Source organism: Sciurus vulgaris (assembly GCF_902686455.1).
Source record: "Sciurus vulgaris genome assembly, chromosome: 15".
Taxonomy (NCBI): Eukaryota; Metazoa; Chordata; class Mammalia; order Rodentia; family Sciuridae; genus Sciurus; species Sciurus vulgaris.
In genome coordinates this window covers 30,741,113-30,813,201 of record NC_136476.1, presented here as the reverse complement: position 1 = coordinate 30,813,201, position 72,089 = coordinate 30,741,113, and the positions used below count along the sequence as shown (strand labels likewise).

General features: G+C 33.3%; 1 long non-coding RNA gene across 1 annotated transcript; it reads right to left on the bottom strand.

Moving 5' to 3' along the window:
• Positions 1-26,188: 26,188 nt before the first annotated feature.
• LOC306644745 lies at positions 26,189-49,929 on the bottom strand. The gene is made up of 2 exons (XR_013759458.1): positions 49,724-49,929; positions 26,189-27,288 (listed from the first exon to the last, which is right to left on the bottom strand). It is a non-coding gene; the product is annotated as an uncharacterized lncRNA (long non-coding RNA).
• Between the last annotated feature and the right edge of the window lie 22,160 nt (positions 49,930-72,089).

Below are 72,089 nucleotides of genomic sequence, written 5' to 3'. Positions count from 1 at the left end.
AGGCAGGTAATGTGCACTGCTTTTCTGCTTTTGCTGGAAATGTGTAGACCTAAAATATTTTCCTTGTAACCCTCTGACTTGAGCAAAAGCAGCATAAACTTGGTGATAAATAGCCATGGACATTGAGCTTCCAGCTGGAAGACAATAGGGGCTGGTGAGGACTGTGGTGAACTGGGGAGTGGGTGTCTTATTTATTGGCAGGGGTGGGGGCAGGATGTGCTGCAGCCCCACTCCAGCAAACCTTCTCAGGCAGAAACGTTAGCCCACAGCTTCCAGTTCTTTTCATTTTTTTAAAAGTAATCATAAACTCCAATTTTATTCCTAACTGTGGCAATTTGTGAAAATAAATGTCTGTGGGTAACTATGGTAAGTAATAAAAAAAAAAAAAAAAAGCACCCAATGTAAACAACACACAGCGGTTAGGTATTATCAAGACTTCCACAGTTTTCTCACAACAAACAGAAACAATGATTCAATTACTATCCACACTATACACAGTAAATTTGCTAAAAAGTTTCACAATTTCAAATGTTGGACAGAGAAAAGAGAAGTGGTATAGGACATGATGTTCTTGTGAGAAGAGGAGAGAAGCCAGAAGCAAAAATCTACAGTAAGAGTGTAAGAGGAATTGACAGAGATTGACCATTAGTGGGATAAAAGACAGGGAATCCAGGAAAAGAGACAATTGAGAGGAAAACAATAAAAAATTAAAAGTATAAGAATACACACCAAAACTGTAAAATACCATCCATATACCACAGTCCTCAACAAATGTGGAAAACCGCTGTTGTTTGCCGAAGGGTTGCTTCAAGCGGCTCCTGCCGCTCTTACGAAGGACCCCGGCTTCTTTGTCTTTTTCCTTACCCAAAACTGCTTCTCCTGCTTTTGGCCCTACCAGCGGGACAGAAGACATGTACTCTTCAGAAGTTCATGAAGCAGCTTCCCCTTTATTCAAATAACACCCTCAATATATAAGCAGTCTCATGCATAAGCAATTGTAACCAGATATGTCCATCCAATCCTGTTAAAGGTCAATTAGTCACTCGCTGGAGCATACATACAAAGTATATCTGTCCACGTGCTAGGCAGCTGAACTGATTATCATACAGCCAATTGTAAACGTGTTCTGCCTTTCTCCATGCATATTCAGAACTCCATTTGCTCTCTGCCAGTCGCCATCTTTGGATGCACCGGCATAACCCTGGGCCCCATGTTCCCCCTGCCACACACAAACTGATGCATGAAAAATACCTAGTCCTGAAAATAGTAGAGATGCTAGAGAAAAGAAAAAAAAAAAAAAAAAAAATTTAAAAACTAAAATAAAAACCCACAATGGAAAACTGAACAACTGTTTGCTTCAGAGTTTAAAGTTTTTTCAGTCCTATCTCTGATTCTTCATGGGATTGCCAGGCCAAAACAGGCCCTTATAGACCCAGTCACTATCCCACTGATCTGGGTTTCGAATATCCCAGGCTTGGCCCCAGTGCAGTCCCAAGCTCTCAGTGCTATTACAGTTTGTAGACAGATCATCAGGGATGTGTTCTCATAGAAGCCTCAAGATGGCAATCACCATCACTACCCTCAGGAATACTCCAGGTGCATTCACCCAGCAGCCATTTCTACACTGGACCTCCAGGTTTCAGCCAGTGTTCCCAAACAGAGGCAGCAAACCGGTTGGCTCCCTGACTCTCCAGGTGCTGGCTGGTGTCCCAAGATAGAGTCTGCCACACATAACCAAACCTGCAGGCACTCTGGCAAGTGGACGTCTGGGCGGCTGCAGCAGAGTGTCAATAGCAGCACTCGGAAAACTGGTTGGCGGCGGCAGCATCTGTGGTAGCGGCGCAGGGAGAGAAGATCTCTGGGTGATGGTAGAAGCAGGTTCTGTGGCCATGGCGTAGGCAGCAGCCGGCCTGGGAAGAACTGCTTCAGACAATCAGGAGCAGGGGCATAGGCCTATTTTGCATATTTTAATGGCATAACCACAAAGTTTAGAAAAGAATTAAAGAAAGTAAATATTCTTTTTCTTATCCAACATAATTATATTTCATCGTATAGCTGTTTGACAGCTTTTTATATATAATTCACAGTTAACATCTCTTTATTGCAATATAATTAAACAGTCAAGTGAAAGACTAATATATCACAAACAAGTGTAACTTATGAAAAGAATTTGAAGATGGTTCCATATGAATTATTCTACTAATATTATTCTTTGTATACATTTATATTGTGAGATTTTTTGCAAAGAACTCTTTCTCAACTCTCAAGAAGCATTCTTCTCACATAGGTTCTGCAACCCTATTTTCTTCTGGTTTATTTTCTGCATCAGGGAAGTCCTTTTTGTTCTTCTTGAAGATTATTCTCTCTTTGGCTTTGGGAAGCTAGAATTTTTCACTGCTACATTGTAGGCTTTTTTTTTTTTCCTCTATTTACTATATCTAAATCGCCCAGTTTTTGCTATTTGCTTCTTGAAACGTTGAACTTAATCATCTACCTCATCCTCTACCTCATGTTGTTCTCCTATATACTATTCTTAGTTGTTTCACAAAGTTGTTTATTGACATCTGGCTAACATTTCAATCACCTCCTTTCCTCCCGGGTCCTCTCTGTTTCTTGACGCAGGTAATGATACCATCAACTTTCTCATTCATTAGTTTAGAACATAGAAATCCTCCTTGTCTTTTTCTTCTGTATATCCATCAATGAGTCTTATGTATTTTATCCCTTAAATCTGTTGAGGTTTGTTTCTCTACTGATCTCTTTCTAATTCATATAATCCTTTTCCTCCAAATGTAAGGCAAAACTGATGCCCTCAACAGCATCCTCATTTTGCCCTCAGTCCACACACCTCCCTTTTTATGATCTCATCCTACCAATCTTTGTAGCCTCATCTTGCATCATGTTTAGAGCCCTCCAGTCACATGGGCTTTCTCTCTCATTATACCTGTGTTAATCTTTTCCAGTCAGAAGGCTATATACCTATTGGACAGTCAGCTTGGACTCTTGGAATTAATTCTCAAGATTAAGTGTTACCTTTTTAGAAATCATTTATTTGGATAACAATGGCCACATCTTCATCAATTGGAAAGACTTTCCTGAATAAGTATCTCTATTCTAACTCAAACCATAATTTCAGGTTCTCCTGCACATTCATTGTCATCTTTATATTCAGTTATAATTATACATTTGATCTGAGTTTAAATTTTTAAAAGTTCCTTTGATTTGAGTCTAAGCTGTATAAAGCCAGAAACCTTATCTGTTACAAGCCCTCATTATATTATTACTGCCAACATAGTGTTTTGCATGTACTAAAATATTTAATAAATTAATAGATGTTGAACAGCATATTTTATTAATATATTACACATTCTAAAATAGGACTTGAGAAATATATTCATATTCTATAAAAATTTTATCATGTTGCTAAAGGGTTTGTATGAAGATTATTTACATTAAAATCAGGAATATGATAGAAAAGTTAACATCATCACAATTATTTATCATATTCCACTAGTGCTGGACTATCAACTTAGAAAAAAAAGAAAATAATGATCCTGAGTACTAAAACACTACATGAAAAATGTTAAAAATCAATGTTCCACTAGTATTAGGCTATGTATTTGAGAAGAAATTAAGTAATTGTGATAAATAATAAAAATATGGGAAATATATCAATTATATTACTGCATAATATGACTTGCTATACTAATACATAATATAATAAATTGAAAATTGGAATAAAATATTGTTATGCTGCAAGGATAAATATTTACAAAGATCAACACCTATTATGCAATTGGGGAAATTTATTATAATAGAAAAATAAATATATTTTTAAACTAACTCTAATCATAAAAGGAAAGGAATTTTAATAAGGGAACTCTAAAAGTTCATTGAACTACAGAATAAAAACTTTAACTTAATAAAAAAGAAATTCTTTCTTGAACATGAAATCCTATTGTAAATAGAGTGTTCCTTAAAAAGTATAAACCAAAGACATTTGAGTGTGGAGAAATCAGTCTAAGGAGATGTAGAAATATTATGCAAAATTTTGGTAAGTAAAAATTAATTGATAAAATAATGGCCAAATAAAACCTGGGAACAACCAGCGAATGAATGAAAAAAAATCTGAAGTCTATTTGATTCTGAATAAGAGAGAAAGGTTTACAGAACAAAATTAATTAAACAAAGTACAAAGAACTCGGAACGAAAAAGGAAGAAATACTTAGGAGAGATCCATAAGAGAAGTGAGGTAATGTGAAAAGTGAAAAACCTACAAAGAGACATTAGACCCCATTAATATTCATGCAAATGCAAATAAAAATTAGTTGAGTATAGTTACTTTAAATATAACAGTTGGAGAGTCGTAAAGAAGGAATGATTTCTTTGTGGACTAATATGCAGAAAAATGGCATCCTTATGATGTATAAGTAGAAACTACCTTTTGGGCACGTAGCTTCAAAGTGTGTGTCAAAATGTAAACTGTGCCGGGTGCATTGGCACACACCTGTAATCCCAGTGGCTCAGGAGACTGAGGCAGGAGGATGGAAAACTAAAAGCCAGCCTCAGCAAAAGCAAAGTGCTAAGCAACTCAGTGAGACCCTGTCTCTAATAACGCAGGGGATGTGGCTCAACGGTTGAGTGTCCTGAGTTCAATCCCCAGTACTCTCCCCCCCTCCAAAATGTAAACTGCACATTCTTTGACAGATCTTCCATTTCTAGAAATAATATTGAGATAATTGGACAAGTGCATGAAAATATATCTATGAGGATAAAACACTGCTTTATTATTTAAAATAGAAGAAAAGCATTAACATCAGGGAGGGTAATTCCTAATAAGAAAATCAGGAATAAAAGGAAATACTTGAATCCACTACTAAGGTACATACATATTTGGATGGTCATACATTCCTTAAAGATGAGTTCTAATAGGACATCACATTAATTGTCATGAGGTGATATCTCTGAATTTTTAAAAAGTAGTCTATTTAATAGCATTTCTAATTAATATATGGGATCAGCATGAATAAGATAACATCAGACATTTTTTTCATTTAGTATATTATGTGACATTTAACCAACGTTACAACTTATAAGTGCATGCTTTGGTGCTTCAACTTTCTTAAGCCATTTTGCCTATGAATAAAGTTCTGATCCAAAGGATCCTGGCCTATGTTGGCAGTGTTGCCATAAGGAAGTAGGCAGTCCTTCTCCAAACAAAGGAAAGCAAGCATAAGTCTCTACAGCTGCTCATGTGGAAATAATGACATATAAAATGAGATCATGTCTATTAAAAAGTACCATACATCTCAAAAACCTAGAATAAAGGATTTTGAATGTTTTCACCATGATTTAATGAAAAATATTGAGTATACAGATATGTTTTCTTTCCTTTTTTAAAAACTGTGTTCTTTTTAGTTATACATGACAATTGAATGTATTTTGACATATTATACATGCATGGAGTAACTTCCCATTCTTATGGTTGTACATGATGTGGAATTACACTGGTCATGAATTCATATATGAACATAGGAAAGATATGTCTGATTCATTCTACTGTCTTTCCCATTCTCATCCTCCCGCCTTATCTCCATTCCCCCCTGTCCAATCCAGTGAACCTCCAGTCCTCCCTCCTCCCTACATATTTTAAGTCAGCATGGGCATATCAGGTAGAACACTCAGCTTTTGGTTTTTGTAGGGTTGGTTTATTTCATTTAGCTTGATAGCTTCCAGTTCCATCCATTTACGGTAAATGTCATAATTTCTTCTTTATGGCTGAGTAAGAGTCCACAGTGTATATGTATCACATTTTCTTTATCCATTCTTCTCTTGAGGGGCACCTAGGTTGGTTCCATAGCTCAGTTACTGTGAATTGAACTGTTATGAATATTGATATGACTGTGTCACTATAGTATTTTGATTTTATATCCTTTGTGCATATGCCAAGAAGTGTGATAATTGACTCAAATGGTGGTTCCTTTCCAAGTTTTCTGAGGAATGTCCATACTGCTTTCCAGAGGGATTGCACCAATTTGCAGTCCCACCCTTGATGTATGAGTGGACCTTTTTCCCCACAAAGGATATGGGTACATTTGACCTGATTTAAACTTTGCACAATGTTTACACGTATCAAGATATTACATAACACCATATTAATATGTATATTTTTTATGCTTTATGTGTCAGAAATAAATTTTACTTCAAATAAACATTTAAATATTTCTAAAAATCAAGTCAGTATTTCCACATCTCAGTCTCAAAGTCACTAGGGTAGTCTCAAATGCAAGTTCTGATCCAAAGGATCCTGGCCTATGTTGGCAGTGTTGCCATAAGGAAGTAGGCAGTCCTTCTCCAAACAAAGGAAAGCAAGCACAAGTCTCTACAGCTGCTCATGTGGAAATAATGACATATAAAATGAGATCATGTCTATTAAAAAGTACCATACATCTCAAAAAGCTAGAATAAAGGATTTTGAATGTTTTCACCATGAACAAATGAAAAATGATTCACTTGCAAGTCCACCATGGTGCAGAGAGTCATTTTGTGAAAAAGAGCTCCATGGATGATGGCAGCAAGTTTCTGTATCTAAAGACGATAATGGTTTTTCAGGAGCAAATTCAATGATCTAGAGAATTTGTTCGTGATGTTATATTTACATTGTGTTATTTTTGATGTTATCAATTTTCTTGGTATTTCAGTTTATACTTTTGAATCTCATAAAAAACATCATTTTTATAGTAACACATTAAAACATTTTCCTTTTAATATCTTTAATGAGGTGGATATTCAATATAAAGCATAAAAATACAGGGAAAAAAGTTATATTTAACGGGGTTCACAGGCCATAATATTCTTAAGTTTGATAATTTTCTATAGATGAATATATAGGTAAGATATGACACAAATTTTTGACTAATAAAAGATACTATTCACTGTCTTAAAATAACCTGTGAGACATTATAAAAGAAATATGCAGTAGAGCATATTAACTGTAGAGTGTGTTCCTAAGGAGATCAAAGAGCTATGAAAGTGAACTGACAGATATATGCCTTTTATCTAAAAATGTTGTGTTTAACTCAATTGCTAACCCATATTCCAGGGCTTCAGAATTCTTTATAATTATCAATGTGAGTGAGAAACTTATCAATGGATATTAGAAATTGGAAACATTGAAATTTTAAATAAATGCTTGTTAGTGGATTTAGTATAGATAGTTTTATTTCTGTTAATGCTTAGAAACACTTGTGAAAGGCCATATAAATTTATTATATTGTTGCTCATACTCTTCCATGAATTTTATTAAACCATTGTTTATAAGTGGAGATGGGAAAAAAAAATCTTGTTATGACTATGATATTGGAATTGAAATATTTGGATTTAAAGTGCCACTATCCCAAATTACTGTTTCAAACTGTGTTCTTTACAAAGTTGTAGGTCTTTATTCTTTATGGTTTATGATAGGTTCTAGAATTGGATTTCATAAAACTTCCCATGGGAATATGATATTATCTATGCTCTTGTCTTCTTTAATTTCTCCCTCTGTATTTATTCTACGTTTTAAATAATGAAAAACAAACAAAACCCCTACACTGTTGTCAACTATGTTCTAATTCAAACTTCACCAAGAGATCTTCACTGAACAACTACCTTTTTCTATTACCCAATGTACATTTAATCCTAATAATTATACTTTTTTGCCTACCAAAAATTCTGGTTGAAAAAGTGGCCAAGAAAATGTCATCATTTTTTCTTGAATAGTCTACATTATGTGAAATGCTTTCTTCTATTAATACCTCTTCCTTCATAATCTCAGGTAGTACTATCAAAGTGCAGCTAAACCTCATACAAACTATTTTAGTTTAAATACATTTAATTCTCATTTTTTTTCCAAATTACTAAGGAAATATAAATAATTTTTTCTCACATAGAGTTTCTGCCATGATTACATAATAAAATGAATGAGAATCCTTGGACTGGCATTAATACTGAGTGAATGTTTCCTACAGTTTTATTTTTGCTTCTTTTTTTTCACATTTCTGTAATTGTCCTTTGTTTCTTTTGTTTCTTTTCTCCTTCTTCCTATCCCTACTCTAAAAACATGTTATAATATTTATTCCAGCTCTTGCTTCATTTTTGTAGGTACTTTCTCATTCTACTAGTTCAAGCACTAACAGATTTAATAGTAGTCTAGGCCTAATTTTGTTGTTGTTGTTTCTTGGTATCCAAGGGTGATTTACAACTAGCTACATCCCCAGCCCTGTTTGTTTGTTTGTGTGTTTATATTTTGAGACCGGGTCTTGCTAAGTTATTGAAGCTGGCCTTGATCTTATCATTCTCCTGCCTCTGTCTTTGAAATTATTGGGATTTCAGTTGTGCAACACCATACCTGACTAGGCCTAAATTTTTATTGTATTCAAAACAATTTCACTTTTGAAGGACTACATTTTCTTCATAGATATTGTCTGGCTTGGATCAACACACCTATCCAAAGCTATTTGGAAATACAGTTTAATTTAGTTGAATTTGTGCATCACTTACCTAATTTTGAAGTCAACTAGTCCTATGCATATAAATACATGATGCCCCGTGACCCTGATGAGAAAGTAGAAATAATTGGATGCAAGTGAGGCTATGATCATCTGCTAAAGTGTGGAAAGCATGAGGTTTTTATATGATCTTAGTGATATGACAAGAGTAAATTAATACCTAAAATATAATCATGTGACTAAAAGGTGGTTTTACATTTCAAATTTAGATTAGATTAAGCTAAACCTACTTTAAGGAAATATTGAGCACATCTAATTCCTGCTAATGTTCCTAATTACCACATTGGACTGAAAATTAGACCTTCACACTTTTTCAATAAAAGTGAATTATGAAGGATGAAAACAGTGGGGATGAATAGAAACAAGGCACATATTTTAATTAGTTAATATTAATTTGATAGGTGGGTGACACTCTTGACAAGATAGAAATTAAAGAGAACACTATATGAAAAGTGTGTTTCTTATTCACCAAAATATTCTTTAGGCAAAACTGGACTTTAGCTTGCAAACTTATGACAATCAAGTATTTGGAAGAAAAAACAAACAAACAAAGAAGACAGGTACAGTACTTGTATTCCATTTTCAAACAAAAAAAGTCAAATGTTTTAGTGACTACTTTTCCAAATCTTCCCAGCTTTGGTATACAGAACAAAGGCTTAAAGTTCTTGAGTGTATAAAATAGAATATTATATGCAAAGCATATTTCAAAATCACATTCACTAAATTCCTATACCTAACATGACACAAAATGCTTTTTCCACGTAGCAATGGTACATTAAGACTACCAATATACGACAAATGGAAATTCTTTGTTTTTTCTACTATGGCACAATAAACTCTAAATATATGATAAACAGCATATGAAGAAATAGATTTTTTTAAAAAAGAAAATCACATATTTTAAAGAAAAAGCACTCCAAATTTTAGAGACATCACAGGGGAGATACACGTTGATTTAAAAATGTCAAAATGAATAGAGGCTTAATATGAATGTGGGAAAAGTGAACTTGTTACACAGCCACTTTTACGGAAGGCAGGTCGGGATTCAGATATTAAAATCTTTAAGTCATATATACACATACATAAATACACATAGGTATACAATTAGAGAGAGAGAGAGAGAAGCAAATACACACACACACACACACACACACACACATATATATATCATAAAGTACCAAATAAATATAAGGAGTTATTTACCTTTTATATATATATATGGAGGGAAGGGAGATGGAGGGAGACTGTTGGGTTATTGGATTTTCTACAGGTAAATATAAAAAACACTATTTTCTACAAAAAAAATTTCTAGAGTGAGAACACAGTTTATATAACTTCCCTTCTAGGGGATAAGGTGTAGTGGCAAATTGATATCTATAGACCATGACATTGATAGAGGACTAATTTTAAAAAGTGCTGGGTAGTGGTAGAATAAGATACTCAATTCATCATTTGTGAGAAATAAAAATGTATCAATTGTAGCTATTGAGCTTCCTCTCATGATTGAAGCAAGTACCACTAAACCTTTATCAATTGCATATTTCCAGGTTAATGTACTGTAGAGAAGCAGATTTAACTCAGTTTGGAAATTTTTATACTTGTCGTCAAAAAAACTGTATTGGCAAATACATTTATAGTATGGCTTTTATAAAAATGTAAGATTGAAATTTACATTTGTAATAATAATTTTCTTATTTCAAATGGCAAAATAAGTGTGGTACATAGGCTAAAAATAAATCCAAGAATCTTTATATAAATCTGGCCCCCTAGTTATGTTTTTGTCAAAATCATTGAAGATAATCATGGTCTAGAAATCCAAAACATTATATGGAATCAATTCTATAGAAAGTACCTAAGGCTGGGGCTGGGGATATAGGTCAGTTGGTAGAGTAGAGTGCTGGGTTCAATCCCCAGCACCACAAAAAAAAAAAAAAAAAAAAAAAAAAAGTACCTAAGCCTGATGTAGTGGAGTTACAAAACAGGAGCTATTGATTCAGATTTAAAACATTGTAAGTATTATCAAAGAAGTAGCAACCATGTAAAAAACAGCTAAATAACTCCTGTATATTTACTTCGTACTTTATGATCTCTTAGTATTAAATGCACTACAAGCCTTTAACCTAAAATAGATGAAATATTAACAAACATAAGGATCAAAATTTTGAGGTCTGATTTCTAGTTGTGACACTTGATCTCCTCTTCTAACCTGCCTGAGTTTTTATTATTTACTTACAAGTTAGACACATTAACAGAATCATTCATGTGATTTATTGAAATATAAATTTAAAAAGAATGTATGAGCTAAGTATATAAGATAAGAAATGTATGAATACTCACATCTTCAATAACAAAGTTAACAAAGTATTGCTTGAATTTTGAAAACCCATTTAGTGCTTACCCATGACATCTCTCTCCTTTGACACAATTAGTATTTCTGTTAATCATTCCTCTTTTTTTGTGTTTTATTGTCCTTATAATAATAGTATCTTATGTAATTTTGTATATCTATATATGAAAACACATTTTATAATTATTGTTTTACTGTATGACATATTTGTGAATATGCTATTTTGCACTTTTTCAAATGACAAGGCACATAATTTTTTTTTTTGATTTATCTTAGATTGAAGGATACGGATTTTGACATCTGAGATATTGTTCACAAAGATGCTTAAAAGTTAAAGGTATTTTGCTAACTTGTATTATCATGTGTGCTTGCTCAAGTTGTTCAACTTTTCTTCTAATTTGGCTTTCGTTCCTTGATATGTGTTTCTTCGTTATTGCACACTGGTGTGTCGAGGGGTAGGTTTTGTGTTTTCATATGGAATGCTCGCAGAAAGTGGTAGTATAGTTTTGTCCTATCATCGGATGCTAAACAAGCTATACTTTGAGATTGTAGTTAGCTAGAACAGAAGAATCCATAGGTTATGATAAACACAATGTAAAGCTTCTTTTTTAGATTAGGAATGTTTCAAGATGGTTTTCTTTGGTATCACTTGTCTCGCTACTGCTATCACCATAGAGTATCAAAATGTTTAGAAGTTATGTGAAAACAAAACAACAAAAAAAAAGATATTTTTTTAAGGAACTGCTTTTAAAATCTTCTAGGCATATCATTTTTCATCCCTGAAAGTGTCCCCAGAACCAGAAAGCCCACTAGGACCAGCCAGACATCTATCAGGGCACAGGGAGAGGGTCACTGCAGGTAGCACAGGACCATATATAGGCCCTACTGAGGGACTGACAGTCTGGAGATTCCAGAAGCTTTGCCCTGCTGAAAGATATGCAGGAGATCTTGACATCTGCCAAGAAACTTTCTATGCCTGCCCAGCTTCTAGGAACCCTTCAACCAGAGCTGCAATTCCAGATATTAACCAATATGTACCTTGTTATTTTTAACTTTGTATAGTTTTCATCATAAAATATACTAAATTTTGATCAGTCTTTTCCTGTTCATGGATATTTGTTTCTCATCTCAGATCATCACAAATAATACTTCTCTAAATTTTCAATTGTATACTCATGTATAATCTTTTTCTGTTTTCATATCTGATTTAGTCTTAGCTAAATGTATACCTTTATCAAAAGCTTTGATTCTTTATTTAACTTTTCCCCAAAATACTTACTTTTTTTATTGATTGCAATACTTAATGATTATATATTGGAATTTGTGTTTCTGATTTTGTTATTATGTATGCTCTCATTTATAACGTATTTATATGTTGAGACACTGAGTCTCTTAAATTGCTTTGAAATGCTTTTCAAGTATACCCCTGTAAAGATGCTTTGAGAAATTTTAAAATTATCTGTTGAGATAATAGCAGTCAGAATCATTTTATATTAAATTCTAAAATTTTTGAAGAGGAAGTGAAAATTTTACACAAAAAGCTTCAGAAATATAAAAAAGCAAAACGTTCTAAACCTATTTTCTGATATTAGAAAAAAATTTATACAAGACCAGAAGAAAGGAAAAAGGTATAACAAGAATATGGAAGTAAAAGCTAATATCACTCATAAACATAGACATAAGCATTAGTAACAAAATGTTAGTAAATCTAATCCACAATTTATAATAAAGAAAAAAGTTATGATGAGTTAGGGCAAGATAAGTTTAAATTTAGAAAATCAATACATTTACTGTGTCAGAAATAAAAAAAATATTTAAAAACATCACCTCATAACACATAAAATAACATTTGACAAAAATTAAACAAATTCATGATAAAAAAAAGTTTTAAAATTACTTTGCAAACACAAATAGAAGAGAGTATACCAAACCTGATAAAAAGAATCTTAGCAAACCCTACAGCTCCATCATAGCTAATGGAGAGGAAATTGGTGCTTTATCTAGTTTGGAAAGTCTGGGAAAAACTGTCATTATGCAGAAATGGTAGGATTCTAGATGCGGACAACTCTTAGAATGAACAAAATCTAAAAGAAAAATAAAAAGGATCAAGATATACAAGAAAACACATACACAAGATTAAGACACGAACTAAATATAATATCTATGTATTATTCATAAACAATGTAGATACAACAATAAAAGTTTAGTAGTAGCTTCAAAAGTATAAAATAATTATCATTAAATTATTCATATTTTAGTCAAATTCTATCTTGAAGTTTATAAAATATTGACAAAACCTTAGAAAATCTAAAAATTTTGAATATTTATATACCATATTCATGAATTACAGGAATCAATATGTTGAGATATTATTCTTCCAATATTATTCTATAGATTCAATATATTTATGGTCAAAATCCTACTCAATCTTTGAAGAAATTGAGAATCTCATTATAAATTTGATGAGAAAATACAAAAGACTTCAGTATCCCATACAATTTATGTAGTCAAAAAGCAAAATATAGGGCTTAAACTATTTAATTTCAGGACTTATTGTTTAGTTTCATTAAGACAGTGCAGTATTACATAAAATAGTAAAAGCAAACTAAAATGACTTAAATGGCTCAAAGTAGGTAAATACTGATTTAATGTTCAACCAAGTAATTAAGAAAAGTTTCTCATAAACATTTTATTAAATGAAAAAAATCAATACAAAAGGACTGCATAGTCTACTTACATGAACACCAAGGGCAATTAAAATAAATTGTTAATAATAGTTAGAAAGTTGTTAGAGTTAAAGAAAAATTAACTGAAAATGGACCTGAAGAAACATTTCTAATTATATGTCATGGAACAAAGAATGATAAAATTCATGAAATTGAACAATACTTATCTTTGAATTTTACTCTATATTAAATATACTTCAATTAGACATTATTACCATATATATGTACATATATAACTATATGACTGGTGGATAATATAAAGCTGCTTCCCCACCCTTTCAACTGCAGTCATTTCCCCGCCTCCCAACTTCTTGTCAGTCTGTGAACATCCTAGCTAGCTATTGGTTCTCAGTCAGCTTGCAAGTATCCTTCTCCATTATTGGTCCAATTAACCCGCGGAATTTGACTGCTTAGGGATAACTCCCCACCATTTTTCTCTCTTCTTCTTCTCACATTCATGCTTTCTCTCTCCTATTCACTTTCTTTCTCTCTCCTCCTCACTTTTCACACTCTCTCTTGCATGTGCATGCTCTCTCTTTTCCTCTCATTTTCTCTCTTAACGTGCAGGGAGACACTCTGTTTGCTTAATAAATTCCCTTATGTGATTTTCTTTGTCCTGCATGGTTTTCGTGGGTTTTCTTACATTGGTGCCATGACTCAGATGGGCTCTTTCACTGTCTCTTAAGCAAGTGGAACCCCATCTGATCCCACCAGTGCCCCCTGGACATGGCCTCAATTTCCATTCACCTGAACCCTCTGCATTCATCACCAGACTTCAGATTGGTGAGTCCCATAAGGCGGGTTCCCCTAGGCCGACTGAAACACTCCTCTGCTGACCTGAGAAGTGACCATTGAGTGTCCAGGGCCCTCGAGGCAGATGAGAGGTGGGGGAACCCCCAGCCACGACTTTTATGGTTATGACTGGCCCCCTTAGTTGGTCTTATCTGCTGGGTGGTTTCCTGATTTTATGGTGGAGATTCTCTCTCAGGGTTGAGGCCCCTCTTCACCCTCATACTCGCTCTCAAAAACCCTGACATCAGGTCCTCAACCCTAGGCTTTTGCCTGGCCCACATTGATGCTTGTGTGACGACACCATCAAAGTGCTGCCTCCTCATCTCCAGCCAACTACTCTGGCATTGGAATGCCCTAGCCACAGACTCAACTGTATCAGTCTCCACCATGGAATCTGGGTCCTCCATTCTGGCAGATTCACCCCTGGGATGTCTATTAGACAACTTTAGAACCCTTTGACTGACCCCTGGCTTACCCTTTAGATTATCAATCCAAAATGGCCACGTAATGGCACACAGCTTCTGTGAGCACGCGGGCAGATGGAAAGGGTTTCCTTATCTTCAAGTCTTTTCTTTCTTGTGCTTCTGTACTCTTCCTGAAAACTCAAACACTTTCTTTTTTCTTCTTCTCCCCCTCTTAATCACTCCTCCTCCGACTTTGACTCAGCTAACAAACCACTCTGATAATGGTCCGCTGTGACAGAGGCCCCTCCAGCCCCTGCTTCTCCATCTCCTTTAGCCCATTCTGTTTCTGCTTCCATTCCCCTGCCCAGTCCACCTAGTCCTTCTGCCATGAGGTCCCACATACATATTCTAGTCTCCCCTATGGGAGGTGGCCGGTGTGGAGGGAATAACCAGCCCAACAGTCAGTGAGTGGCATGTCCCAGTAAGGAGTATGATATAGCAGCCCCATTCCTCAAAAGTAGTGGGAGATAATGTTTCACAATTTCTACATCCAAACCTGAATTGATTACTAACCAAGAAAAAGGGTTAAAATGCCCTAGGCATCAAGTTTCTGCTAGAACCTGTTAACCCTTTTCAGAACTCAGTCAAGGCTTACATTGAAATTTAAATGGAGGAAGCCAGAAGGCACAGCAGTGGGAGACCAGTCTCAAACCCAAGGAAAAAAGTGTCCATTTTAAATTTCTCCTGGGTTGCAACACAGAACACTTTATCTCTCCCTCTCACCTCTTCTCTCTGCCCTTCTCCTTCTCACTCCCTCATGCTATAATTAATGGTCATTTTCATTTTTCTTCTAGGACTCTTGCTTTTTTTAAATGCTATATTTTTGAGCTCACAATTTTGATCCTACATATCTAGATTAATGATTTTGATCAGTTCTTTTTATCTAACTCTAGAATTATTTTTGAACTTCTGTTACATTGCAATGGAGATAAACATTACAAGGCCTTTGCTTTTGTTTTAAATATAAGTGTGCCTAAAATTAAAATTTAAAAAAAATGGATCCAAATACTTTGAATTCACTTGATTTAAAAGGTTCAATTTAAATTGGGTAAACTAATAGAAGTAAAATGTCTTTCAAATTAACTCACAAGTATCTAGGTGGTCAAACTAATAAAATGTTGATGTTTATAAAATGTCTAACATCAATTTTTCTAGGACTTTTCTTCAACAGGAAAGAGATGGCTGTTTAGTACACTTGTCTAATATCTTGGTTTTTTTTTATAATAAGATGAATGAATTAGAGTTGATGTATGGGATTACTCAACTGTGTTTGTTAGAGACATCTGATTAATTTACAAAGTTAAAGTGCTAATTATCAAATAACATCAAGTACTCTCAACTCCTTAAATTCCATGGAGTAACATACTTAAACATTATTGGTGTTTTCATAGGTTGGTAAAATTTACTCTCAATATGTCTGTTAAGTTCTATTCTTTAGAACAACTAGTCTTAAAAATTGGGGTTTATACAATTATGGTTAAACAACAACTGTTAAAGTACTGTACTATGTTACTATGTACTAAATTTTTCTTTAAAAACTAAATTTGGTAATAATTGTGGAATGTTCATTCTTTGTATTTAAAATATGTTCATATTTTCCAGGTATACAAGCCTTTAAAAAATTTATCAAACTGCTATTCTCCAAATTAAACTTGTCTGTAATAATAATTTTAAACTTATAAGAAGAGTAAATGTTATTAGGGATTTATTTCTATCATTTAATGTTCTATTATAGGACCTGTCATCAATAGGGCATATGTAAAATTTGTTACTTTTTATACTGAGACAAAAAAAATTTAAATGTGAATGTATTTCTAAAAGTTAGTGAGAGCCTGATTTATTTAAAGGTTAATACCATGAAACATGAAAGCATTTTGCCACTTTGCCACACAAAAGGAAAGTTAAAAGCTCTCTCAGACTTTCTTTAATTCATATTTTAGATATAATGTTAAGTTGTGTTAACTAGTGTTCATATAGACTCAGGAGTCAATATATGTAAACTTCTTAAAATGACATTTAAGAAAGGAGTAAAGATCAACATCAGAATTAAAAAACTTCACTTAAGATTTGTAAAGAGTCATGCCTTACCTGAGATAAGGCTCTGCCTCCCCTCCCACCCTGCTGCATGTTAGAATGGCTCCAAAGTAAGCCAGACTTTAACTCATTTAAAATTGTGTTCAAAAGTTTGATGTTTGTTGCAAAGATTACTGTGATCTCAAAAGGGGGATATAATGAATAACTCAGCCAAAATTCAAGATAGCTATTGCACAAACTGAATGTTTTACTGTTGGTGATTCCATTTTGTATTTTCCTTATAAACTCTGTTGTCTGATTAATATTTTGCAGAAGTACTGCTTCAAGAGCAAACACAGTAAATTAACTTGAAATAGTAAACCATCACCTACAGGATAGATAATGTAGGTCCCAATAAGATAAAAGGGGGTAAATAACAGTAAAGTCATAGACATTGAAGTTAAAGCCCAGCACTCTTACTTTATGACTGGTGAGACTGGCTTGGTGGATGGTTAAGATCAAACTTAGAAATTGAAATTAAATACAGAGAGCAAGAAAAAGCAGTGTCTTGCCCTCAAAGTCAGTCTGAACCCAGGGAACAAGAGGACTTCCCTAAGGAGCTTTGAAACTCTGGGTCACAGGACTTCCTGATCAGGGAGGTTAGTAACACCACTAGAGGATGAAAAGCCAATCAGTGCATCTGCTGCAGAGGAGGGTCATGGTAAAAGGGAGGCATCCCAGGTGCTCCAAGGGAAGCCACCTCATAGAGGAGACCCTGCCTAACTGAAAAGCACTAAAGGAGCTAAGAAGCTACCCTTAAGTTCTCTACAAGTGACCCCTGTGGGAACTCAGCTGACTCTTTAACAGATAGGAACAGGTCGCTTTGACCAGCTTGGTCTTAGACACATAGCAAAACAGTGAAAATGAAAATATAGCCATTATTGGGCATTTAAAAGAAATAATAGTTAAATGTAACTTAAGATGTACACTTGTGTTAGCCCACTAGAATAAAGACTAAAAGCTACAAAAGAGAGATTCTTAGGCAAATCTTCCTGATAACTATCAAGAGAAACTGCCAGAATCAGAAGTTTTTAGTCAGTTTAAGGCCTACATATACAGGTAGGCTTAATCTATGTTTGCTAGTAACAGAAATAAGGAGATCTTTACTAAGCACAGGTTATACCAATAAAAGGGTATTTTACAAAAATTAGATGACATTAAGTAGCTTAACTACATTTTCTGGAGACATCAATGACGTTAAGAGTTAAATGTTGTGTTTACATTCCTGATAACTCTGACAATGTTAAAGTTCTCAAATAAAGGCCTTGTCCTCTCCAGCCTTTGTTAGGTCTTTTTATGGGAACAACTTCTCACTTCTTCCACCCCCTGGTGAGGGATTATTGACTTCTCTCATCGTCATGATATTCATTGACATGTTCCAGATTCTGCAACATTTATCTTGTACCAGTCTCATTTCAGTGCTCATGTCTTTTTGTTCTTCTCTCATAGAAGCACCCACCCCCTGATGCCTTTACAACCTGCTCTTCCCTAACCAGATTTCTACCATGGACTCCTTGATTGACCCAATTTCTAAAAAGGGAACTCCCAACTGCTTGCCCCACGCTGCCCCCTTCCAGTTTGAAGAAGCCAGAGTGGTCATTGCCCCCCTTTCCCTACAGCAAAGGAGTTCCTAAAATTAGAGGGGGGAATGAAGCCAGAAATGGGGACTGGGACTGGCAGTTAGTGTGGAAATAGGGGATCAATTAAATTGAGGAAAAGAAGTCCATGAAATCCATCTTCCTCTGGAAGTTGGCGACTGCCCCTGGAAGAATGGACTTTTTACATCTCACCTGCAAAACCAGGCCTAGTTACGTAGGTAGGAAGGAGAGATAAGGAGGGAAAGAACTGGAGAATAAGAGATTTTCTTATAAAAACAGAAACAGGGGAATATAAAGCTGCTCCCCTGCCCTTTCCACTGCAGTCATTTCCCTACCTCCCAACTTCTTGTCAGTCTGTGAACATCCTAGCTAGCTATTGGTTCTCAGTCAGCTTGCAAGTATCCTTCTCCATTATTGGTTCTATTAACCCATGGAATTTGACTGCTTAAGGATAACTCCCTGCCATTTTTCTCTCTCTTCTTCTTCTCACATTCATGCTTTCTCTCTCCTATTCACTTTCTTTTTCTCTCCTCCTCGCTTTTCACACTCTCTCTTGCATGCATGCTCTCTCTCTTTTCCTCTCATTTTCTCTCTTAACCTGCAGGGAGACACTCTGTTTGCTTAATAAACCCTCTTATGTGAGTTTCCATGTCTGGAGTGGTTTCTGGCTTCTTACAGTGGGATTCTATATCATGTATAACCAGAAGAATGAGAAATTATACTCCATTATATATATGATGTGTCAAAGTGCATTCTACTATCACGTATAACTAATTAAAACAAATAACAAAATTCAAAAAATCTAATTAGAAAATAGAATAATAAAGACAGCAATATAAATAGGTAAAAAGTGTGGTAACACCACCTGAAATTGACATTTGGAAATCACTAGAGATAAATGTAAGATCTAGGAAAAAGCTTTATATTGATTTGGCTTGCAAATTCTCCTAAGGGATTTGAACTTAATACTGTAAGCATGAGAAGTAATTGAAGAATTTTATGCAAAGAAATGACCTGATTGGTTTTACCTCTTAAAAAGATCACTTGAACATCTGACATAGTAGTAATGTTATAATACTAGAAATGAATTAATACTGTCAGGTGGCTACCAGGATAAGACATAATGAGGATTTGAACTTAAGAAGTAGCAGTGGTATGTGAAATAAAGGGAGATATTTAGAAGTCAGAAAGAATTAAAGCTGCTGTGGTAAGTTAGGAAGCTGTCAAAGTTTTTTTCTTGAAATACAGCTTATACAAGGAGTTTCAACAGGATAGAAAGCATTACAGCCAGGACTTCTTTGGAGGAGGTAAAAATTTTATTTAGGTTGGGAATTTCAAAATTGGTATGCCTGTGGACTATATATATATGAGTATGTCTAGCAAATGATCATGAATTGAGATTTTACTTAAAATGGAAGTCTCATCTTGGGTTATATTAACTTGGAATCCAAAACATATGGGTGATACATAAAAGCATGACTTTTTATGAATATTGTCAATGGTTTCTAGCTGAGTTTCTTAATTAATTGCAACAGAGAACACACTCCTTGGAGAATCATGGAGAACCTAAGGACCTGGGTATTAAAAAAGATTTACTAAAGGATCTGGGCTTGTTAGAAAGTTTTAGGAGTGTTTATAAAAGTAGGACTTTACCCTGAATAGGATTCTGTTAGGAAGTGTAGAAAAACTTTGGACACCTTAAAATATTTTTTATGCAGAGGGAAACAAGAGTTAAAGTTATAATTGATCAATGAGCAGCAGATCACTGGTCTTTACTGTTGGTAGGGGTACCTTCGGTATTTTGTGGTCTGGAAAGTGTCCCAGTTTTGTGTATATGCAGAAATGTTGGAAGGCTCTTGAAAGAATTGACACAAAGAGAACCACATTTTAATAATTAGTTCACAGTAGGCATTTATTGCCACAGACTTATCTATGGAACATTTTAATGAACAATAAGATTTTTAAAGCATTTTTACATGGCCATGTGAAAATGTCCAAATTGTTAACTAAACTGTAAGAAGATGAAAATTTTACATTTGAACCAGCTATATACCTGCTTATATATGTTAAGAAAAAAACTTGGGAGACAGGAAAGATAATTCAAATAATTCACAAATGAAATCATCATAAATTATTTAGATCTGATCAATTTGCGTAAAGTATTCTGAAGTCAGTTTGCCATACCTTATCTGCCCTAGTTGAATGATAAATTTCAAAATAAATAGAATTGCATCTTAAAGTCAAATAACCCAGGTTGGGTTAAAAAATAACAACAACCACTTTGATTTTAGACATTGTATATTGGCAGAGATTATATTGACAATCAATCTATTTCTTCTAATCACATGAGAATCATGTTAGATCCATACAACTCAAGATTTTATTGTCCGATCAAAAATCTTATTTCTAAGAACACTCTTATGAATCTTCCAACAAAGCATTCTGATCTGTCATTCTTACCCTAAATTCACTTGATCTAGTATAGCATGTAAGGATTTAACATCCCAAGAAAACCTACAGTTCAGTACAGAAATGATTGAATAAATCATATCTATATCTTTAACATGTTTTAGATGTTCATAAAAATTTTTATAACATTTTATAATTTTGGACATTTGACATCTTAATGTAAATTTACTTTATGGACATGTAGAAATATAAAATTTATAGAGTATCACATGAAATTTCCATATATGAATATATTATATAATATTTGTTTAAGTCAGGGTGAGCATATCTCTTTAAAATATATTATTTAATGTAATATGATAATAAATGGTAACCTTTTTATTTCAACTTAAAAAAAATTAAATTATTTTGAACTAGTGATTTTAAGATGAAATAAAATTTAGCTAATTGTGAAAACACAATCTTCAGGAAAGCTTGTAAATACATTCATTTATAAGAGTTTTGGTAAGATATAGTTGTTAGGCAGAATGTTTAAAATAAAGGAAACAACTTATTTTTAAAATACCTAAAAAGTATGTGTTGTTAGACAGCTGAAGTGCAGAAAATGTACTTTTATAAATGTATTTCCTAATACTCAGTGAAACTTAATTAGCTACATGGGCAAAGGTCTTGTAAGCATGTTTATTAAATTTTACTAAAATTGTTAATAATGAGATACTTAAAATGAATTCATAATCATAAAAAAACAACCAATAAATTTTTTCTTTTATAAAATTATTTTTTAAATTCATAATTAATTCAAAATATCTGTATATATTAATGGGATATAGTATAATCACTTGATGCCTGTATACAATATATGGTGATCAAATCAAGATAATTAACAGTTCCATCTTCTCAAAAAATGTATCATTTCTATGTGTTGGGAAACTTTACACTCTCCTTTTGTACTTATATTGAAACATTTCAAATTTATTAAATTTATAAATCATAAGGTATAAATTGATAGGGTATCATGCAGCATTTCATATGAATATGTATGATGTCTGTCTAAGTCAGGTAAGCATATGGTTATCCTATTGTGCTCTGTAGAACAAAAGAGTCCACTTTTCCTCTCTAACTATATTTTGGTATATGTTATCTAATGTATCCATATCCTTCACACTGCTTTATTTCTCCCAGTCTCTAATATCCACTATTCTACTCTCTTTTTCTATGAGATCAAACTTTCTAGTTCTCATGAACGAATGACAACATGTATTATTTGTCTTTGCACTCCTGGATTATTTCATTTAACGTGTACCAGATTCATCTTTGTATCCACAAGAGACAAGATTTCATTCTTTTTTTATATATAAATAGTATTTTGGTGTGTGTGTTTTATGTCTATTCATCTTTTGATGGGCACTCTTTTTGACTCCATGTTTGTCATTGTGAACAGTCCTGCAATAAACATGGGAGTGCACGTGTCTCTTTAACATGCCAACTTCCCTTCCTTCAGATATATACTGAGTAGTAAAATTGTTGGATCATATTGTAGTGATACATTTAACATTTTTTTCCTCATACAGTTTTTCACAATGACTGCATGGATTTATATTAGCACCAAGAATGTATTAAGTTCTGCTTTGTCTACATCCTCACACGTGTTTGTTACATTTTCTTTTTGGACAATAAGAGATGAGATGATATTTCATTGTGGTTTAGATTTGTATTTCCCTAATGATTTTTTTTTTTTGTATACTTGTTGGCCATTCATATATCTTTTTGAGAAATGTCTCTTCAGATCACTTTCAAAATTTTAAATTAGATCGTTTTTTTCTATTGATTTGAGTTCCTTATATATTATAGTTATTAATCCCTTATTAGATGAATCAATTACAAATATGTTTTCCCATCATGTATATTGTCTCTTTACTCTGGATTTGCCTTTGCTGTACAGAAGTTAACTTGAGATGAAAAAGGAAACGTAGCAAGTGACACCACCAAACACAAAAGAAAATATGAAACTACTATGAACAATTACATGGTAATACATTTGAAAACTCCAAGAATCGGATAAACTTCTGGTCTGAACATATGAAACCTATTAAGATTTAATCAGGAAGACATTTAAAATTTAAACAGATAAATAATAAGAATGACATTAAAGTAATAATTAAAGATCCTATTAAAGAAAAGTCCAGGACCAGATGGCTTCATTGCTGAGTTCTACAAAACATTTAAGAAGAACAAATACCAGTTCTTCTCAAACTATTCCAAAAATATTGAAAAGGAGGGAAGTCTGCCAATTCATTCTATGAAGCCAGCATCACCCTGATACTCAACACAAAGACACAACCAAAAACACAAACTACAGACCAGTATCCCTGATGAACATAGATTAAAAATTCTAGCAAATCAAATCCAACACCACATCAAAAAGATTATACATCATGATCAATTTGTCCTGGGATGTAATGATGCAAGTAAGTAACAAAGAAATCACATCAACAGAATAAAGTACAAAAAACATACACAGTTTTCTCAATAGATGCACAAAAAAATTCAATAAAATTTGACTTCTTCATGACAAGAGAAATTTAAAAATAGGAATAGAAGGAACATTTCTCCAGTTAACAAAGGTATATATGATAAATATATTCATGGTCAACATCCTATTGGATATGGAAAAACTACGTGATTCCTTTAACATTAGAGACAAGACAAGGATATCTACTCTTATTATTATTATTCACAATAGCATTGGAAGTCACCCAGAGCTATTATCCAAAAGAAGGAATTAAGGGTACCCTTGGCTGGGTTTAAGGCTTAGTGACAGAGTGCTTGCCTATCATACAAAAGGCCTGGTATTCAATTCCCAGAATTGAAAAAAGAAAAGTCCTATTAATTGGAAAGGAAGAAGTCAAATTATGAAGTGATTTATTTATATTTGAAGACTAGGTAACCCCATGTAGCATCTTCTGTGCACCTTCAAAGAACTGAATATTTTATATTGACATTCACACCCATTAACAAATGATATATATATATGTATTTAAATATGTATTAATAAATTGAGCATTCTAATCAATATGAAATCCATAATAAAAAAATTCAAATGATGAATATCTATTCTTTTGAAATTTGACAAGGTAACTATTCTATTGACGTAATATGTTTATAAAGGATTTCTTACTTTGCCCAATTTAATTTTTTTTGATACAGGATAAACACTTAAGATGATCTGTCAGCCCAAAGAAAGTAGAATGTCAATAATCTTTTGCTGTGTGTTAAAATTAACTTGTATATTATCATAGAATGTTTGGAAGAAAAAACAAAACTATATGGTTATCATTCCTTCTCTATAAAAAACATTAAAAGAAGGAGTCCTTTAAAGCAGGCTTATTAAGCAGTGGGTTCTTTTATTTTAATTTGCATTCTATGTGATAGGATTTCACTAAATCCATATGGTTTGGAGAAAAGACTTGTGAAAAAGTAAAATGCATGACATTTTAAATTTAAGGACAAACAGGTCATTTGACTTAAGGGATATAATGTATACAGTGCCAATAACAGCATAACAAAGATAACTGTTTAATTATAAGGGTTAAGATCATTGTATTTTGTATATTTAGATCAATCTAATCATTATGGGCTCATATGAATAAATGTATATTAAAATATATTTAAGTAAAATCAAAGTAAATGCCCAATGATAGGAAGTGCTAAATTGAAGTCTGGTTTTTTTTTTTCCATTTCCTGTTAATTGAAAAAAAAATCCTTTTGATTAAAATGTAACTCTTGCTGTGTAGCCAAAAGTTCTGCCAAAAACGGTTAGTACACATAACTGGGATACTGAAAAAATGCACTTTATTAATTTGAGCTGTTACTAGGCTTTACACTGTCTGCAGCTTCTTAGACCTTTAGGGGATTTTTCTTCTAGCTTTGCCTTATCTAAAAGTTTTAATGTCCAATATTTATTAAAATAAATTCAGGATTGGGCTGGGGATATAGCTCAGTCGGTAAAGTACTTGCCTTGCAAGCACAAGGCCTTGGGTTCAATCCCCAGCACCGCCAATAAATAAATAAATAAATAAATAAATAAATAAATTCAGGATTGAACCAGAACACACAGACAGTCTCTAGGAATGAGTAATTCACTTTGAGAATTATAAAGCATTTTTCTTCAAGCAACAGGAAGTTTTTGTTGACCACATTTTACATTTATTAAATAAAAGGATAGGTCCCAATATTTTTGAATGTAGATTTCCATTTTGAACATACCCTTTTTGGAAACACATCTTCAGCTTATGGCTCACTAAAACTTTTGGAACAGTGAGAGCTCAGTTTAAATTATCAAAATTAAATATGAATTTGTAAGACTTTTCCTTTACCTTTAATCATGCATAATGAAATAACTGCTGCTGCTACTACAAATAAAACAATGTCAGAATGGAGATTGATACATAGGAGTTGAAAATATAAGTTATATTCTGAAACTCATTTTCCTTTTATTCAAGGAATCTAACACACGTCTAGAAGAATGAGTTGCCCACACAAGCTTTCATCTATCTTTAAAATTTTATGGAAACTTAGGAGTTTATATACACATATAAAAAGATGAACTCAAAATACATGCAATTTGTCACCAAAATTTTCAGTTCAATACAAGTTATCCAAATTATCATCATCAGGAAAATTTTATTCATTTATTTATTTACTTACTTGCTGTGTGTGTGGTACTAGGGATTGAACACAGGGGTGCTTCACCACTGAGTTATATCCCCATATCTCCTTTTATTTATCATGAGACAGGGTTTTGTTAACATGAAATTAAAATATATTAATTTATAATATATAATTAAATTACATTTATAACATATATTATAATACATATATTATAACATATAATTAAATTACATTTAAAACATGATTATATCTACTTCCTAAACTTGAATCTTCCCCAGCTGTGGCATTTGCAACATATGCCAGTTTCCAATCTTCTCATTCCATCTCCATGTTTGTCCTAGCTCAGCATTAGTAGGAATTGGTCATGACTATGTACTGACACTGGAAATTATTGACAGAATCTGAAGTAGGACTGCTAAATAATCATCAAATTTTCATTTAAAAATAACAAATTGAATAGCATATTATTTAGTTTCCAGGTGTTAGAGTGGCTTCTATTTTTCTATTTTATCATTGATTTCTAATTTCATTCCATTATGACCTGATAGAATGCAGGGTATTATCTCTCTCTCTCTCTCTCTCCCCCTTTTTTTTTTTTTTTTTTTTGTATTTGCTAAGAATCACTTTATGGAATAAGATATGGTCTATTTTAGAGAAGAATCTGTGTGCTGCTGAGAAGAAATTGTGTTTGCTTGTTGATGGATAACATTCTATATATATTCATTAAGTCTAAATAATTGATCATATTATTAAGTTCTGTAGTTTCTTTGTTTAGTTTTTGTTTGGAAGATATATCCTGAAGTGAGAGAAGTGTGAAGTGTGTTAAAGTCATCCAATATTATTGTGTTGTGGTCTATATGATTCTTGAAATTGAGAAAGGTTTGTTTGATGTATGTAGATGATCCATTGTTTGGGGCGTAAATATTTACAATTGCTATGTCTTGCTGATCTATAATTCCCTTAATTAGTATGAAATGTCCTTCTTTGAACCTTCTGATTAACTTTGGTTTGAAGTCCATTTTAACTTATATGAGGATGGAAACCCATGTTGGTTTACTCAATCCACATGAGTGATGTCTATTTCCCATGCTTTGTCTATGAGGTTAGTCTCTTGGAGATAGAATATTGTTGAATCTTGTTTTCTAATCCAATATGCCAGTCTATGTCTTTTGACTGATGAATTTAGACCATTAATATTCAAGGTTATTATTGAGATATGATTTGTATTCCAGGTCATTTTGGTTTATTTTTGGATTTTAATTTGACTTGGTTTCTCCTTTGGTTGACTATCCTTTAGGGTACTTCTTCCCTTTGCTGGTTTTCACTTTTTTTTTAAATTTCATTCTCATGGAATATTTTGTTGAGAATGTTCTGTAGTACAATCTTTCTAGCTGTGTTTCTTTTAACTCTTGTTTATCATAGTAGGATTTCATTTCATCTTCAAATCTGAAGCTTAATTTTGTTAGACATAAAATTCTTGGTTGGCATCCATTTTATTTCAGCACTTGATATATATTATTCTAGGATTTCTTAGCTTTGAGGGTCTGACTTGAGAATTCAGCTGATATCTGAATTGGTTTCCTCCTACTCCTCAATTTTCTCCATGAAATAGAAAAGTAGGGAGTGCTTCCAAACTCATTCTATGAAGGTAGTACCACCCTAATACCAAAACCAGACAAAGACACATTATGGAAAGAAAACTTTTGACAAATAACCCTAATGAATATAGATGTAAAATAGATTCTCAATAAAATTCCAGCAAATCACATACAAAAACATATTAAAAAGATATTACACCAATGATCAAGTGGGGTTTACACCAGGGATGCAAGTTTGGTTCAATATATGGAAATCAATAAATGTAATTCATCACCTCAAAATAGACTTAAAGACAAGAGTCATATGATCATCTCAATTGATGCAGAAAAAAGAATTTGACAAAATACAGCATATTTTCACTTTCAAAACACTAGAAAAACTAGGGATAGTAGGAACATTCTGCAACATTGTAAAGCTATCTATGTTAAGCCCAAAGCCAACGTCATTCTAAATGGAAAAAAATTGAAAGTGTTCCATCTCAAAACTAGAACAAGATAGGGATGCCTACTTTCACCACCTCTCTTCCACAAAATCCCTGAAACTCTAGCCAGAGGAATTAAACAGACAAACAAATTAAAGGTATATAAATAGGAAAAGAAGAACTCAAACTATCACTATTTGCTAAAACATGATTGTATATTTAGAAGATCCAAAAAAAAAAAAAAAATTCCACCCAGAAAATTTCTAAAACTAATAAATGAGTTCAGCAAAGTAGCAGCTTGTAAATCAACACCAGTAAATCAAATACATTCCTATACATCAATGATAAATCCACTGAAAGAGAAATTAGGAAAACTAGAGCCATTCACAATAGCAAAAAAAAAAAAAAAAAAAAAAAATGTGACAATCAATCTAACAAAAGAGGTAAAAGACCTCCACAATGAAAACTGACCAACACTAAAGAAAGAAACTGAAAAAGATTTTAGAAGATGGAAAGATCTCCCATGCACTTTGATAGGCAGAAATAATATTGTCAAAATGACCATACTACCAAAAGCATTATACAGATTGAATGTAATTCCTATTAACATTCCAATGACATTCTTCATAGAATTAGAATAAACAATCATGAAATCCATTTGAGAAAACAGGAGACCCAGAAGAGTTAAAGCAATCCTTAGCAAGAAAAGTGAAGCAGGAGGCATCACAATACCAGACTTTAAATTATTCTACAGAGCGATAGCAACAAAAAAGCATGGTATTTGTACCAAAAAAGACAGGTAGACCAATGGTACAGATGGAAGTCACAGAGACAAACCCAAAAAGTTTTCTCATACTTGACAAAGGTGCCAAAAGCATACCTTAGAGAAAAGATAGCCTCTTCAACAAAAGGTGCTGAGAAAACTAGAAGTCTATATGTAGAAAAATGAAATTAAATCTATCCCTCATCCTGCATGAAACTCAATTCAAAGTGGATCAAAGATTTAGGTACTAGAACAGATACCTGCACCTTGTAGAAGAAAAAGTAGGCCCAAATATTCACCACATCAATTTAGGAACTGACTTTCTTAACAAAACTGCTGAAGTGCAAGAAGTAATATCAAAAATCAATAAATGGGATGGATTCAAACTACAAAGCTCAGTAAAGAAAATAATCAATAATGTGAAGAGAGAGCCTACAGATTTAGAGGAAATCTTTACCACATGCAGCTCCGATGGAGCATAAATCTCCAGGATATATATAAAGAATTCAAAAAATTTAACAACAACAAAAACAAATAACCCAGTCAATAACTGCGCTAAGGAACTGAACAGTTACTTCCCAGAAGAAGAAATTCAGTCGGTCAACAAATACATGACAAAATGTTCTAGCATTTAGAGAAATGCAAATCAAAACTCTGTATGATTTCATCTCAACCCAGTCACAATGGCAATTAACAAGAATATAAGCAACAGCTGGGGATGGTGGTGCATACCTGTAATCCCAAAGGGCTCAGGAGGCTGAGACAGAGGATCTCCAGTTCAAAGCCACCCTCAGCAATGATGAGGCATTAAGTAATTCAGTGAGACCCTGTCTCTAAATAAAATACAAAGTAGGGCTAGGGATGTGGCTCAGTGGTTGAGTGCCCCTGAGTTCACTCCCCTTTACCCACCTCGAAAAAATAAAATAAAATACAAGCAATATATACAGTATATCCTCATTGTATGTGAGGATATAGGGGAAAAGTTATACTCATATATTGCTGGTGGGACTTCACATTTGTGTAACTGTTATGGAAAGCACTATGGAGATTTCTCAGAAAACTTGGAATGGAACCAGCATTTGCCCCAGTTATGTCACTTCTTAGTTTATACCCAAAGGACTTAAATCAATGTACTACAGTGACACAACCACATGGGTGCTTATGGCAGCTCAATTCACAATAGCCCTGGCACCAACCTAGGTGCCATTCAACAGATGAATGGATAAAGAATATGTTGTACATATACACAATGGACTACTAGCCTTAAAGGTGAATGAAATTAGGGTATTTGCCTAAATGAATCGAGCTGAAGAATATCATGCTAAGCAAAATAAGCCAGTCCCCCCAAACCAAAGGCCAAATGTTTTCTCTGATATATGGATACTAATTCAGAATGGGAGGGTGGGCTTGGGAAGAATAGAGGTATTTAGGATTAGACAGATAGGAGTGAAGGGAGGGACAGGGTTATGGGAGTAAGAAGGGGAGTAGAATGAATTGGACATAAATACCCTACATATATATATGACTGCATGACTGGTGTGATTCTACATCATATACACCCAAAGAATGAGAAATTATACTCCATTTATGTATGATGTGTCAAAATGCATTCGGTTGTAATGTATAACTAATAGGAACTTAAATTTTAAAAAATGCAAATTGCACTTCATAGATAAATTGTTTACTTAAATACCACATGCATAAAATTGAATGAAAGAGTGACTCATCACATGTTATTTAGGTAAGCAAAGTTTTAAGAAAGTGAAAAGAGAAATCTCACTTGAAAAAATCTTCAAATTTGACAGAGAAGGCACTTAAGGCTTGAGATTATGTGATGTATTCTGTGGGGGAATTCTCCTACCATGTCCCATGTGGACGAGGGAGTTTCTGTTGGTGGACAGTGCCAGTTATTGATTAATTACCAAGAAATTTATCTAATCAAATAAACACAAGAGCCAATAATCTTTTCAAATGGAAGCAGGTGTGACATATCTGACCATGCCAAGATGTGGCCTCCAACAAGATGGAGAAGCCCACCTTCACCTTTATTTATAGTTGCACAGGTAAAGGGGCCCAGACCGGCAGGGACTTATTTTGTGAGGAACAGGATGGGGAGGATTTAGGGAAGTCATTTGCTTAGAGAATTAGCATTTCTTCAGATGATAAGCCAACTTTGTACAGGGTCACCTACCCCAGGCTGTCTGAAACAGTCTCTCGTGACTGCCAGTTTCTGGGAGTCAGACCTCTGTAACCCATGTCTCAGTCAAGTCTGATTCTGCTAACCATGGAGGACTTCCCACTTTATTCAACAAATAAGACAAATCCAGTATTACCAAACAAAATATTCAACATGAATTAGAACGTTTTGAAAAATAAATTTTCTAAAGATTGAACTATGTGACACACAAAACACCCAGAAGGATATATGTATGTGTACACACACACACACACACACACACACACACACACACACTTACCCATTTGAGCAATTTATTTTGAAAAATTAAATATAAGTAGGTATTATTCATTCCAACAGACCAAATAAATGACACTAATTTAGTGATTTCATTTCATCTGATATTACTCAATGAGGCATCATAATTCATTTATTTTCTTCCACATAGCAAATACTAATGTACTTTACAACATAAATACTACAAGTCTTAGAAATATGGATGCTCACAATTTAGTTGAAAGTGAAACAAACCCATAAATTCTCTTGGCCATAAGTGCTATAAGCATGTTTACTGGAAATGAAGAAAAGTGGCAGAATCATGGTCAGCTTTACTTATGGGCATTGAAGAAAACATAATAGAGATGGTATTCTGAGTGAATTATGAAATATGAATGGAAACAAGCCAGGTTATGAATAGAAAGCCCATTCCAGAACAAGACAAGACATTGAAGCAGCAATATGTGTTCAATAAAGAAGAAATAATCTAATACATAAAATCAATTTGGAAGAAGAAGGAAGCTAGTAGGCAACAAGGTTCATGAAAACACAAGAGTTGGATCAAGTACAGTCATGTTTAATGAACAGAGAAGAGTTGCATTTATAATATATGCAAGTGAAGTCATTTAATAATTAAACCAGGGAAATAAGGGCTGTATGTGAGTTTTATGCTTATCAAATTGACAGTATCATAATGAATGGATGTGAAAAACATGTGCAGTATGATTTTTCAGACGTTATGAAGAAAGAAAAACAAAAAATGTCAAAAGAAATGGTATAAATATATACCTGGAATTGAAGGTACCAAATCACAGGGTTCCATAAATAAGGCAACAGAGATTAGGATAAGAAGAGAATAAAATATTATTATATCCTTGTAGACTGTCACTTCATATGCCTGGGCTCTCTATTAGTTTCTGGGCTCTATTCTATTCCATTGTTTGTGTCTATTTTTATACAAGTATTTTACTGTTTGGCTACTGCAGTTTTGTGATGAATTTTGAAGTCTGGAAATGTAAGTTCTCCAGCTTTGTTTTTCTTGCTCCAAATTTCTTTGGCTATTTACAGTCTCTTACACTTCCATATGAATTTTATTTTATTTTCTATTTCTATAAAACGTGTCATTGATCATTTGATAGAAATTGCAATTTTCAGTAGTACAGTCATTTTACCAATATTGTGTCCTAATACATGGAAACAAGGTATCTTTCTCCTTGTAGTCTTAATTTCTGTCTCCATTCTTACATACTTGTAGTGTATGAGTCTTTCACTTCCTTGATTGATATTACTTATCTTTTTTTTCTTCTTGGTGCTACATAAGTGGGAAAATTAGGTTCTCATCAACAAAGGGTATAGGAAATATTGATTAGTCATATGTCAAAGAAAGAATTTGAACCTTTATACCATATACAAATATCAACCCAAATATATTAAAGATTTAAAAAAAAAACATATGAGAATGTAACACTGCTATAAAAAAGATGAAAATTTTCATGACTGATCTAAACAATGATGTTTGTGATAAGAAACAGAAAGCACATCTAAGGAAAGCAATAATAGACAAAAGGGCATTACATCAAACTAAATAGCTTCTGAACAACCAAGGGCATAATCAATACAGTGAATAGATAACTTACGGAAAGAGAGAACATATTTGAAAAACACACATCTGATAAAATGTTAACATTCAAAACACATAAACAATACTTGTAATTCAATAGCAAGGAAAGAAATTACCCTATTTAAAAGTAGACAAAGCATTTCAATAAATATTTCTACAAAAAAGATATATAAATGGCCATCAAGTATTTGAAAAAATGCTCACTATAACTAATCATTAGGGAAATTTAAATAAAAACTATAATGAAATATAATGACACTGGTTAGCATGACTTTTCTAAAAAAAAAAAAGTGAGAAGTATTGGTACTGCTATGGAGAAACTGGAACCTGGTACATTTTTTATGGGAGTGCAAAATAGTGTATTTGCTATGGAAAACAGTATGGAAGTTCTTTAAAATTATAAAAATATAACTATAAATTGATTTAAGAGTCCTACTTCTCAGAGTACATTCATGATCTTGAAGCGATGTTTGCATTCCCATGTTCATGGCAGCATTATTCACAATATCCAAGATGTGGAAAAAACCCAAATGTCCAAGGGCAGTTCAGTAAACAAAGTGGCACATATTACAATGGAATACTATCCAGCATTCAAAAAGCAAATCCTGCTATACGTGATGACATGGATGACCTGGAAGACATTATCAAAAATAAGCTAGTAGTGGAAGGACAAAAATATCACATGATTCCACTTACATGACCTATGTAACATAGTCAAACATTCAGGAATAAGAGTGCAGAATCTCAATTGCCTGGGACTAGAGGCCTGAGCAAAGGAGAATTCCTGCTCCATGAGTATAAAGCTTTACTTATGCAAGATGAATGAATTTCAGACCTCTGTTCTACAACCTTGCATGTATAATTAATTGTATTGTACACTAAAGATAGTTTAAGAAAATTAATCTCTTATTACCTTTTCACCACACATAAACAGAAAGAACCCACTAATGTACTCACCGTGTAAACCTCTGCTCCCTAGTCAAATGAAGTAAATGGAAGAAGAATGTGTGATGGACATAACAAAAAGAACAGAAAAAGCACCACCAAACTTTTGAAGAAGGAAAAGCAATTAACCAATGGTAGTATCCAAGTTAACAGAACAGAAAATAACTGAATTCTATACAATAAAAGTGGTGAAAGCTGTAGTTTTGTTTGGGGGTGTTCAGAAAATCAAAGACTCTAGATTTCTGACATTTTTTAAAGGAAATGGTATAATGTGTGACAGTAAACAATATTGTTAAGTTGTACTTGGAAGCTTCTCCCCTGTCAATACGAACAGGTAATTGCCCCTTCAGCAGAAGATTGGATAGTTACTCTCTGTAAAGATTGAAACTGAAAGGATTGGGACTTGGAAAAACAAGGTTGAGTTGAGAGCAGATATGTGTTCCAAACTGAAACAAGTTGAGATAAAGAAAATCTATAATAATGATTGATAGTATGTCCATCTATCTTTCAAATACTGGCTCAAAATTCTGATCAATATTTTTACAAATGCTGAACAGGATATTGAATGTAGCACATCAATAAAGCAAAAAGAACCCAAAATTTCAAAAAAATTATATATAAAGAATCAAAAGCCCTTTATTTAAGTAAAAATGTTCAATAATAGTGAAGGCATATTACCTAGGTGCAAACATGCACACTAATTTGACTGAAATGCCCAAAACACTAAAGAAGATAAAACTGAAAAAACTGGCATAATTATATTAGGAATGAGTTTATGATTTTAAAAATTGCAAGAATTGAATAGCATAGCTGATTTCAGTTTAAATAAAATACTATTTAATGAAGAAACATAGAGATATTGTCAATGGTTAAGAGTTCCATGACTATTGAGAATTGAAAGGAAGCAATAATTATACTGTTAAATGGTAATGAATAGTAGATCAATGCAGGAAATCAAAAAGATGGACATGCTTATGCAATAGGAATTCTTATAATTTATTTCATAATTTATGGAGTATATCATCCATGCTTCAAAGATTGTACTATTTAGTCCAATAATGATTATAAGAAGATGATCTTTTTGAGATAGACATATAAACCCCTCTGAAATGTTAATTTTACTATTAACAACTCAATTTTAAGCTAAGATTCAGAATGACTCTCATGGAACAAGTAATGGTGATCAGCCTTCCTTTATTATGCAAATGTTATTTGTTTTGCCTTCTTTTATGACTTCTTCCATAGTTATGGACTAAGTATAAATGAAAACATATGAGAGCTAAAATTAATCCAAAGTGTTGTCTCATAAAATATTATGTTGAATAAAAGAAAAAACAGACTGAATATTAAATATAAATATCAAAAAATTATTTTTAAATATAATTTTATAGACTATACTTTTTGCATTTTATTGCATATGCATATTTTGTCTTCTTTTATATATCTTTCTGCACAGATTCATAAATCTTTTTCTCTTAACCTGATGAATTTTAAGTATTAATTTCAAGAACTCCTCTTTATACTTATATATAATACATATAAAAAAAGTAATTTGACTCTTCAAGTAAAATATCATCAATTATGAGCCAGATGCTAATTTTGCATCTAAACTACTAAATTAATTTGCTGTTTCAATAAAATTCCAATTAAACCTTTCAAGCCAGTCTTTTTTAAAAATAAATAAATAAGTTTTTTCTAAATTTTAAAGTAAATGCTTATGACCTAGAAAACAAAAAGGAATTTATTTTAGAATTAGACTATATAAAGTAGCATCATAATTATTATTTTTGTTTGTGAAAGTAAATGCATACATATATATACAAATATTGATACAAATAGAGAGCACAATACATAAAGTGATATATTAATCTTCAATAAAGATATGAAGTTAATAAAATGGGCATATGTAACTCACATCATACACAATTTCCTACATGTCAGTGATCCACGAAGTCTGGTCATAATTAATCATTCTCAGATGATAAGAATTCATATTTATATAAAATACCAAATGGAAGTTTTCCTATCCAAACATTTAAAATGTTTTTATTAACGCATGATAGTTATACATAATATGGAGTACATTTTGACATAATCATACATGCACAGACTATAATTTGCTCCATTTCAGTCCCTAGTATCCCTGCTCCCTCCCCTCTTCCTTCCTCCTGTTCCTTTTCTCCTGCTGGCCTTCCTTCTATTCTTTATTTAATTTTTTAAATTTTAATTGGTCTTCTGTTAAAACACATAAAGGTGGAATTCACTGTGACATGTTCATATACATACAAAGTATTATTTTGTGAATTTCATTCTGCAGTTCCTCCCTTTACCTGTCCTTCCTTCCTCCCCATCTTTCCCTTTCTACTCCACTGATGTCTGCTTTGTTTTCATGGGATATGACACCTCCCCTCCACTTTTTTCCTTACTTTAACTTTTGCATATGAGATAAAACGTTTGACCCTTTACTTCTGAATATGGCTTATTTCAATTTAGCATGATGTTCACCAGTTCCGTCCATTGAACAGCAATGAAATAATTTTATTCTTCTTTGTTACTACTCAAACTCCATTGTGTATATATGCCACATTTTCTTTATTCATCCATTTATTGACAGGCACCTGGGCTGCTTCCACAACTTGACTATCATTGTGAATTTCATTGCTATAAATATTAATGCACCTGTATCTCTATAGTATACTGCTTTTAGTTCTTTTGGATAAATAAACAGGCATTAGGATAACTGGGTTCAAAACTTAAAATGCCATTTGCATTGCAAGTATATTTGCTTTTAAGAAATCTAGTTATTTCTTTTCTTATGATCTGTTTTCTCTTTCAGGGAGGTTTGCAATTTTTCATTGTTTTGACATGCGTAAATTTTATTATACTTTTTCTATATACATATGACTCTATAGAATCTATTAATTGGAAATCTTACATTTTTCTCTTAGTTCTGAGAAAATTGCCATTCTTATTTATCCAATTAATCTCTTCTCTAGATTTTCTCTTTCCTTACTTTTGGCATTTCTCTTGGAGAGATGTTTATTCTTCTACTTCTGTCATTCAGAATTTGTAATTTTTCTCATTCTTTCCATAGATTACTTGATAAAGAAACTTGTTCTCTAATCAGAATGCCTAGATTTGAATCACACTGCAGTCATATATGAAATTTGTAATTTACCACAAACTAACAAATGTACCTGTACCTCAGTTTTAGCATCTGTAAGTTGTTAAATATCATAGTAGTTCCATCAAAGGATCATTCTAAATTTATGACTTCAGCTTCAACTAACCCATAGTGTCTTGGCTACAGCCCACTTGTACCAGGGCAATGGAATAGGTTATGGAAAATACAGATAGTGTCCAGAGACAGTCTGGGAGACACTGATTGATTGGGAAAAGCTTATCAGATGCTGCTCCAAGTAGAGTTTAATGCTGACAGGCTGAGCAGCAGCTCCATCCCTTACGGTGTTTGCCAAGTAGTATTTTTTTTTCTCATGATGTTTTGTTCAGTTGTGACTGATTGGATGAGTGACATTTATCTTTTTTACAGTGTTCTTAGTTTTGTGCTCAGCCCTCATTAGAGAGGGGTTTTATATGTTAGGCTGCAGAACTAGTGACATCATCAGCATTAACTTGTTTATATGACCCTTATCCATAGGAGTTACTGTTCTGATTCATATGTAGGAAAGTTACTTTTCTTTATAGATAACACCAATTTTCCTTAATTCTCAAGGTGTCTAAGAGAAATTCACTGTACTTTAAGATAATACATATCTGGACTTCTTAGCCCAAGCTGCTTCTCATTGTTTCCTTAACTTGGCTAGGATTTGGGGAACAGAAAGAAGGCATTCAAGGGCGTGGTGCTTTTCTGTCCCCATTTTTTTAGGAATGGTATGTGCCTGAATGCTTATCTTTTATAATGCCCCTTAGGTGGTATATCAGGATGTAAACTGTAACCAAATTTCATAACAGTAATGCAAAGAGTAGCAGAATGTAATTAGTTCTATATTAAGTTCAAACAGACTGAATACAACATGTCTTTAGATAGTAGGAAAATAGTATGACCAAGTAGAAACAGAATCAATTCCAAGTTTATCCATAGCAGTAACATGGTTTTGTAACTTTTATACAGCTAAAGACATATTATGATAATTTTTAAACTTATTTTAAGGACAGCATAGGAACTTCCCTGTGGTGTTGTTAACATATTTAGCACTGCTTTACTTTGAATTACTACTTTTCATATTTGGGTAGGGTTTGTTGTTGTTGTTGTTAAGCCAAGTTTTAACTCAGTATTTTTTAAGACAACAGCATCATGCTTAGCTAAAACTCAGTGACAATAACTTTTGTTTGAGGAGAAAATACAGTAAGTAAGTAAAGTTACTGGGCAGTTCAAGTTATTCTTTGTCTAGTTTTAATATGTCTCAATTAGTAGGGGTTTTAGATAAAGTGGAATGTGTTCAGGCTGGTATATGTAGTCCTTTTTATGTGTAGCAGTCAACCTCGTTGTAGGACAGGTGTGGCTACCCATAGATGTCACATGTACACAGCCTTTCCCAGAGGAGGAAGCTTCTTCCACGTGTATTGCTTGACTTTGTCATAAGTAGTCAGCACCTTTAAGTAGAATAGTTACATTAATTGCCAGGGATCTGACCCATATTTAAAGAGGGTGGATTGGTGCTACTACTTTTGTTGTTGTTTTTAGAGGGGAACTTTAAAAATAATAAATCTTACCAGTGTTGTACTCAGCCCCTCTCTTAGTCACTAAACATAGTGAATTCCAGCAAATGCTTATCCATAGCCATTTTTTTTTTTTTTTGTGCCAAGAGGAAGGCATAATACTGGCGTTCTTCAGAGAAGGTAAATTTGCATTTAATGTCACATGACATTTTTCTAGCTGTGTCTATGAGTGGTGGGTATTGTTTTAGTTTACTCCATTTTTATTGTACTAAGGTGTCTGGTCATAGATATCACAGAAGAGCAGAGGAAGAGGACAGAGGCAGTTAATATATATGCAGCAATTTGTTTTATTTTCTAAGTTGGTAAGCTATAAGGATAAAATGTATCAGGTGTTAATGCAGGTGAGTCTTGATTAATAACTCTTGGGTTAGGAATTTTTAAAATTTTTATGTCCTGATGTGGTTCTTTGCCTATAAATTCAAAAACCCACACAATCAAGACCCTATTTGTCTTTTCTACGGCCAGTAGACTATACGAGTTTCCTGAGGCAGGTCCACTGTCAGTGACAACAGCAAATTAAATTATGTTCCCATTTGTGGCATGTAGGTGTCCTTTTTAAGCATCATCACCTGAACTTAGATTTTTGTGTTGAAATCAGGTAGGCAGTAGGGCTGGGTTTGTATGTAGCTGTTTATTGATGACCCTGATGGCCATTCATTTGTAATTCTTTGACTTATACTGTCAAGGATCCATCATTTACACTTACTTGTTGTTTTAGTGGGACATTTACTATTGTAGATGGGTGACAATGTCAGAGGAAATGTCAACATATTTTTGAATATTTAACCCATTTTTGTACCATACCATTTGTAGGGGATGTTTCCTTGTCATGGTCTGTGTCCACCACACACAGTGCCAAGCAAGTTAAAGTCTTGTATGTTTGCCTGCTGTGAGGCCCTTTGCTAAGCATATCTATAGCAGTTATGTGTGTGTGTGTGTGTGTGTGTGTGTGTGTGTGTGTGATGTGACCTGTCTTTTTCTAAAGATAAATAGTCACATCTTTAGAAAACACATTATTTAGTCACTAGCTATCTGCTTTTTGATTGCTGGGTGAAGGAGCTTGACTATGTGTTGCCACATGATACACAGTTTCAAATGTGGCAGTTGTTTTGAAATGTTTTATATATTTCTACCATTTTATAGCTTTGACCAAGGTCCTAAGGGAACTCATTTGTGGTACCTCTGTTGTCACAGAACTCACTTAAAGCAATCTGGACTGCTAAATCATCCAATTTATAGGGTTGTTTTTGGACAAAAGTGCCCAAAGCTGGCAACTCTCTTACAACTTTCTTTTTTTTTTTTTTGAGAAAAGACCTCAAGATGCTCAAGTTTCCAGTCTCATCAAACTTTGCCTTTACTAAATCATACAATGGTTTTAACATTTGTGTTAACTATGGAATGGAGAGATGTTAGCATCTTAACACTCCCAAATATATGATTGGGGTAGGAAAACTTGAATTTTAAAGCAACAATGTCCGACGAGATAACCCCCAGGTATTTGGCAGGCAGCCCAGGTCCTTATAATCTGAAGGAAATGAACAGCCCATTCTTTCTCTTAGAAATGTGCTGCCATCATTTGAGCTGCTTCCTCTAGTTTAGAAAAAGAATTGGAAGTTAACATCACATCATTAATACAATGAGGCATTGATACTGTTTTAGCTTTTGTATACCATTTCATACCTCCATCACCATCACATCATTGCATGACATAAGGTAGGAATGTGTAAATATCCTTGGGGAAGAACTTTGAAAGTCCACTGCTGCTCATCCCACGTGAAAGCAAATTGCTGCATTTTATCTCAAGTACAGCATATGTTACTCAAGAAACAGGAAGGCCCTCTAAAGAATGGATACGAAAACTTCATAATATTGCCTCAGAATTGTTTGAAGAATGGTGTCTTATTTTTGTCAGGTTAGTCTACTTTATTCCTAACTTTTTAGGAGGACTTTTACTGTTTTCATAAATTTCCCTCTCAGGAGAACCATGAGTAACTCCATCATATTGGGACAAATATTTTCACTACCAGCTATCAGCCAAGAAAATAAAGAGAAGGCAGGTTTCTCATTAACAGCTGAACATAAAAGTTGCCACAGAATAGGGTATGTGTTGACTAAGGTGATTTTCCTCATTTTGTTAAGAGCCTGCCTTTCCTAACAGTGTCCCAAAGTCACAAGAGTCATCCTGCTACTTTGCTTTTTGTTGGCTTTTTATCTAAACACATTGTCTCAGTTTTACTAATGTAGCAGCAGCGTAGTCTCTCATGAATTTATATATATATATATATATATATATATATATATATAAAGGAAAATATATATATATATAAAGGAAAATATATATATATTTTCCTTGGGAAGGGGCAGATCCTTTACCTTTTGAGTTCTGAACAGTCTGCTGCAGGCACTGGCACTTCAATCAGTTTGTCCCACTCCTTTCGAGTAACCACCATCCTTGTGCTGGCTTGCAGTAATCATTTACCTTTTAGTTTAACAAAGCAGTAGTCTACAGTTTTCTAATTTTAGCAGTACTCCTTACCCAAGAAAGTAATTGCTCAGAAGTTGCTGCTTGAGTTAGCCGTACTTCACGCTCCAGCTTTAACTCCTTCTGGAGCCCAAGTTGTGCCAGGGTAGTGGAGTTGGTTGCAGGAAAGCCAAAAAAAGTGGTCAAAGACCTCACTGGAGACATATAATTTATTGAAGAAAACTCATAAGCGATCTGAGACTGCATCTAGAACCAATCAGTGGCAACAAGCTGACAGATAGCACCTCAGTCCCTGAGAGTGTGTCAACAAGCAATGCTGCTTCTCCCTCATGGTATTTTGCCAGGTGGCAGCTGGCTGGATGAGTGACACTGATCTTTTCCACAGTGCCATAGTTTCATGCTCACCCCTATTAGGAGGGAGTTTTTAAATGTTAGATGGCTGAAGCAATGACAAAAATCAGAATTAGCTTGTTTATATGACCAGCATGCCAAGGAACAACTCTCCTGGTTTTCCACAAATAACATCAATTTGCCCTGGTTTCCAGCACACATAAGAGAAAGCCTCTGTGCTTCAAGATAATATGTATCTGGACTTTCTGGCCTAGGCTTGCTTTCATTGTTCCCTTAACTTGGCTAGGTTTAGGGGAAAAGAAAGGAGACATTTAGGAACATGGTGTGTTACTGCCCCTCTTTTTTTTAGGGATGATACACTGAGAGGTATCACGATATGAAAGGGTACAGCTTGGATCCTTTACTACAAACTGTGACAAGCAAATATTTTTCCAAACCATGTGATTCTAATCAGCCTCTGAAATGTGCATCTATTACTCCTACCTTCCATCTTATTCAGTTCCTTCTCTCCACAGGTGTGTGAAGTTCTTCATCAAGGAGTCCCTATGCTTTGCCTTTTTGGTAGGTAATGGGTATTTTCAGAGTTTGCAGCAGAGGGCCAGCATTTCAATTGCTTACTTAATCGTTTTTAGTAGAACAGATGTCAACTCTCTACTCATGTAATTCTCATTGTTTCTACAGCTTTTGAATTTAAACCAAGATTCTGTTTTATTGTTATAGATATTGTTGATCCAATCTACAGTACCGTTATTTCACTGTCCTTTGGTTCTCCTTTTGTTTTCTAAAATGAGATCCTTCCCTCTTTGTTACCTAAGAATGAATTCCTAACCACATTACGGGGAATAGTAAACATCATGCACATCTCTAGATACCACCAAGGTAGTTAGAGTTCTCAAAAGCAGCACTCTCTGTAATAAAAAAAAGGAATAAATTAATTTATATTCTTAAAATATGGAAGGGAAAACATTTGATTTAAAATTTTTTCATCCTTGGTCTAACATTCAATATCTAAATTTCTTCTTAGGATACCAAACACAAGCTTTTGAAATTGTATTAGCCTTTGTGTACTCAAAGGACCCTTAAAGATTCTTATATATTTTACATGGAATATTCTTCATCAATTACCTATAAATTTAAAATTTTTTACAACTTTGTCTTGTAGTGTATCTTCATTCATCAACATGGATATTGATTCAATATTTAAATATCTCTCTTAAGGAGTCAATGACTAATGTTTACCTCCATTTCTATGATTCTTATTATAATTTAGTTGGAATGAAATTATTTCTGTAACTAATATTAATAATTAAAATGAACATTCACAAAGCACAAAAATATAGTATTTTTAAAAATTTGATTCTTACCTAAAAATCCAGAAAGTATTACACATTTTCACGGATGAAAAATTGTATCTTAATAAGGTCACAAAGTAATTCATAGAATCTGAGTGTGTCTTACCCTAAATTAATATTCTCTAAAAAACTCAACATCTAAAACCTTGATTTTCATCCAAACTGACCTATAATTTTTCACATTACTTTTTCTTACAAGAAGAGTTCTAAATTTCTTGAAAACACAGGTGATTCTAGGGTAGTCCTTATACTGTTATCCAATTATAACTTTTCATGGAGCATTATTTTAAACTAATTATATTTCTTTACAAAAGTTGAGCTTATTCTTTCTTAGAGAAGCTTATTTTTTTCTAGTTCTGAATGCTGACTGATCTGAGCCTGCTCCTTCACATTTTACCCATGAGATAATATAGATTATAGTTTCAGTTGGACTAGTCAAATAAATGAGGCTTTTTTCTCTTTCTACATGATGCAGGGTTTAACCTTCTTATGATGGAACACAAAGCAACTGAATAAACAGAAGTTTAAAAAGATACACCCAATTTTAAGGTGAGTTCCTATTCTGCCCTATTCTACTATTTTGATTTATATTTACTCTGAACAGTTTAATAATTGTACAAAAACACTTCCAAGGCAATATAAGATACTATGACAACAATTTTATTATAAAATCTGGTAAAAGTAATATGGTAATTTATAATTTATTTAGAAGTCAATTATCTATTTTATGGATTATATGTGTCATTTTCTTCCACCCTAATGTATTATGTGGACTAATTGTGATTTTGGTAATGTTCCTAGTGTTACTTTTATATAACAGGATGAATGAAAAAAGGAACTTAATAAATCTTAAACCACATTCTGTAGGAAAAATATGTGTCAGAAGATAGAATTGAATGACAGGCTAAAGATTCAATGTTCTGGTCAAAATTATCAAAAAACTCTTGAGAAAGCCACTGCTTTTGTAAAAGCTGATTTTATAGCCTCAAATACCTTTCCCTGAGAACACTGACAGCTACTTCATGAACCCTATCACCTGTGGTTTCTTCCCCAAAGATGTTAAATATCTCTTTCAAAGTATGCATAAAATTAATGTCATTCCTCCAAATTTTTAAATATCTTATCTGTTGTGTTTGAAATTTCTTTTTTTTTTTTTTTATTCGTTTACAGACTGCATTTTGATTCATTGTACACAAACGGGGTACATCGTTTTGTTTCTATGGTTGTACATGATGTAGATTCATACCATTTGTGTAATCATACATGTACATAGGGTAATGATATCTGTCTCATTCTACCATTTTTCATATCCCCCCCCCCTCTCATTTCCCTCTGTCTAATCTAAAGTTCCTTCATTCTTCTCTCACCCCCCACCGAAATTTCTTTGTTATACTGAGCCTTGTTTTTGGATCAGCATCGTTTCCTTTTAGACAAAACATCCTTGAAAGACAACTTTCATTTTTCTGCCTCCCACAAATGTTGATAATTCTTAAAAGTTTGGAATTGCAAATGGGTGATTTCAAGTTTTCTTCTCTCTTTCTACTTAAGATGTCAAATGTTTATTTTATTTTCTCTAATTTACCATACATTTCAAATTGACATGATTTCTGTCAGAACATGCAATTAATAACAACAAAAAATTCTTAAAAAGATATAAACGAACATTTATTAGTACTCCCAATGGAATCAAAGGCCAAGGAAGAATCAGCAGCAAGTATATTTCAAAACTAACATATGTTAATAACTTTGTACATAATTCTTCTATTGCAGCATGTGATACTACCACATATCTAGCAGCATAAGAAAAAACAAAACAAAAATGTAGTGTCTCAGAGTTTCCATGGGTCAGGAGTCTGGGTACAGGTTATTTGGGTTTTCTGGTCAGATCTGATCAGGCCGAAATGAAGGTGTTAGCTGGGGCTATAATTTTCATCTAAATCTAAGAATCTTCTTACAAGATCACAGAATTTAATTCCTTGCTGTTTGAGTGATGTCCAGATTTTGTCATTGGCTATTGACCAGGGAACACTTCCAGCTCCTAAAGGTCACCTGCATCTCTTTCCCACATATCTTTCCAAGGAAATTCACAAGCTTGTTTTCTTTCCTGAAGGGTAATAGGGGAGCATCTGCTGTTACTTTATTTCTTTTTTTAGGACTTTTTCTATTAGGTCAGACTCAGAGTCTGCAGCATAGAGACCTTAATCACATATGAAAAAAAAAAAATTCCTTTTGTCATAGATGATAATGTAATCATGGGGCTGATGTCCAATTGTACTCACAAACAATTTCCAAACTTTAACAAAGGAAATTCCATTGGGTAGGCACTCCGGGGGACATAAACCTTGAGGGGCATCTCAGATCCTGCCTGCCAAATACGGTTCAAATTATTTTCAAGACCAGAATACTAACAACTGTCTTGTATACCATAGGTTGAGGAACAGTGTGCCCCCTCTTCTTTATTAATCCCTGCTGATTATGATCTGATTGAAGTGACCAATCATTCTGGGTAATGGAGTTTCCCAGGACTTAAAACTTTCATTGATAACAGTGTCTCAGACCCTGGAAAACTGGGGTGGTTGGTCACCCTAGTCCATTTTCCTTAATTCACAAAAAGAAACAACCACCACCATTATCTTGTGTGTTTTGGAAAGAAACAGGACTTTCCAAAGCCAGTCTATCTCAGATTCATTTTTCATATCCCACTTTTGATATTCCAAATAGTGGGAAAAGTTGCAGGCTCATCAGTGCCAAACAAAGGAATGGTCCTTACACTCCACACAGCTAGAGAGACATGTAAGAAAACAAATACACTAGTCATTTCATACTTATCTATTATTATTAATGTAGTAAGAATTCCTATTGCTTCTCAAAAGAAATTGGGGCAACATCTTTATAGTGCCTGTGTATTTTATCTCTTTCATCTCTGAACCAATTTTGGTCTATTTGTTTAAAGTAGACTTCAAATATAATTAAGACAATGATGGAGTAAAGTTATAAAACTTTTTTATTAAAAAATGTTGATAGCATGAAAAACTTTATCAATGAAAACACTTTTATAAATGTACTCCATTCTCTTTAAGATTTGTTTACACTTGTCAGATGCCATTGATGCAGAAAACTGTCAACATTGGGGAAAATGAAGATGGAAGTGGATTGGATGGAGGAAATTAAAATAAATTACTGTGACCACCAAGTTAATTTCATAGACTGAACTGATAAATGAATTTCCCTCTCCAATTTCTCATGTTCAAAAATGTTGTATGAAAAACGATTAATAAATTTCAGTGCTAAAATCAGTAAAGATAAATGTCCAATAAAAGACATAAAGAAGAACTTAAACTCAGTATTGTGAGAACAAAAGTCCAGGGGTTTACATTAAAATTAGAATGAGATATAACCCATGAAATGACTAGAATGTTCATTTTTTTGCCTTACAAAAGTGGTTCTTTTACTCTTTGGTCTTGGGAACCACTTATATCTTTATGAGTTCATAAAGATTCTGAAGAACTGTGTGTGTTTTTCACTGAATTAGAATGATAGACTGATATTTATTCTATTAGGAATGAAAACAGAATGTAAAATTTATTCATAAAATCATTTAAATAGAGGTAATAGATTTGTAGTGTTAACATATATTATTTTTCAAAATGCTATTGTGAAAAGAGTTCAATTGCTGTACAGAACTTACAATTTTTTTCTTTTCTAGATTACTAACTGATCGTGTGATTCCCATATCTGTTTTTGTATTCAATCTATTTGATATCAGATTTCATGAAGAAAGCTGCTTCAACACTCAAGAGAGAAGGAACGTATGTAGTTTCAATCTTGCTGACCCTTTGAAAGGAAAGGAGAATTTCAGGAGTCTCAAGACCACACTTTTGAGAACTTGTGCCCCCAATAGTATGAGCAAAAGTATGACTTGTAATACCTGTGAACAAACAGCAATCAATTAGATATAAACCACTGAAAGGGGTGAAGCACAGAGCCATAAGTAAAAATTTGACTGAATAGAAGTTTAAATGAAGACTGTGGTCCATTTGGGGTCCTGAATAGAATGAATTCCACATGAGAATTTAGAAATGAGTACAGCACCATGCTTGAGTATAAGGTCATAATTAATGCTAATGTGGTACACAGGGACACAAATTGAGAAATTAACCTCAAGTTAGGTAGTGGGTTTAGAACTAGGAACATTTTCATTTTTTCAGCAGTGACAAATACTAACCTGCTTTGAAAGAATAGTCCCAGAATCCATGATAGACCATATTACCATAAAATATGTGTCCCAAACCAAGAAGAACACAACTTCTAAAAAGCAGTGTATTTGAGGAAACAAATCACCAGGAAGATGACCAGCATACAGTGAGGGACCCATAGAAACACACATTCATACACAAGGGGAGATGGACATTATAGTAGTTGTGTAATGCCTAAGTTTAATATGCTTGAGAGTCATGTTTAAAATGCAACAAAGTAAAGAAAAAAAATAAGAAAAAACAACAGAAATAGCTAAAATACTCTAAAGAAATAACAAATGAATACCTATAGTTAATAAAAGTTAAAGCACATACACCAACACTTCCATTAAATACTTGGACAAAAAATGTTTAGAGTTGTAGAAACAATCGAAAGGATGGCTGGAGGATAGTTTATTGGTAGAGGGTGTGCTGAGCTAGGCACTAGATACCAAATGCCAAGCACCAAAATAAATAAATAAATAAATAAATATAATTGAAACTTGAAATTAAATATAGGATTGAAGAAAGTACTTAAAAGACAGTTCAGAGAGAAAACAGACAAAATTAAAGAGATGGAGATACAAATTCCCAGGATGTATCCATCAAGAATTCCAAAAATAGAAAATGAGAAACAAATAGTATTAGAAAGTTCAAGGACTGAGAAAGGACATGAGATCTCACAATAAAGGACAGTTCCATGCAAGATGAAACAATAGCATTGATCTTCTCAGAGACATGTGAAAGTTAAAATAAAATGAAAGAAAGATACTGAAGACAAACAAGTATGACCTTTTAACTGAAAATAGTGTCCTCATCATAAAAAATGATGATACAAGATAATTACACGACAGCATTAAAGCACAAATCAATACTTAATCTAAAATTCTATCCAGTTATAATATTATGAAAAACACATCGAGAGAGTTTATGATTGGAATCTTTGAACCAATTATTGACATACGTATTTTCTCAAGAAGATCTTCACACAGGAGAAAAGATTGGCATACAAGGAAAAATATTTACAGAAAATTGTTTCAACAGTTTTGAAAAATCCAAATCAGCATGGAATATAGAAAGAGTAATTTAGAAGTGCTAATCAAGCAAAAATTTAATACAGGAGTAAGGATATAAAGTTATGTTTTTGAAAAAAGCACAATAAATTTTCCATGTTTCAAAATCAAAAACATATTTTTTTTCATATTACAGATAAGAAAGAACATATGACCTAGTCAAATAGAGTAAAAGTATACCGTTTTGTATTTGACTGACACTTGTTTAACACATAATTCCAAGTACACTTGTAAAATCAAAATCATTTTAAAAATCAATAATGAGTCCACTAACCTGTAAGTTAGGTATTATTATTATCTCCTTTTTTCAGATGCAGTAACTGCCATGCAAATAATGTACTAACAGGCATCAAGTAGAGGCAGGATTTGAACCAAATAATGAGGTTCCGTAATTTGCACAGTTGGCTATTTTGTTATATTGTTTTTTAACTAATTCATAGTTTTTGAAATATCAAATTTGAAACATAGGAAGCATTTTAGTGTGACAAAAATAGTTTAAAAATGTATAGTGTATTAATATATACACTATACATAATGTATAAATGTATAGTGTATTAATATATTTTTTATATATTAATATATAGTAAATTAATAATCTATAGTAAATTAGTAGATATTTCCTCAATTTTATATATATTCCATTTTATATGTATATGAAAATGGATTTGAGGAAATGTTTCTATCAAATTTGGGTGAAATTCATGTTTTCATAAAACCATGCTTATTAAATGTGTCATACAAGTCTCTTGCCAATCTAATAAGAAGAGATAGTTATGCCTATATAAAAGGCAAAATTATTTATTAATTTTTGATGATACAGTTATTGTAGTAGAAAGTACCCATTCCACAAAAAAAAAAATTCCACAATTGTATGGCATTTAAAAGAAAATCCTGAAACTAGAAGCATGGTTATCTTACAAAAATCATGCGAAGTGTTTTCTGTATATGAATGCTATTATTAACTAGCAATCAAATAAACACAGAAATGTGTGTATCTAAAATGCAGTCTTATGAATAAATATTTAAAGTATTATCTTAATATAAAATATATAATAAAATATGCACATAATATATATAAATGGGAATATATCAGTTCTTTCTGAACTAATCCTTAAATGTCATTCCAATTAAAAATTGTTAAAGAATGTTTTATGGCATTAATCAAAGAGAATTCAAAATCTGTACAGTAGAATAAAGTTAAAACACAACAGAATTATGATAAAAACACACTTGAGCAAGTATTTAAAAAAGTGAGGACCTAGAAGGGGAAGGTTTTCTCTAGGACTACAAAGTCTTGTTATGAAATTATAAAGAAAAAAAAATCAATCAGCAAAATTTACTATAGAAAAGCAATAATATGTCATTTCACACAATTTAAATTGATAAAATTCAAATGAGTTAAAACTTTCATCAGTCACTGAATAGCTGTGAGGAATGAAAATTAGTATTATCACCTTGGAAAACAAGTTAGCATTTTTTTAAAATTAAAAAATTAGGCTCATGCATAGAGAGAGGTGTGAAGGTAAGAACATTTCAGCATTTTTAGGTTAAAAAAGGTAAAAAAAATCACAAGCAAACATTTTGATAATTAGGAAAATTATTACTTAATATATGGCATATTTTATAAATACTGCAGTTCACATAAAAAATTAGAAGATTGCATAGAACATGGATTCATAACGCAATAGTGAAAAGAACCATTTTCAAAATTCTTCACCATTTACCGAAACATTAAGAAACATACGACACTTTTAATTTTAATACCACTAATGAGTAAGATCTGTCCCCTTATTTTAAAGTTTTTCACTGATTACTAGATAGAGACTTGTAAACCAGTAATTACAAAACAAAGATTCAAGTGCAATTAGAAAGAAAATATTAACAAGTTCTCTTCCTTGCCCACTACAGAGGTGAATTTTATGTAACTGGAAAGTTGTATAGAAAGATATAAGTTTAAAATAAATTTACTCTGTATTTTGAGAATCATTGGGAAAAAAGACATTTAAATGAATGTCAGCGTATTCAATTTTTCAGTATGTATAATCAAATTAACTACTTACTCCCCATGGCTCTCCAATCCTTTGCTTCAAAATTCTTGCCTTGTTGGGTCCAACAATTTAAAACTTTTACATCGTAATATTCATGTAATCCTAATCGAGCCTTAACATTGAAAGACTTGCCTTAAACCAGATACCAAAAACTCATTGATATTCTGACTTTTCTCTTCCCCTCTGAGACCCTGCTAAAAATCTGTCAAGTTATTTATCTCCCTTACCGTGGTCGGAATAAACACAGCTTCGCCTTCTTATCAGGTTGTCTTGGTGGTATTTTCAGGGAGCGAATAAGTATCTGACAGGAGACAGCAAACAGCATGGGGTGTGAGGAATAGCAGTGATTTGATAGGAGTGAAGTACAATATTTTTAAAAAATATATGTCAAGAGATAAACTTGTAACAGAAGGCCAGGGTCCAGTTCTGAAGTGTTCTAAATGCCATTCTTAAGAATCCGAGTATTAGTCTGAAACAAAAAGCTGGCACACAAGGAGGATGTCTTAGTTATTTTGTTTGTTCATTTATATTCTTCACAAAGATCAACCTGGAAGCTACAAAAAAATATAGTCCATTAGAGACACTAACTTAAAAATGTAAATACCAGATATTGTATTACATGTGATTTCAATCACATTTACTCCAAATGGAATGAATTAATGTTTCTATGTTAAATAATTCATGATATGGAAAATAAACATCTTATAATTTTGGCTTAAATAAAATTTTAGTATAATATATTTTTCTTTTCTAAAAGTATCCAGAGAAGTTAAAATATATTCAATGTTTTCCATGAATTTTAAAGCATCATGCAGTTTTTAAGCATCACATATTTTAGAGTATTTACCACAATAAATACTCTAGCCTCTTTAAACTCAGCTTCCAAAATAAAAACTTTAATGAGATAACACAAATATTTATCTCTTGAAGAAGTCCCAGGACTATCATAGGGAACCTATGAAATATAATTTTCATAACCTTTTGTTTGGTACCAATATGCAGAAAATAAAATACTCTAGTTTTATTTTTGAATGTTTATTCAGTGAGCTTCCTAGATATAGTCAAAATATGAAAACAAAATTAATGGAATAGATCATTCACAGAGAGGTTTTCTTCAACTTTCCGCTTTTGAGCTTATTGCAAAATTTGTGAATGGTTGCTAATATCTGAATGGTTGCTATAATGTTCACATCAAGTCATCTGATGTGTCATTTAAAATTGAGTGTTTTAAACAAGGCATTAATTATTTTAGGAGCGGGGGAGTCAAGGTGAATTTAACTGAATAGGACATGAAGGATGCTGACAGATGAAGGAAATCCTCTGTATCTCCATGCTCTGTATCTAGGCATCTGGGTTACACAATGAGTGCATGTGAAAAATATGCCAAATAAAAACTGAAAATTCATGTACTTCATTGCCTATAAAGAATACATCAAAAAATGACCACGAAGAATGTACAGTGACAGGGAGATAAATTACTATATAATAAATATAAATTATAAAAGTCAATAAAAGTTCTGTGTGATAATTTATGGGAATAAAATTAATTTAAGATTAGATAGAGTTTAAAGCTCGACTATGTAATCATTATCTTATTAAATATGATAAATGGGTGAGATTTATACAACTTATTTTAAAAGAAATGCTAGTAATAATAATGATAATAATAACTATACTTAATAGGTTACTTTAATATATTAGAGTGTATATCAAATGACCAGTAAAATCTCCCTTTGAATAAAATAGGTTCTTTGATAGGTGCATGATAATTCTCATAATAGTGGAATTCATTATGACATATTCATACATTCATATAACATAATTTGATGAATTCAATTCCCATTTCTCCACCCTTCCTCTTCTCCTACCCTCTGCACTCCTTCCTCCACCCTGCTAATTTTCTGAATGCTTTTATGAGGTCCCCTTTTACCCTCTTTCCTCTCAAGCTTCTAGATATGAGAGAAAATATATACAACCTTGGACTTTCTGAGAGTATGTCTTATTCATTAAAATGATATGATCCAGTTCCATCCATTTTTCTGCAAATGATGTTTCATTCCTTCATTCCATTGTGTGTTTATACCACACATTTATCCATTCATCTTTTGTGGAGACAAGGCTAATTCCATAGTTTGGCTATTGTGAGAATTGCACTACTATAAACATGGGTACTCATGTATTGTGATAGAAAACTGACCTTAGTTCTTTAAGAAAAATACTGAGGAGTGATTTGGCTGGGTTGTAGGGAAGTTCTATAATCTTTAGAGGAAACTTTGAAGTGATATCCATTGTGATTATATAAATTTACAATTCCATTAACAGTATATGAGTTCCTTTCCCCTGTATTTTTACCAGCATTTATTATTGTTTATACTCCTGAAGATTGTCATTCTAACTGGAAAGAGATGAAATATCAGTATAAATTTGAACTATATTTCCCACATTGCTAAGGAAGTTGAATTTTTTTTTTATGTAATTGTTTTCCATTTGTATTTCTTTTGAGAATTTCTGTTTAGTTCATTTCATCATTTATGATTGGGTTATTATTTTTTGTTGTTAAGTGTTTCAGGTCCTTTTAATATTCTAAATAGTAATTCTCTGTCAGAAAAGTAGCAGGAAAAGATTTTCTCGCATCCTGTAGGCTTTCTCTTCATAATCTTAATTTCTTCTGTTGCTGTGTAGACACTCTTTAATTTGATGCCATCCCACTTATTGATTCCTTGCTTTATTTCTCAAGCTTTACGAGTCTTAGTGAGGAAGTCAGTGCCTGTACATACATGTTGCAGTGTGACCCCACATTTTCTTCTGGTTTAATTCCTAGCTCTTTGATCAATTTGAGTTGACTTTTTTTTGCTATGAGAGATGGTGTTTCATTCCTCCACTTACCGATATCTTGTTTTCCCAGCATCATTAGTTTAAAATACCATCTTTTCTCTAACATATGGTTTTAGCAACTTTGTCAAGGATCTGATGACTGTATCTGTGTGGGTTTGACTATAGGTTTTCTATTCTGTTCCACTGATCATTGTGCTCATTTGTATACCAGTAACATGAAGGTTTTGTTACTATAACTTAGAAGTGTAACTTGAGATTTGGTATTGTTCTTTTTTCTCAGAATTGCTTTGGCTATTTGGGAATCTTTTATCATTCCATATGAATTTTGGGAATCTTTTGTTATTGTTCTGTAAAGAATGTCATTGTTATTTTGATGGAAGTGCCACTGAATCTGTAGATCTCTTTTGGTCATACATCTATTTGAGGAATATTAATTCTGCCCATCCAAAAACATGGGAAGATTTTTCATCTTCTAGTGTCTGCTTCAATTTCTTTATTCAGTTTTCTATGATTTTTACTGTAGAAGATTTTCATCCATTGTTTGGATTTATTTCTCATTGATTCTTTTATTGTTGTTAAGCTATTGTGAATAGAATTCTTTTCCAGATTTCTATTTCTATATAAGGTATTGAAAAGTTATTGGTTTTTGTGTTGATTTGCATCCTGATACATTATTGGATTTGTTGATCAGTTCTAGAAGTCTTCTGGTGGAGCTATTTGAATCTCTTAAGTACAGGATCATGCTGTCTGCAAGCATTGATAATTGGACATTTTCCTCCTTTACTGTTTGTATTCCTTTTCTTTCCTTCTCTTACCTAATTACTGAGGCAAAATTTTCAAATACTTTAATAAATAGAAATTGTAAGAGTGGATATCTTTGTCTTATTCCTAATTTTAGAGAAAATTATTTCAGTTTTTTTTTTCTCATTTAGTACAATGACTGGGTTTGTTATATACAGGCTCTATGATATTGACATAAGTTCTTTCTATTCCTAATTTCTTCAGATTTGATTATTTTATTGTGAATGGGTGCTGAAATTCCATTAAAGGTTTTTCTGCATCTTTTAAAATACTCATGTGATTTCTCCTTGATTCTATTTATGTGGTGAATTACTTTTATGAATTTGCATATATTGAACCATCCTTGTAACTCTAAAATGAAATCAAATTGACCCTGATGCACAGTCATTTAAGTGTTGTTGAATATCTTATGACAACACTTTATTAAGGATTTATGCATTTTTATCATTGGGAATATTAATTTATGGTTTTCTTTTCTGTCCTTTTTTCTTTTTTTTAATCAGTGTGTAATAAGGACTTCATAGAATGAGTTTGGAAGTACAACCTCCCCTTCTATTTCATGGAATAATTAGAGGAATATTGATACCAGTTCCTTAAAGGTCTGGTAGAAATCAGCTGAGAACCAACTTATCTTTCTTGGAATGTTTTTTATTACCATTTCCTATCTTATTATTTGTCTAAGTATTCTATTTCCTTTTGGCTCAATTTTTGTAGGTCATGTATGTATAAAAATTTGTCAATTTCCCCTAGATTTTCCAATTTGTTAGAATATAAATTTTCAAAATACTCTGTACTCATCCTCTGGGTTTCTAGCATTTGTGTTATAATAGCTCCTTTTTCATCTCTAATTTTATTACTTTGGTGATTCTCTGTTTCTTTGGGTTAGATTGACTAGGGGTTTGTCAATCTTGTTTATCTTGTTGAAGATAAACTATTAAATTAATATTTTGATTTTTATCGCTCCATCTGGTATGATGAATTCCTCTTTTTCATTTATGCAAGGGTCCTTCATTGTCGCTGGCTCTTTGCGGTTCCAAAATCCATGAATATTTGTCACCGCTTGCAGCAACAACTTGCATGGGTCTTATGGGTGGTAGAGTGGAAACTGAGGCACTTCTATCTTTCTCTTTAGTGCACTGCTTTCTTGCTTGTTTATAGAGGATAGAGAAAATGAGGTTTACTTGCTTTGAGAGGAGAGAGAGAGAGACTTTGCTTATCAGAGAGAGAGACTTTGCTTATCAGAGAGAGAGACTTTGCTTAAGAGAGAAACTTACTACGCCTTAAAGTCCTGCATCCTTTGAACTAAGGGTACATCTACCTAAGGTGCCCTAGTGATGCATCTCAGTTCTTCGTTCTGCGATCTGCCTTCCGCCGCTGCCCCTACTTGCTGCTGTCCCGCATGTTTTTCCTTTCTTCTGGCTGCTGTTGCGTATGTCCCTACTGGCTACTGCTGCGTGTTTTTCCCTCTGGCTGCTGCTGCGCGTGTGTCTTTCTTCTCCTGCTTTTCTGTTAATGGCTGCTGTGTCTCTCTGTCTCACTCCGCCTACGCTTATATCACCTCCAGGAGGCGGAGAGCAGGGCCACGCCTCTTACGCAAAGATTAGGCAAGACCCTCGGAGCAGGCAATTAGTGCTCGAGAACACACGCGCATACATTGTGTGGGTGGTTGAGAAAAATCACCTGAGTGTGCTTATGTCAATTAACCTCCTCTCTGCCGATGTGATCAGGTGCCATCCCTGCGCCGCCAACATGGCACAGCCCCCAACACTTCATCGAGCTTTTCTTTCACTATAATGAGCTCTGAGCTGAGGATATTTCTAAACTTCAACTCATCTGATCAACATAATCAAAGAGCTAAGTTCTACCCCCAGTACCATGTTGATAGCTGAGGGTCTTCACCACTAAGAGTAGTAATTTAAGAGCAAATCATATCAATATATATAAAAGCATTATTACTTATGACATTTACACCTCTATTATTAGTCAGAGAGAAAAGTAGATGAAAAATAATATAGAATGTTGAAAATATTAAACATTAATGTTAATATACTAATATTGAGTTGAAAGAATGGATTAAATAGATATAAGCAATAGAAAATAAAAAGTATGTGGGAGGGAAGGGAAATAAAATATAAAATGAGAGAAAGAAGAACAAAAGAGAAGGGAAAGCATCAAGAGGATCAGATTAATTGAAAAAATGCATAAAATTAGGTATAACTGAAAACAAACATAATGTGGGAAGACACTAGAAATTAGTTTACCTTGAGCAGCTGAAGTGACAATAGTCCTAAAAGGATTCAATTTTCTTCTTGCTAGGGTTTTTAAAAGAGGTCCTTTTTCCAGAGTTTTGATTTTAAAATCTCCCGGCTTTGAGGATGTCCCTGTGATTCAAGTATTGTGAGTGTTCTTTGTTCTCAGCTCTGACATAAAGGTGCCAAACTTGTTAGGGGAATGTGAATGTTGGGCTCCACCCACTCCATGCCTAGCAACAACTGTTGATGGAGCATCTTCTGTTGCAGAGCAGAATTTACACTCAAAATGACTTTGTTATTTTGGCATAACTTGGCAGGAACATAACTTTAGCAGGGCTGCTGGTCAATCCCCTCACCTCTGTCATCTGAAATGCTCCACACTCATCCTTCTGAGAGCCTCAGGCTGTGTGCTGGGTCGGGCACAGGGAGGTTTGTGGAATGCAACTAGGCCCTTTACGTGGAGGAAGAGATGGCAACTTCGATCCATCCCAGTTCCACCCAGTCAGCCACGCTCCTTACGGCAGAGTTCAGACCACAGATTTCGAAAGAATATGTCCTTCACTCTTCACTCTTCACACTGCAGAATCATGGAACTACTGCAGCTCCCATGACTGCTCTGAACTACCTAGTCTACATCTGTATTAAAGTCTCACTCCTGTGCTCAGATTGACTCATAACCTGGGCACCCTCCAATCCAGTGAACAGTAAAGTCTAAGTGGTTATTGGGTCTTAGAACTCAGAAAGAAAGTTCACGAAGAATAAGAACAAAAATTGAGAGCCAAAAACTGAAAAGGCAAGGTAAACTGCAGGAATTTCTAGTCTCCTGCTCAGGAAGTCTAGTGTTTTCTTAAGCTGTTACTGCTACCCACTTTTACTAAATCTTCTAGAAAGTGCTGGACTCTCTCCCATGCTGGCTCACGCCATCGCATTTTATTATATTTTCTGCTGATTGTCCAGGTGCGGGACAGTGGCACCTGTGTTTCTTAAACTCATTGGGAGAATTTCTTTCTGCTTGTGAGTGGGGAGCATTCCCCTCCCCACTGAGCCACAGCACACCTGCACTCCTGCCCTCTACTCTTTTTTAATTTTCTTTCTATTCTAGAAACTGATATCTCTGGTTTTCACTTGGTGCTAGCTCTCTGAGTTACCCACTGCCATTTCCTCACAGTCTTCCTACTGCAATATGCTGCCCACTACCTGTTGTTTTTATTCAGTCTTGGGGAACAGCTGTGATATGCTATGTTCCTCCATTCTCCCCCTCCAATGTTCAACTAGGATCTTGATGAAGCAAATATTAGCTATTGTAAAGGGAAAAAGAGTAAAAAATACTTTCCTAATGTCTATTGAATTTTCGCTCCTTTAATGTGAAGATGAAAACACTATTCAGTAATTTGAAATAACATCCTGTGAACATGCACGGAACCCCTTTTTCCTGGAGAGGGATTACAAAGATAATATTTATGTTCAATGTGATTTGCACTTTTGTTTTTCAGGTTTCATTACCAAAATGAACTATATTTCATGATGTTTTAAGGAAAATAAAACATGAAACAGTTTAATTATCATAACAAGTAATTTCAGTGAATAAGGAAAAAATAATGAAATTAACTATATTCATAGGGTGTTAATTGTATTATAGATATTTCATACATATAACCACATTATAACTTATACAGTCTAACATATTATATTTGCTTCATGCAAAATCCTATCACATTAAAATATTTTCCATTTCATTTTTAAAGAACTGACAAAGTAGCAAATGATAACAGTAGTAATATTAACAATGGGTCTAGGAATGACATCTGAGTTTTCTGTACCACGACACCAAGCTACCTATTAAAAAAATAAAATAAAATCTTGCAAAAATAAAAGTTAAATGCTATAGTGATAGAAGAGGAAATAAAATGTAATGGCAAAAATCCGAATAGGATAATATATTTATAGACCAGAATAACAAAAATCAAAATAACATTATCTAGCATTTACAGAATTTATATCATGTGCAAACTAGTATTATAAGCAATTTCCACTGATGTATTAGCTCATATATTCCTCAAAGCAATAAGCGCGTCAGATAAATTATGTTTACATCTATTTTACACATGTGCATGCACATGGGCACAGACACACACATGCACACAGTGAGATCTACAGAGATGTTACTTCATGCTGTAAGAATCATGGGGCAAAGATAGGGACTGTACATTGAGATATGGAATTTTACATGGGAAAGTAAAGGAAGGTAGAGTGTGGATTGATAGAAAGAAGGAATGGATTGAAAAGTTTAGAGGTAGACTAATTTGAAAAGACAAATTAGATGGGAAAGATAAATTGAACTTATTAAGGAAAGAAAGACACAATAAATAGGTTTTTTCAATGGTAAAAATCATACTGATTAAAAATATTTCTTTGCCTTAAGTTGGTAATAATTTCCAATGGCATTGCATTTTATTTGGTTCATGCAAATAAAAGTAAAAAATCAATAAGCAGGAGACATATTCTTAAATTGTATCATTTAATCCTTTTCAACAAAATCTGGGTTATTTTGTCTGTATATTTAAAATATGGCTCAATATTTTCTCCTGTATTCATAGTCAATAATCTTTTACTAAACATTTAATAACTAAGTAATAATAAACCAGAGGATATAAAATGGAGATATTTAGTATTACACATTTTTCTACCTAAATATTTCTTCTTATTTTTCTGTAGTAGAATAGACTCTCATTTCCTATAAATACATGAAAATCACACAAGCTTGTTTCCAAACATAGATAACAATTTTTAACTTAATAACAATTTTTCAAATACTTTAAAATTAAGGAAAAAATAAAATCACACCAAAACATTTACAATGAATTGTGGAGAAGCTTTGTACACTGAGAAATCTTATTTATTTACCCAAGGGTTGGTAGACATAGCTGTTTTCTCTTTATTAAAATTGTTCATAGAAGTTCCACCTCCATTAACCCAGAGGTTTTATGTGATAGAGTTTTATAATATTTCCATCAGGACAGAATCTGTCATCTGGTCCTCTTTCCTGTTTTCTATGGGAATTTTTGTATGAAATGAAAGTAATTAATAGCTCATTGAGTATGAATGAAACAAGAAACATCCATGTTGGCTCAGGAGAATGGGCACAAAAATTGAATATTCTTTGTTTTGAACAAAATATTAGGACTAGCACAAAGTTAGTGTTATGCAAACCAGCTTTTAACTCCAAAATACCTTGGAAAGTTGCATAGATGTATAGAATCAATATCCATCATGGAAATTATAATTCATTTGATCTGAAATTGCAGCCCAAGAATGCATTCTTTTAACAATTTCTGCAGGTTACAACATTCTAAAATCTCATTAAGAAATGTGAGTTTATTATTGCTTATAAGAAGACTATGGTTGTTTAATAAATGTGATAGTTCTGTAATTCTACATAGACTTAATAACAAGCACAGGACGGTGTCTATTTTTCTTCAAGTAAGTCTAGGCTGCTATATAAAGCAATTCTGCAGATTTAGAAACAGAGAAATAAAATTGAAGAATTTCAAAGAACATGAGGAGGGCTTTGACTGCCCTAGGCTATGATAATGGATTCCTGCCAAGTTTATAAAAGAGAAGGCTATAAGAAATATCTTGGTAACACAAAAGGACTTCCTAAGAAGTTATGACTTGAGATAAACTTTAAAGATTCATGTGTAACACTTTCACCCTTTTGGAAGAGTCCAAGTCATTCTTTACTGGTATCTCATTTCCTGTAACATTTTTTCTGTACCCAGCATATTTGAAACAGTGTATTCAACTGGACATTTGAGTTGTTATTTAGTATAAGCAAAAATTGTAGTGAAAATCATAGAAGGGATTGAATATTTTTATTTGCATAATGATGCTGAGCAGTAAAAATAGGCTCTATCTTGGTTAGCTAGATATTGATTTTATTATAATTCTCTCTTTCTCTGACAAACACACACAATTTCATATATAAAGTGAGAATGCTGACAAACATACATTATTTTGATGTTGGCACAGATTTTTGTGAACAGAGTATTCTTTAAAGGAATTCTATAAATAGAAATACTATTAGTCTATTTAAACAGGATTCTAGTTGAGAAGGGCATTAATAGATCTAGAGAAATAAACTAACCTTTGAATTCTTAATTAGTCCCTATAATTTTTCATAAGCAACATCTGATATTTAATAAAAAATAACAAGAAAACAATTAGGAAAGAGGTCAAAATCAGGTAAAGTGGTAATGATGGAATCTAAACACAAGATAATGGTGCTGTAGGATAAGATATGTAACTATATATCTATATCACTATGCTAAGAATTTACCACGAAGAACTTTAATTAGATTATAGGGAGCTATAAATGAGAACAAAAAGAAAATATCTGAATTTAAACATACTTTGATTTTCTGTCTTAGTCCATTTGGGCTGCTGTACAAAATAATGGGTCGTTTATAAACAACTGAAGTTTATTTCTTACAATTTGCAGTGCAGGGAAGGAAGGCCCAGATGAAAGTGAATTCACTGGTAAATGCCTGAATTCTGGTTCATAGATGGTGCTTCTTTGCTATGTCCCCATGTGGCAGAAGTGAGTAAGGCAATTTTCTGCACCTTTTTCAATGAGGGCAATAATCCTACAAAGCCCTCATTGTCTAATCATGTCCCAAAGGCTCCACCTCCTAATATCGTCTCTCTGGGGATGACACTGCAACATATAAATTTGAGGAATACAAGATATCCCCCAAAAACCTCTTTTTAATGCAGGAATATTCAGAGGTAAAATGATTAGATTATGAGAGTTGCAAACTAATCCCCCCCTCCCGTTTGAATGAACTGACTACTGTGTGGTTACTGTAGGCAGATGGGGTGTGGTTGGAGGACACCGGTCATTGGGAGAGTGCTGCATCTTTTCTGAGCCCTCTTCCCCTTTCTCTCTCTCTACTTTCTTGCTGCCATAAGGGAAGCAGCTTTCCTCTGCCATGCCCCTCCCAGATAATGTTCTGCCTCACCTTGGACTCAGAGCAATGAACTTTGTTGGACTGAGAACTCTGATACCATGAACCAAAATTAACTTTTCTTCCAAGTTATCTGGCATTTTTGTCACAGTGGCAGAAAAAATGAATAAAACAGGGACACAAACTTGAGACCACAGCATTTATAAAAGACTCAGTAGACAAGTTTAACTGTAGGTTAGACAGTGATCAAATAGAATTTTTAAAAAATTCACATCAGAAGAAAATATTTAAATTGAAGGACAAAATGCTTGTGACTAAAAACAGAAAAAAACTCAAGGAATGTTTTCATTAGTTTGAAGAAAATATCAAATTCCAGTGGACAGGAATACTGGGAACTCCATGTCCAGGCATTAGCATTTATCCTTTGGTTAGCCAATCTGATCGCCCTGACTCTGCTTTTATAGTGTTGCTTCTTTGATCTTGCATGTTGGCTTTGTTAAGATTGAGCAATACATGCCTCGGGTTTTTTGGGATGAAAAATGCAACCCAGAATATCCACATCCTAATCCTGGAAACCTGGGAACATGTTATTTTACATTCAAAGAAACCTTTGCAGATGTGATTAAGTTTAGAATCTTGTGATAGGGAGATTATCCTGCTTTTTCTAGGTGGGCTCAATATAATCCCAATGACATTTATTAAAGAAAGAGAGAAAGTCAGGGAAGAGAAAAAATGACTGTCTTTGAAGATGGACAAAGCAACCTGGACTGAGGAAGGGTGGCATTGAGAAGCTGGGAAAAGCACAGATTCTCTAACTGAGAGCCCCTAGAAAGAGTAGCCCTGTAGACCCACTTTTAGACTATGACTGCCAGACAATAAGAGAATAAATTTGTGCTTTTAAGTAATTAAATTTGCAACCATTTGATATAGTAGCAATAGCAACAAAGGGTGGTATACAGTAATTTATGATATTTAGGGATTATTTCTTTTGCATTTGGTTATAATTGTTATTCATATAAAACTATATTTTGAGATTAATGTGTGTGTATTGAGGAACAAAGAATGAAAAATACAGTTTTACTACCCGGCATTCATTTCTATCCTGTTCTCCTTTGCTTTCCTCAATTTTAGAGATCAACAATTAAAACCCAACTTTCAGAAGGTAACTTCAGTGTTAGGAGTTTCTTAATGAGACAAGTCAGTCAAGTTTTCCAGAGATCATTTCTATTTTAGCACATTATATCTATGTAATCCCTCAAAACCAGACAAATCTGCAATGCCACCTTACGATTTTCATGGATCCTAGAGACTTCTACCTTTGTCAATTATATTCTCTTAAACAAGAGTACATAAACAGGAATGGATACCTGAAAGTTTAGGTATGCATGAACTTGAATAATAATATCCATTTTGTATTTTTATTTTCTTTATGCTCTAGTTGAAATGCAGTATAATTTAGGATTATGAATGCAGTAAACAAATAACATCCGTTGGTAATATCATGGCTTGTCACTTATAGAATCCACAGATATTTTCTATATTACAGTGGTAAATATTCAAACTATCCTTTCTGTTTATTACTTTTTAAATTTGTGGTAGTTCTTAGAAACAGAGGTAGATGTTAATATACAATTACAATAAGGAAAAGTACTATATCACAATTTTAAAATTTTGATATCTATGAAAATACGATGGATTTCCTTTGTAGTTTTAGGAGACATTTTTATTTGTTTGTTTTTGTTTTTTATTTTATATACAGAATTTTCAGAAGAAATCGACTTTGCCAAACTGCTGAAAGGTCTCTTGGACAAAAAGAGTAAGGAATACTTCCTTAAATGAAATTACTCTACTAAAAACAGAAACAGCAGGCAGGATCTGTTTGCATAACTGATGTGTCTGCCAGATCCAGAACTGATGGATTTTATACATTTTAATATAGATTACCTTTCTAGGTGAAATTGGTAGAAATATGTTAGAATGACAGATGTACAGTCTCGTACAAAGGAATAAATTAATGATAGATACATGCCCAAGGTTCTAAATGATGAACATATATATAGATCAGAAAGGCCCCAAAGGAGCATTGAAGGACAACAAATAAGACATAAGACCTGGTTTAATACAGTTAAAAGAAGGCTAAGGATCTCAGGAAACCATGGGTGATAAGAAAAAAATCATTTGGAAAGCAAATTTGTACAAATCATAAATGTTAGATTTTATTCCCCCAGAGGTGAAGAAGGTGAAGAAGAGGTGCCCTACTTAGAAGAAGTAAAATCTGTGAAGTTGGTTAAGACTTAGACCAAGTAAATAAAAGACCTGATTGCAGAAATCAGAAAATGAATACTCTAAAGAATGGGAATTCCCAAAATGAGATATACCCAGATCTTTTGGCACTAGAAGTTTGTCAAGTCTGAAGCACACAGGATTGTATAAAATGAGGGTGTATAAGATTTAGTTATTGATGTTTGGTATCAGTTTACTAAGATTACACTAACTTTCCCAGAACAAAAAATAAATAAATAAATAAGATTTGGAAAGTCAGAAGTCACAGGGAGTATGCAAGAAAAACTAGTTATGAGAAGCAAAGCATTGACTAAATTTGTAATGATCCTTTAATTACAATAGTAATAAAAGGGGTAATCAATTGTTTGCTGAAATATTTGGTCAGTAGAATGACAAGACTAGCAACTATTGCAAGTAAGATATCATACAAGGATTGCATGAACATATCAGCTAAAATTTCTTGAAAGCCAGAATAAATTATAGATAAATGTAATCTACATATTCTGAATTCAGGATGCATAGAATGTGGATCCATACTTTCATTGACACTCTCAGGAGATCTCCCACCAAAAAAGGAAACAATGTCTCACAAATTTGGATACAGTAGAAAAGCATGGATAAGATCACTGCAAACTTCATAGTGAGAATATTAATACATCACATCTGAGGCATCACTATCTCAGTCTGGTTTTTATGAAAGCTAAATGAAGCTTGGAATATTATAATAGCATCCAAGTAAGTTCTAAACCTAGAAGCATAAGCAAAATGGAAGTTTCAGCAAAAGTCTCAGGTAAGGTTTTTGTCATTATTATTGAGGTGAATTTAGCAGTACTAAATAATGTTCCCATAGGATGACAGTGAGGCTGCCAGTTCTGCTCGTCATTGCTGGGACCCAGCAGAAATCTTCTGTGGATTTGACACTGATGTTACATTAAATATGTAATACCTAGGTCTAGTTAATGTCCATCTGATAGAAAGATAAATATATATATATATATATATATATATATTATGTCTATGCTTTTTAGCATAAAAGAAGCAAAGTACTTGGGAAAATAAAGGAACATTTAGGTCAATTATTATCTGAATAATGGGATATGAAGGTGCTTTGGCTGGAAATGCAGGACATATGAAAGACATTGACAGGGCCAAGTGGTTGGTTGCTGCACATGCAATGAAGAGCCTGTCTTGGAGGTGTTCTGGGGTAAATTTTTGCCATAAAACAGTGAAACAATTCATCCTTAAATTTAACTTTCTTAAAACAGTCACAGGCACTGTGGGGAGGAACATTAACTGTCAGGGAATATTTAAAAGACAGTACTTAAAGAGTAGCTGTAGTAGAACTTCAAACACAGCATTTGTTGGGCAGAAAGGGAGCAGTTATGTAAAGTATGCTCTTCCCAGGGGAGGCCATTAGAGCCCTGGTTAGGCCCAAAAAAATGAGTGAGCATATTTGAAAGCTGTCTTCATAACATAGTTGTCCCTTGTTATTGAGCCATTTGCATTCCTTTGATATTTTGCATATTAACCCCTTTCTTGAATTATGGTTTGCAACTCCCATTCTATTACTTATCTCTTCATTTTCTCAACTATTGTTGTTGTGCAGAAAGAATCTTATTTTGATACTATCATTATTTGTCTACTTTTGCTTTTGATGCCTTTACAGAGTTGTATCCTAAAGTACGTTGCCCCAGATCCAAAGGTTTTCTCCTCTTCAACTACTTAGGGAAACCTCTGTCAAAATAAAAATGTAAAAAGGGGACTGGGGATGTAGCTCAGGAGCAATGCCCTCCTGGGTTCCATCCCCAGCACTAAAATAACAACAACACAAAAAATGTTTCCCACTATGTTTTCTTTTAGTACTACTACAGTTTTAGAGTATCTAATTCATCTTAAGTAGATTTTTATGTATGATATTGGATAAGGATCCAATTTCATACTTGTATTTGGGGATAACCAGTTTTCCCAACACTAATTGAAGAGACTATTCTTTTCCCATTCTTGGCATCTTTGTCCAAAATCAATTGCCACAAATGCATGGTTTATAAAATTGTCTTTGCACATATAGTTTAAATATGACCGAGCATATGCAGAGACAAATCTGCAACTGATCAAATTAGATAGACTAATTTATCTGTCCGAGTTCACTTAAGCTCAAGGCAGAGGAAGACTAATTTCTTTCATCGTATCTGGATTTCTTTCTTTTTATTCTTTCAACATGAGTTATTGTTGATTTCCCTTGAGGTGTTGAGATAGTGAAAAGACAAATTTTTTCAAGACCCAAAGATATTTGAATTTTAATCTATAGTTCCCATCTCCCAGTTGTTTTTTCCTCCTCTTTGTGCCTGTCATATCTTTTGTTTATATTCTCAAAATATGAAAGTCCATTAAATAGTTTCTGAGAGAATGATGTGGACACTTAAATTCATAACCTACCTAATTTTAAGAGAAGAATCCTATTCATGCTAAGTTTGGAGTGTAAGTATAGAATAAGATAATAAAGAGGATGTCATGTGTGATTAATTTTAGAAATAACTGATTCCAATCAATTGGTTATGTTCTATCTTGGGCCATTTCCTACCATTTTTCCTTCTGACTTATTAAATGCTTCATTTCATGATTATCCCAAACCTAGAACACTAAGGTAAAATATAAGAAAAATGCCTTTTAACTTTAAACAGACTGTGCCAGAGGACTTCAATTTGCTTCACATAGAATGCAATCTAATTGAAATTTTACTGTAAATATAGTAGAAATAAAACTTGAGTAACAGGTAGCAATTGAATTTTTTACTTCAAAAGTCAAACAGAATGGAAAGAAATTAATAAAACACAATTATCAAACATTCTGTGTCCTATGATGGAATACAGTGGTAGACTGCTGTGTATTTTTAGTAAGGGTAAACCATGAGTTTGGAGGAGTACCTCCCCTCCACTCATCTGAAACCTTGAGAACTGAGGTTTGATGAGAACTAAGCTCTCCTCTAAAGCTAATCAATAGTGTTTCCACCACCAACCAGTAGGCAAGACCTATCATTGCTTCATTCTCATGTACGGGGAGAGCAGGGAATCTGAGAACTTCCCAGGATTTGATTTAATTTCTACGGTCCTGTGCTCTGAGGTCTCTGTTTACTATGAAGGACCATCATTGGGAACTGGTGTCCCTCATAGATTGTGGACTTGAGACATCACACAAGGGAGAGTTTAATCAATTTTTGGATTAAGGTTGAATAAGCAGAATATTGCACTTCAACCTTTTCCCTCTTATTGATTCGGTGTTTATGATAAAAACCAAGAATTTAAAAAATAAAAACAGGATCTAGAATCTAATTCTTATTCTTTTTTTTTTTTTTCTTCAGGAAATCTCCCATCAATTGCCTTGAATAACATGGTTTTCCCCATTGAATTAACTCAGATTCCTGTTTTTAGAGGATAGAAATATTTTGTTTTTCCTTCGTTGAAAATTTTAAGTAAGAAAGGGTTTTCTGCATGTATTCTTCAGTTGATATTTTATTCAGTAGTTACCTGCTAAAAAAAGAATGCAAAGTCTCAGATTTACAAGTACACATGTACCTACCTTGTCAGATAGGATCCTGTTCATCTGACTAGGGATAAAACTTTAGTATGACTTCCAGAGACATTTAGAGACTTGGTGTTGCTCTGTAGATTAACCATGGAAATAGAAATGGTTTGCCCTGGGAACACATAAAATGGGGAGGAGAATGATAAATGCAGTAAGTGAGGTTTTCTTTTCATGCAGGTGCCCTAACTTCTCTTAACAAACCATTCTAGGACCACCGTATCTCTGTTTGAAATTCTATGTTGAACCTAACTATTATACCCCGGTGGAGGGTGGGAGATCTTCGAATTGAGGTTTTCAACCCTGCTGACTCCTTCCTACCTTGTTTCCCAAGAGCAGGGGTTGGGAAAGTAGGACCAATGTTCGAAATCCACCCTGATATCTGATTTTATACAGCACATACAATAACAGAGTTTTATAAATTACATGTGTAATTTATTTGGTCCATTGATTTTTGCCCCACTGAGTTTTCCTCCCTATTGAGATTCTCCAATTTTGGTTCCTCTGGCCAACCCCACCACATCTAATCCCCCAGAAGTGTGCTGTCCTAAGTTAAAGTAATTCTTGTAGGCTTATGGGATATTATAATTACAACTGAGTTTTTGTCATGGTAATAAGGATTTTATAAAATACAAAAGAAATATAAAGAAAAACATTTGTCTACTTTTATGTCATATAATGTACACATACAACATGAAAAATAATCCATCAATCACACTTATACCATAATTTAACCCTGTTGCTGTGTTATTCAAGTTATATGAATAATATGGGGAGATTAATCTTCCTTTTTAGTTCTTCAGGATTATTATCTGGGGTATGGAAATAAAAATTCTCATTTGTGAATCTAACCTAAATTTCCTATGTACGTGTATAAATATACTGCAGTGAATCTCATCATCATGTATATCCACAAGACATTGATTTAAAAAAAAAACTCTAAGTAAATGGCAGAAATATCAGTAAAACAGAGGGAAGGAGATGGGGAGGTCGGAGGTAGAGGTAAGGGGAAAAACTGGGAACTGAACTAGAACTTTTTTAGTTATATCAAAATGAATCTTAATGTTATCTATAGCTAAAAAGAATCAATTTTATTTTTAATTCCCAATTGTCACAATATATGTAAGCAGTCATTTTTGATTACAGATACTTTATAAATGGTGATTAGGATTAAAAATACTGACGCAACTAATTAGGAACCTTACTAGACCTGACATTTCTTTATTCAAAAATAGTTAACCTCTCTTTCTTGGTGGCCTGTGCCCTGTGGTATTGATTTCTAGAACATCCTAACTTTTCTGGGTGCAATCATCAGAGCTGTTTTGTTCAAAAATCTAAGGATAATCATCTGACCATCCATAAACTGATTCTCCCTACCAAGGTGAAAACCTTATTTTTAATTCTTCTCTTTGATGTATGTGGTAAGGGTAGAACAGCATCACCGTTGCAATATGCCAGAGGTTCTCCAAGGCAAACCTCAGCTCCAGTGATTTGCTAGAGTGACCTACAGAACTCAGAACTAAGACAAGCCGCAATTCTCATAGCTATGGTTTATTATAGCAAGTGGAAAAATAATAAAATCAACAAGGGAAAATGTTCATAAGGTAAAGCCTATGAGGATTCAGTTTTTTTTGTAGTTGGTTTCTTGTAAAGGAAGTATTTTTGGTTGATATCTCATATATACCAAGTGCTACTTGTAAGAATTCTTACAGAGAATTTTTAGGATTTGATATAAAAAAATTCAGAATGAAAATATTTTTTAAGTCATGAAGAATGAAATATTATATGACAATATTTATGCTTTATTCTTCCCTTATTAAAAGAAAACACTAAACACCCTTATTTCTTTAGAGAATTCTGGAATCTCCAGAGAAACAAAATCAACTGGAAAAACACAACCACACATACACACACACATATACAGAAAAAGGTATGTTAAAGTATATTATTAACTGCTATTTTTTCATTTCTTATTTGTTTAATTAATTATGCATGACAGAATACATTTATGCATTTTGATAAATCATATATAAATGGAGTATAATTTCTCATTTTTCTGATTATACATATTGTAGGATCCCATCAGTCATGTGGTCATAAGTACATGAAATAATAAAGTCTGTTTTACTCTATTATCCTTCCTACTCCCATTCATCTTCCCCTCCCTTCACTCCCTTCTACATAATCTAGAGTAAGAATTCTTCCCCAGGGATCCCCTCACACACACACTTACTGTCAATTAGCATCCGCATATCAGAGAAGACATATGGCCTTTGGTTTTTTGAGTTTGGCTTATTTCTTTTAGCATGATATTCTCCAACTCCATCCATTTACCAACAAATGCCATAATTTCATTCTTCTTTAAAACTGAGTAACATTTCATCGTGTGTGTGTGTGTGTGTGTGTGTGTGTGTGTGTGTGTATACCACATTTTCTTTATCCATTCATCTGTTGAAATACCCCTAGGTTGGTTCCATAGTTTAGCTATTTTGGGTTAAGCTGCTATAAACATTGATGTGGTTGCATCACTATAGTATGCTGATTTTACGTCCTTTGAGTATAAAGTGAGAATATTTCTACCATTTATTTAGAATTTTTTTTTTTTTTTCATAGCTAGGTCAAATGGTGATTCCATTCCAAGTTTTCTGAGGAATCTCCATACTGCTTTCCATAATGTTTGCACCAATTTGCATATGTAATATATTTTCCATGTTAATATAAATATTTATCTTACATTATGGGCTTTTATATTGTGATTCTAGTAAGTGTAAATTTCTAGCTCGATTCAGGTAGGAGAAGTTCATACTGGAGTACTGAGGTGGAAAACCACCTCTTCAGAAAACCTCAGTTTTTGCCCTTAAGATCTTAAAGTAACCCAAAGGGGCCTATGGTTCATTGTAGACACTGACCTCCTTTACTCAAAATCACCCCATTGTAGATTTTGGCTAGAACTATAAAACACATTGTCAGCAACACATAAAGTAGTGTTCAATACTAAGGCCCAGATATGTTTACACAAAAATTCACCATGACAGGATACATACAAAAAAATTAAATGAAACATAAATTTCTAAAAATGTGCATAATTAGACCAGAAGATGCTAACAGCTGGAGGCTGCCATCCAACAGAATTCCTTGCAGTTCAATCTCAAATTCTGTCCATAGCTGGACTAGGAGTTCTCTTTAAGCTCGCATAAACTTTTGTGTACTGAATATAGTAAAACTGCATATGGTGGTGTTTTGGGGGGTCGGGAGGTAGGGTACCAGAGATTAAACTCAGGGATACCTGACCACTGTGCATGTAGTGTTTTATGACCAGACATGAAAGCCCACGGAAGTAAACCAAACAATTGTATATTCCAGAATGAAAGGCATATCATTAACTAATGCCCAATATGAACATCACAGGTTACAAAGAATTACATCAAGAGGCCCAAAGTAAGAGACTTGCAAAGAATGCTAAAAACATTAAAAGCAAATGCTTTTAATGATTTCTTCAGAAAATAAAGAAAAACAGAAAAACTAATTGCAGTTTATGGAGTTTTACAACTCATGAATGACTGTAAACTCATGAATGACTGCCATCTTCATGTGGACTATATATTATTTGTCAATTAGAATAGGCGAAGATAATTAAAATAATAGAACTAATATTATTTTGAAGTAATCAAAGCTGAAAAATCTTGAAAGACACTGAAATAATTCAACAGTTCTGAATAACATTGGTCCTCTAGATCTAGGTGGTTGGCAATCTACAGAGGAATTTTTATAAGTATCACTGCAAACAAGAATAATCATGAGTCTTAAGACATGATTGGGAACACAGAAATTAAAACTGCATCAATTTTTTTTAAAAAAGAAAGAACATTCATTTTATATATGAGTACTATTCAATAGGAAAATACAGCAGAATACATTTTTTATATAATTTTTTTTTTTTCTATCTGGGTGTGGTGGTGTAAGCCTATAACCCAACAGCTCCAGAGGCTGAGGTGAGAAGAGGATTACAAGTTCAAGGCTGGTTTCTGCAATTTAGCAAGGCCCTAAGCAACTCAGCAAGACCCTGTCTCTAAAATATAAAAAAGGACTGTGGATGTGGCTCAGTGGTTAATATCCCTGAATTCAATCCTTGGTACCAAAAAGAGAGAGAGAGAGAGAAATTCTGCTTGTCCAAATATACCACGGTTTATTTTAATTAAACTCTTCTAATTTTTATTTCTTGTTAGAAAAATGTAGACAATGATTTTTACATATTATGTAAAGTTCTAAATTCAACTTAAATTTTCATACCTACCTAGTTAAATCACTAGGTAAATCACATTTGAGGTTTTCCTTTCCATGAGTTAGCTTACTTGTTTGTATACCATATCACTGTGCAAAAGTAAATCCCAATGCTATTTTTTATTTGGTCATTAAATATTTCCTTGTATGCATTGTTCTCCATCAGGACTGTAATGGTTAATTTGAATTGTCAACTTGATTGGATTAAGAGATGCTGATAATTAAAAGGCCTCTGGGTGTGTCCATGAGGGTCTGTCTAGGAATGATTGGAATATGGGCTAGGAACTGAGGTGGAGCCCCTCCCTAAGCCTGGGCAGTACCATCCAATAGGTTGGAATAAAAGCTGGAAGAACAAGGAAGCAAATACATATGCAAGCCTGACTCTTCTCGAATGGTTTTGATTGCTACTTCAATCATCTGAGGATATCAAACTCTTGATTCTTCACTCTTCCAAAGCGGATTCTGCCAGTGATTCTCCAGGTAGTTTCCAGAAACCTTTGTCTTGGACTAGGGGAGCACTGTTGATTTTTCTTTTTCTGTGGCTTCTGCATCTTGGACTGCACATCTGCTGGTTCTTCCAGCTCTCCAACTGCAGACGGCCATTGTGTACTATCCAGCTTCTGTTCATGTAAGTCAATCTAATAAATCCCTCTTTATAATCATACTTCCTGTTGATTCTGTTCCTCTAAAGAATCCTGACTAATAAGAGCATAAAGTTGAACATAAGTTGGCATCACGAAAAATCTTTGGAGAACTTTTCACAACATAATCTATGAGTATTTTAAAAACATAAGCTAGTTAAATTCATTATCTTTAATTTAACAGTTCTGTAAGATAGCAATAATCTATAGTTCCTATTTTGTTCCTATGTACTGTATGATTGTAAAAATTATATGACCATTTTTTCAGAGTTTACTTCAAAAATAAAGCACAAATATTTTAAATTTTCTTAAATTTAGAATTTGATCAAAAACTCTTCAGAGAAAATATTATGATTAAAAACTAAATTCCATAGATATCTTTAATTCTTCTTTGACAAATATAAATGAGTCAAATATCTCTACCCATACCCACAGGTTAGATTACTTTTTTTTTTTTTTTTTTTGCAATGCTACTTGGGATTGAACCCAGGGACTTGTGCTTGTGAGGCAAGCACTCTACTAACTGAGCTATATCCCCAGCCCTAGATTACTTTCTTTAGATTGTAGATTGAGAACATTTCCTCATAAGTTTAGAAGTGTTTGAAGGCAAAATTTGTGCAAAGTCTTAAGCAATGTCTCACTTTTCATAATTATTCATTGCTATTATCAGAAAGATATTTTTTGGAGGGGGTACCAGGGATTGAACTCAGGGGCATTCTACCTCTGAGCCACATCGCCAGCC